The sequence below is a fragment of the Lissotriton helveticus genome, chromosome 3_1 (assembly GCF_964261635.1).
Source record: "Lissotriton helveticus chromosome 3_1, aLisHel1.1, whole genome shotgun sequence".
NCBI lineage: Eukaryota > Metazoa > Chordata > Amphibia > Caudata > Salamandridae > Lissotriton > Lissotriton helveticus.
Window position 1 is genome coordinate 347450659 of NC_136061.1, and position 72089 is coordinate 347522747.

Genomic DNA, 72089 nt, shown 5'->3' on the forward strand with positions numbered 1-72089 from the left:
GACTCCACTGGTATCAGAAATATTTAAGATTTCATTCAGGATTTCTGCGAAATGTATGGGGGAATTAGTTGATAATAAGGAGTGAATCTCTGCAGTCGTCCTTGCGACTAGGAGATCATACATTTCTTTTGATGACGTGAGTCTGGTCGGCGTCTGAAGAAGCACTGTTTTCATTCTGCAAGTTGGGCCATGCCCTTGCCTCCCTGTCTGGAAGGGAGCTGGGGAACAATAAGCGTCCACAGCACTCGACCTTCGCAGTCGTAGTTACGAGATAAGGAGTCCCGGGCATAAGACTACAGCATCTGCGATCTACAATTAGAATGTAACTCCCATTATAGAGTCTTTGAAAGAATGGTTCTATCTCTGTTGCAGGTGCGCCTAGCTGGTGACATGAAAGGTTATTTGAGTTCCCTTCACAGGCTCCATGCAAACTAATTCCATTACACAGAAGTGTACCGCTCAGTGACATTGCACAATTATTGCCACTAAGAAACACTTTCTGGCCTTTATTACTGACACATGCATGTGAATAGGGCAAGTTCCATGTTGTTTTAATGTACCCCTTTCCCAATTTTTCGTACATGCCAGCCTGTATATATTTTTGGCAGTATTGAAACCTGAAGGTTGATATTGGAATATTAATTATCCCATGTATTATCCATTCACTGACAGGTCGTTCTGACATTGTCACTGGTAATCTCTCGAGTTTCTCAATGCTCAGGATTGTATAATCAGCACCCTTCTGGGCCATACTGATTTGTTTATCAGTAAGGTTAAAGATATTGAATAGTGACGTTGTGTTGATTAAACGCCAAGGCACATAGCCTGAACGCAGGTTTTGTAACGTCCAGCCAAGCTGTACAATAGAACGCAATTGAGACTGACCGTGTTGTAACAACAGTAAGTCTTGCGATATTATGTCGATTGCTGAAGACACAATGCTGTCCAGAGAAAAAATTCTGGAGGACAGAGTCATTAACCCATTGTCCACTACAGAAAGTGATTTTTCCAAATTAATACGGTCAATTTCCCGTATTCTTTCTGCTGTCTCAATTTGAGTCACCTTCCAGGCCTCGTTGTATGCTGCATATACAGAGGCTGCTATGAAACGTTTCTGACGCTGTTTGCGCGGTCCCATAATGAAATCACGCAAGTCAGCACCATCAGTAAGTAAAGTTAGGTGTTGCTTAATTTCTGCCAGTGTGGAAGTCTGTAGCCACTGAAGGCATAATTTGCCCACACTGTAGGTGGTTATTATTCCTGGGTGTTGTCTTTGGGAATATCTAGGGTCTGGCCTGGTCATTTTGAACCCCTGTGTTTTGTTCAGGAATCTGTTTTGACAGTTATTAGTATCTGTGGGCCAGATCAACCACTGTTTCCAATCAGGATGTGTTCTGTTTTGGTTTAATACATGATTTACGTCTATCTCTTCATCTGTGGAGCTATTGCTGTTCATTGTTGGTTTTGGAATAGACGGTTTATTTAAGTCTTTGATTTTGGCTAAGCCAAGACAGGTGGTTTGTTGAACAGTGTCATTTAAAAATATAATTTGTTCTGGGATCATGCAGGCTCTAAACAAGGATTCTATACCCTGTACTTGCCATTCTTTTGTACCCCAAACACTTTTTACTTCAACATTTTTGTCCCAATAATCAAAACCAAAAGTATTCATTTGTTCAAAGAATGAGTCTGAATATATCAATTTCGTGTTTGTTATCATGGTCTTTGTCCCTGTCTTATTTGACAATTTGAAATAAAATGTTTCAGCATTACTTGTGTTGAAACCTGAAAAGTATGAATATTTGTCATAAACGGTTCTTGAGCTTCCTCTTGAAGGGGTTGCACAATGTTCCCATTGATTATAATTTAAAACATTTCTAGGTTGTGCAGATCTATGTAGAAAATGGTTACCATAGTGGTTATAACAGTACATACTATCATAATTTGTCGAACCCTGCAAATAATCATGTTTGGTAAATTTAGCAGACATTACTAAGTCAGACATCATATTATTTATACTTTCAAAGTCCCAATCATCAGCAAATGAGCTTGGTTTTACAAAGTCACTCAATGAGATCTTAATTTGGTGTGGATATTTCAGGATTTCAACCGGACCATAAATTTCGTAGTCAGTTTTGTCCCATGCTACCCCACCCGGTATAGGATTGGCTGTGAAGTTGACTGAAGAAAGTTCTCTTTTCTCGACGTGTGAAGATGTGTGTGGTTTGAGGATCAAGTTGATTTTCTGACTTGCTGTGTCCATTCTAGCATATTTTCCCTCAATGAAGCGTCCCAAAGTTAGTACCATGATGAGCCAAAGTATGAGGATAAATGCACCAAAACCCACCCAAAATTCAATCCATGGAGAAATTAGATATGTTTCTTTCAGTTGTTTCAAAAGTACTTTAACTTTATCTTTAAAGGTTTTTGTTGATGGCTGTGTTTTTGATTCAGTGAAGCCTTCAGAGGAATCATCGAAGTTTATGAAGTAGCCGGATGCAGTTCTGTCTATTGTTCCAATTGCTTCAGGATTACTGTTTCTTGCATAGTCGTTTGTTACTTCATTATAGATTGGTGTGTCTCTGCTAAATGTTTTTATTTGGGTTTTCAGAGGTCTAAGTTCCATTGCATTGTTGCATAGTCCTTGTTGTAGTTCTGTAGGCGTTTCGAATGTGATTAGCCTCTTAGATTGAACCTCTGTGTTAGTAGCAAATCTTGGTGTTCTACTACTTCTCGGGAGTCCACTTGGCCTACTATTTGTTATCGGCCACATGTTGTGGTTTTACCAGGTCGATGGATACAACTCGGTTCTCCTTTTTACCAGCAAGCGGTGGTAGTACAACTGATCTTGTCCCGTTGACAGACAAGACAGGAACTGCTTTTCTGTAAGAAGGCCCAAATTCCTTCTTTACCGCGATCTTTTCTCTGACTAGATCCCCGATTTTTGGAATCCAGACAGGTCTTGCTGGGACAGGTGGTGGTTCTTCAGTGGTTGTTGGCTGCTGTTTCAACTTTATGTTGCTCAGGTCTTTTCTTGTTTCGTTTAAGTCCTGCAAAACAGCCAAACGATCTTTGATATCAAAGCATTTTTCCTTCACCACTGAAGTCTGACTGTCGAGATCTAAGACTAACATCCTAGTTCCAAATAATAATTCGTACGGACTGAATCCCTTCAGAGAATTTCTTGGCAAGTTATTTAGACTACGTTGGACACTTATTAGATGTTTGACCCACCCAGCTCCCGAACCTAATACTTTTGCCGTTATAGATTGCTTTATGTCACGGTTTTTTCTTTCAACAATTCCGTTCCCCTCAGGGTGAAATGGACAAGAGTACCGCAATGTAACGCCCAAGCTGACCATGGCCTCCTTATAAGCCCTAGAGCTAAAAGCAGGACCATGGTCCGAATGCAGCATGCCAATTTTGTATGTGCCGATAAAGACTCGCAAATCTTTTATAACAGTTCTGGCGTCAGCCGTTCGCTGGGGCCACATCCATATGAATCTCGTGCATGAGTCCACTGCAACCAAGATGTATTTATAGTTACCATCCCTTTGTAAGGGACCACAGTGGTCTAGGTAAACACAGGCTAATGGTTTATCCGAGATTAGAAGGGGCGTCTGCGCTGGACGTCTCACCGTTGATACTTTCATTCTTTGACATATTTCACATTCTAAAACATAGTTCCTTGTTTGTCTTCTCATTTGTGGCCACCAGTATCTCTGTTTTAATAATGATACTGTGGCTGAGACTCCAGCATGTATAGAAGCAAGCCCTTCGTGTGCCGCTATTATCAGTCCTAACCTATGTTCCATGTTTGGAATTGCCCTATCCCCCACTCCAGGGATTCGAGCAAAAGGAACATTGTTTGCATCAGTTATGTATGAGTATTTTACTGGAAAGCCTTTCGGGAGTGTTTCTATCGAATCCTTTTCTGTAGCGCTGACAGCCTGTAATATTTCGCTGTCTATTTTTGTTTTTGACCGTGTGATGGCAGCTACGGAAGCCGTTTGCACAGCTGCCTTCGCTGCCTCATCAGCCAATGAATTCCCTTCAACGTGAACGCCATCACGTTGATGACTCAGTGTATGTATCACGTGAGTCTTTGGTAGTTCTTTTTGTAATAGAACTACTTATTCCCAGAGCATCTTATGCTTGATTGTGCCTCCTTTTGCATCCTTAAAACCATTCTGAAGCCAGATCTGCAAGTATTCATTGTAAGACTGAACGCAGTAATATGAATCGCACACTATGAGTGTGGGGAATTCTCGATCGGTATTTTCAAGCGCCATCTTAAACGCCAGTAGTTCAGCTCGCTGAGCTGTACAATCTCCTAGAGATTGTGTCTTAGTGATAGCCGGTTTGAATTTTCCTTCGTGCCAGCGACCTTTAACAATCGCGCACGCAGCACTGTAAGCTTGTTTACCCCCTACTGCGGGTTGTGCTGATCCGTCTGTATATATTATACAGCCGTAATGTTCTAGAGGCAGAATTTCGGTCGGCGGAGGACATTCAAATTCATATTGGAGAAATTCTTGTGTTTTTAAGTTAGGATCAAATTCGTATGCCACGTCTGTTGCAGCAAGAGAATTAGCCCATTGTATCCATCTCGGATGGAGCGCTTTAGCATTTGGAATGCTTGCTTTTGTTACAGCCTCTAGGGCTGGTATTGGTGTCACGATTATTATTCGTTTACCTTGTGCCAGGGCTCGTTCTTTTGCTATAGCTGTCTGTGTTGCAGTAAGAATTTTTTCCGTTGGGCTAAATTTCATTTCAGCCTTAGTGTACAAGTGTGATTTGAATGCAATTGGTACCTTTTCTCCCTCATTAGAGGTCAGGTATGTGAATCCGCATCTTCCTGGGATGACTCGAATCACAAGATTGCGTGTGTTATCACGTGTTTCTAATTTTGTTTTAATTACCATGTCTGTTTGTAAGGATCTCAAAATTTCTGTGTGTATTTGAGTCCAATTGGTTCTTTGAAAATCTGGTTTTATTAGATCATAAAGGGGTTTGACCCTTTCTGCGTAATTTGCAATGTATGTTCTTCCGAAATTTAGGAAGCCTAGAATTGACTAAGTTTTTTAGTGTTCTAGGTGCTTGGAGTACGGCACATTTCTCTAGGAAATTGTCAGCCAGGCTTTTGCCTTCACTTGATAATTCGTATCCTAAGAACAGGACTGTTAGATGGGCAATTCTGGATTTTTTAAAGTTGAATTTGTAACCCTCTGCTGCGAACCCAAGTATTATGGTGTTCACTCTCTTCAAGTGAGTATCCAAGTCATCATCTGTTAAGTATATGTCGTCGACATAAGATAATGCTTCGTCATCATATGTTTGTAGTAATTCTGTTACTCTCGCTGAGAATACCCCTGGGCTATTCTTGTACCCCTGGGCTAACCGACAGAATTGTTTTTGAGTGCCATTTATTGAGAATGCAGACAAATATCTGCTCTCTGGTGCTAAGTTTTGACAAAAGAATCCATTAGAGATGTCTAATGTTGTTTTGTATTTTTTGCGCACTATGTTATTCATTAGTGCAGCACTATGCGAGTTTTGCACTGCAAAAGTTTTGCAACATGAGTTAAGGTGTCGGTAATCCAAAACTAGACGATATGAATTGTCTGGTTTGGAGACCGGAAACAAAGGGTTGTTCATTTGTGAGGTGCAAGTTTCAATCACCCCCTGGTATTTCTAATTGATCTAGGATTTCTTTTACCTGTTTTTTAGCTTCTTGCTTTATTGGGTACTGTCTTTGTGCAGTAGGTTGTGATTTTAACTGGATTTTGTGAGGAGGAGAGTCCTCATCCCATCCTACATGATTTTTATATAAAGCAGGAGCTTGAGCTACTGCCCACTTTCTGGCAAGTGTGTATTTTTTATGAATTGGGATATGATTTGAGAAGGCAGGCATAATTATTTCTTCGCCATGAGGGCACTCCCTGACAAACTCTGGTGGCCAGTCTTTTTCAGCTAGAAGGATGTCATAGCCCTTGGAGAGATTATCCCAAAATAGTCCCCTTATTTTTCTAGTCTTATCCCCTTCTATACGTAAAGTTATTTCATATATTTTGTGAGGTTTGCTAACTCTGGTGTCTGCAGTTTCCACTTGAAGATATTCATTCGTGTCCACTGTCTCCAGATGATTCATAAGGACTTTGCGAGCTATGCTCACTTCTAGCATTGTCTGAGCCCATTCTCCGTTTTTCAGTTGTGTCCTCAGTATTCTCGGCATTGTTAACTACCTTGATACTGGCTACCTTCTTTTTTGGAAATTGTAATTTCTTTTTTAGATGAGCAGGTTCCTTGTCTTTGGACTTGGCGTGCTCTTCTCTTTGTTCTGATCGTCCTCTTCTTTCCGATTTCTGCGAGGAAGTCTGAAAAGATTGAGAGGGACGTGTATCAATGTCTTGATATCTATCAGGCTTCTTTATATTATCCCTATTTCTAAGGTTATATCTTTTCCCAGAGGGGTCACTTTGGGGTGACCTGTGTCTTTGGTTCGGAGATTTTTCTCTCCGCCGAGGAGACCTTCCTCTGGACTGGAATTTCTTTTCTTTAGGATTGGATTGTTAGTTTCCATCCCAGCTCTTTTTTTGTGATGTTGAATTATTATTAAAAAATATTTTTTCAGGACTTTCAATCAATTGTGGTTTTACTGGTATTCCACCTAAACTATCTCTACCTAGTTCCTCATAGGATTTTTCTATAATTCTGGCAATTTCAGCTGGTTGGTCTGCTATATCTGTCTCCTTTAACCTCTGGCGGATCGCCACGTTTGCTGCTTCTCCCTTTATGTTGGCTAATAATATAGCCGAGACCTGCTTGAAGTCTTTTAGTAATTTCATACCAAGAGTTAAAGCGGGTTCTGGACCGTATTCGTCTTGAATTTGTTTTAGCACATCTGGTATTACCGAAATGGATGGAACACCGTGCGTTTTTGTGTAAATGGAAGCAAAGACTGTACCCCAAGTGTCACAGTCCTCCACCTGTGGTGCGATTCCCATTGGAAGACAGATAGTCAGAATCCTGTGTTTTTCTAACGGGGTGGTGTCTGGAAACACCGCCTCTATTTGGGTGATTTTTTGTGCTAACCAGAATGGTATTTGTTCCCGTTTAGCTGGTACTTTACCTAGGCAGGATTGTATGTTCTGTGGTGTAATTTTATTTGTGTTCCCCTGGTGAGGGGTCAGCTGTGGAATTTTAATTGCTGGTTGAATTGTTGAAGTCCGCATCACATATTGGACTAATTGTCTATGTAATTTTATTAATTGTTTTAGCTGTGTTAAAAGCTCTGCTTGAGACATCCCATTGATGTCTGGATGTGGTGTGTATCCGGCTAGGACCGGCCACGTTGCTCCTGGTCTACCTAATGGACCGAGCCTGGTGATGTGATTATTATGTTTTAGGGCGCCATTAAATAGGAGCAGATGCTCTTGAAATTTAAGTGGTACTTCCACCTCCTCGAAAGGAGTGTACTCATTAGGAGGGTCCTCTGTTTTGTAATAGTGGAAGTACTTTGTTACAGCATTTGCTGCTGGAAAGTGTATCCATGAATAATATACCTCTGTCTGCCGATATTCGTGTGCCTCAATCACGAATATGACTGTGCCACCTCTAGGTGTCAGTCCATTTTCTATAAGTTTTAAAGTTATAGATTTCCTCTTGATGACCGGGATGAGTATTATATCCGGGTCTGTGTCTTGCAGTGCATTATCAGCAGCTGCGAGTTCAGTTGCTATCCTAACTGTCTCTCTTTCGTCATCACTGTCTCCCATTTTACCGACAGGAACGTTATTTAGTTTGTTTGCAGATCAGGTTTCTTATGGAAACAAAGATTAGATGCACAATATTTTGGAACAGTGTATCCTTCAACGTTGACTAAACCAAGAACCATACATAGGAGTTTCCTCCTGCGAGGTCTGGCGGATATTACCTTTTACCCACTCCAGACGTCTTTGGAGTATTATGGGAAAAGGGGTCTGAGTGAAAAAGCACGACTGAGTTACTCTAAATGTCTTACGTTAGTTTTATCGCCCTTCCAAACGCGTTGGGCGCCATGTAGTGTAGTTCCTATTATCCCAATAGGCTCTGCGCATTGGAATAATACCTTCAATAGTATAGGCCTAGACCAGACGTTAACTAGGTCTACTACTGTCGATATTAGACTTAAAGTTTTGGGTTTGCCAGCTAGCTCAGAGTTCACTAGAAACTTTCTCGAATAGGCAAGGAGGAGTTGAACCTCCCTGGATAGACAAGAAGGGATTTAGTTTCTGACAACCATAGAACATGACAACTTTGCTCTCCCCTAATCAAGAGTGTATCTCTAGAGTCGTGTGAAAACAAAAGACGACTTATTTTACTCAGTCAGTACGTGCATTCTTAGTCTCACCAGATTGTAGAGAAAAGGAAGAGATGGCGTGTTCAATAAAAGATGTTATTTATTGATCAGTCTCTTTTCTCATACAAGAGAAATGGATCGATATTATTGCAATACTTATGGTTAAGTAAAGTGCATACAATAAAAGCAGAAGTATAAAATAATACTGTAAAAACATTGATATGGTTTCTAAGCCATATGAAGGTTTAAAATGAATAAAATGAATACATACACATTTACATTTGACTAATCGTACTCAACTGGTGTTTCTAACTACGCCTACCCCGTGTACCTGACCTAAGCCTAATACGTGGGCGGGAATAGAAAGTTACAGTTTAAGTTAAGTTTGTTTTGCCAAGTGACTGACTAAAGAATTCTCTGCAAGGGGTTATTCAGTTCTGTACCTGGAATCTAGGATGAATGAGGGATGGTATCTCTCGTCTCTGGTCTCGATATTCCAGGCTGCCTGCGAGGGCTACCCGGAAGCACCGGAGCTGGATTTCTCGGCAGGAGAAAGCAGCGTTTCGTTCTCAGCGCGTCAGGAAAGGCGGGGCTGCGCCAGCGGGGTCTGCTCTGCTCTGGGCTTCGGCAAGTCTGGCTGCTCCGATCTCGTCACCACCGCGTGTGTTTGCATAGGGCAATATCGGTAATATTTATACCTTTAAGGTGCCGAGATTGACGTAAGGATGGACATAGATACGTCAATAAGGATGTCATACGACCTGGTCGTTAGCACATTCTTTTGCTGAAGTTCTCGGTGAAATCAAAACAATGGCCGCAGGGTTTTTCCCAGGTCTGTCATAGGTTTGATTTGTTTTGAGAACTCCGTATGCCTTATCAGGGGCTGGAGGAATATCGCTTGTCTAATTAGATGGCAAGCGTTATGACCTAATCAGATAACACGTTCCTGTGCCGTAGTGTGGCTTTATCAGATAACGGTTCCTGCATCATGGGGGTTTTCTGCCTCATGGGATTGCTGCTAGTTAACTTGTTAACCAGAATAGGGTCAGGAATAGGGGGATCGATACAGAACCTATAGGAATACATCACAACTTGGTCGGTCCTGCACGGGATAAACAGTCCGTGTCCCCAAGATAGAAGCCAGACGGGTAAAAGGGATCAAATGGGCATTAGAATTTCCTGCCTAAACAACCAACGGGTTATTTGCACCACATCCCCCTTCCCTGACCAAAAGGGACTCGCAAAAAGGAGTATACAGTATTCCTAACCAGGACAAAAGTCAGCCTGCCAGAGGAGACGCCGAGTCCGGATCAACGTCAAAGCCGCAATTAACCATAATTTCATGGAACATAGCAGGGATCAGCAAAATCGGCAAAAATAAAAACCTGTAGCAGTTCCTGGAATGCGGAGACATAATTTGTTTTCAAGAAACATGGGCCTTGTCCACCACTCCTCTGGCAGGGTACTACGAATATCAAATACCAGCCGTAAAAAGGAATATCTTCGGTCGTCCTGCCGGCGGTCTATCAGTCTTTATAAAACACGAGTGCGCCCTCGCAGTTACCTCTATCAACCCGAACTTCCCCGGTCTGCAAGCTGTACAGATAAGAGGTTTGAGTCTCAATAAACATCCAACGCATTTGTTGGTAATAAACTGCTTCATCAACCCCGCACAGACCTTAATGAAAGACCAGCTGGAGGCACTGGCACAAAAACTAGAAGATCTGCTAAACAGGCACAAAACATTCCAGGTCATCCTAGCTGGGGACTTCAATCAGACAAATCTGGACAAAACCAAAACATCTCCCCGGGGCTTAGGCAGGGCTACTTCCCTGCATGATTTTCTCAACAATCACAACCTGATATCAACCAAGGCACTGAAAAAAGCCTGCTTGGCCGTCTGGCAGCCTAAGCCCACTTTCCAGGATGTCTCAAGAATAGACTACATCATGATTAGTGGAGAGCTGGCGGCCAGAATGGAAGATTTCGAAGTTGAAGACCGGAAGGAAAGCAACCATAGGCCACTAAGAGCAGTATTTCAGGTGGACGTACCGCCTGCTATCATCTACCAATCCATCGGGAAGTCAAGTGGGGAGGAGAAGCATAGCGTCCTGCGGAGGATTAAGTGGTCAGAAAAGACCAACAGCACACTTCAAATATGGCTGGACCAGGCACAGGAAGGTAGTTTATTGAGCGAGCTCTCACCCATAAATGGATGGGATAATATAATAGAGGATCTACAAACTAAGCTTGGGAACCTCAAACTCCAAAACTGTAGAACAAACGGGCCATATAGATCAGGAAGCACCCGTCCACAGGACATACGAGACCATAAAAGACTGTTGCGCAAAGCTCTTGCAGATAAGAAAAGAGGAGGCTCCCAAACAGAGGGAGCATCGATTGCCTCACTGAGGGCATCCCTCAGGAAGAAGGTTTGGGAACACAAAAAAGCCGACATGGAAAGCAAGTGGCTCAAAGTCTTCTCCCTGCTTAAACAAAAGAACTCCGCACGACTCTGGAGATACATAAACCAGCTGAGCAACTGAGGCCCACCACGAGAAAATGGGGTTGCAGAAAAAGACTGGACGCAACACGTGAAGCAGCTATATGTAACAGCCTCCACCGAGGAAGCCCCACCAAGCGACAAGGCGGAGCTTGCAGAGCAGGTGCAACTGATTAGCACAAAGCCACGAGTTTCAATTTCGAGCCCAGGCATGGCCCCCATGGGTAATAGATCCCCGGCCGTCGCAGATGATACTTTACCAACTTGGGTAAATACCCAACAGGTCATCAAAACCATCAAGAGCATGAGGAATGACGGGGCCCCGGGGTCTAACGGGATTCCAGCACCGGTTTTTAAACAGGCACCGGAGTTCTGGGCCGCACTCCTGACTCCGCTCTTCAATTACACCTTCTCGACAGCAACAACTCTCGAGTCCTGGAGGGGTTCCATACTTGTCCCAATCTTCAAAAAAGCAGATCGCCTAAAGCCGTCAAACTACAGGCTTATTGCCCTGTTAGATCTGGAAGCCAAGATGCGCATGACTGTTTGGCCGGTCCTCTTGGGCCAGCCAAACAGTTTTTGCGCACTTTGCATGTTTCCCACCGGGCTCTATTGCACAGCCTGGTGGGGAACAGGCACAGGCTCCCTGTCCCCATCTGAGCACTGAACCACGGCACTCAGACCAATCACAACGCTACATTGCAGTGCTTTGATTTGCTTAGGGGAGCCCGGGTACTTCCTGACAGGAAGAAAGAAGAAGAAGAGGATAGGGAGAGGCGGCGGGCGGCTGTTTCTAGATACTTTTTTTTCTTCTTAATTCCCCTGCACCCTAGCCTGCTCCGCCACTCCGTCTGGTAGCAGCCGCTACTGTCTGGATCAGGTAGTTCACTTAAGAAGTCCAGTAGTGGGGTGAATTATCAAGAACACCGACTTGCACCGTACTAAGGTTATCATACTAATTATTGGCCTTGTCTCATTTCATCACCATTGGCATCACTGATTTCTCGGTGCCCCCTCGAACTTCCCCCGAATCCCACCCACCACTCAGAACCCTCCCCTGCAAGTACCCCCTCTGTCCTTATGGGCAAATAGGTCAACAATGACCTATGCGTGACAGCTTGGACCCGTAGCTAAGTCGCAACCCCCCCTCCCTTTGTGCCCACTCTTTGTGCCCCCCTTAATCTCCCATGCCAGATTACTCATTAAAAACAACACACAGCGGGACCCCTCCATTACCCCCCTTCTGCTCAATTAGCTCAGCCAAATATACTTGAGCCTTAATTTCCGAAAAAAACATTCAAACTTGCCCCTTAACTATTACTTTGAGCCGTGCTGGATACAGTAAATAGGCCTCACAGCCCATTCCCTGAAATGGAGCAATCAACTGTCTTAGCCTTCATCTCCTTTCCACTGTGGCGTAACAGAAGTCTGGGCGGGCAACAAATTAAGTACCATCAAATGCCCATCTGGCATCTGGCCTTGCCTTGCCTTGTCCATAGGTTGTATGTCAATACAACGCGGGCCTTTACCCCGCATGCCATTACAACGCAGGGATTACAACGAAAGTCATTACAACGACTTTCGCTGGAGGGCGCTGGATAGTGGAATAGTTTAATTTTCTATTCCAACTCCAGCCCACGTTGACAGTAGGGAAGGTGTTGGATAGAAAATTAAGTTATTCCCTATCCAACAGCGCCCTCCAGCGAAAGTCGTTGTAACGACTTTCGTTGTAATCCCCGCGCTGTAATGGCAGTGCGGGGTAATCCCCGCGTTGTTATGACTGTTGTCCTGTCCATAATTTCCTGTCTGAGAAGGTAGTTACTGACGTACACAAGGATTGCCCTAGGTCTATCAGGTTGAGCCACCGCCTGCCCTTTCTTTAGGGTCAAAGGGAACCGATGTGCTCGCTGTACCTCCTTCTCCCAGTTCCAGGAGCCAACTCAGGGAAGGTCCCCTTCTAGAGGGAGATAATAAAAGCCATAACCTCCAACCCTTCGATCCTTTCAGCCACCCCCAACAATCTGATGTTATTTCCCCTCTGGCGGTTCGCAAAATCCTCGAGCTTCCGCTGGACATCCTCCACCGCCTTCTCTTGTGCCTCTTTAAATGTCTGCCACTGACTGACGTCGTCCTCTAATCTTCCAATTCTCTCCTCCACGTGGGTACCTCTATCCACCATATCCTCGTATAATTTATTCATCTTTCTGAGTGAACCCTGTATTTTCTTTGTTGTCTGCTTTGCTCTCCGGCTCTCTGACCTGGCTTCTCCCTGCATTTCTTTCAGTGTGGTATAAAGAAGATCCGTTGAGGGAGTCTGTGGTGAGCTGCCCGGGATGTTATGCCCCTCTTGCACATTTATTGCACCATCCTCCTGATATAGCTGAGATGTGGCTGAGTAGTCCCATAAAAGCTTTCTAGCAGCATCCGTGTGGGTGGACTCACTATCGATTTAGGTTTAGATTTGGATCTATTTTTCTGATGAATGGCCCTATGAACAGCGGGTGCTCTTTGTACCAACACATTTTCAGCTGAGTCTGAGTCATCAGATAAACTACCATCACTCGAGAGAGATGAGTCTGTGTCATCATTAAGGGAAAAAAAACAATCCCCTTCTGGTGAGCCAGTAATTGCTTTAGGATGGATAGACCTCTGTATCTGCTTCACAATTGCCACCCCTGGAGTTACCTTCTCTACGGGGGATTACTGCCTGGCTGCTGGGCTTAACTCTAGCGAGATTATTTTTATCCCCCGTAGCCTCTCAAACAATGTCCAGCTCAGTGCCCAAGGCATTTTCAGTCATACTATTCGTACTTTCCAAATTACTGAGTCCAGCACCTCCTACCTCCACCTCGAGGTTCTGTGCGCCCTGTGCTCAAGGCTGGCCTGTTTAATCGGTGTTCGCTCCGCTCGGCTCCCCTTGTATATCTGGAGGCCTAGCTTGAGACTGCAACACTGTATCTGTGTGCGACAGGGTTTACGGCGTTCTCTGCTTATGAAGCTCTCGAGGGCTCAGCCGAAATCGCGGAGAAGGACTCGATCAAGGTAGGCTGTCGTAGATTGTTTTCCCTAGATTTATTGCCACCGTCTTGCCCAGTCTTGGTAATTTCCCGAATTGCGCCGCCAGTTGTAATGTCATTGTTGCCATCATTGAGAGCACCGCTGCGGCTGCCATTACTGCTGCCTGTATCCTCGGACTCATCCGGCTTCTTAGAGACCAGAACCGGTGCCGGCTGCATCCTTCTGTGCGTCCTTAGCATCCTTAAGCTCCTTCTGTTGTTTGGCAGCTCTTGACGCCATTCTGTAATCCGCACTGCTCTAGCGATAGAACGACTTTAGTGCACGGCCAAACCTGCTGGCTACATATACCACCGATGGAGTCACCTCTCGAGCCCATCACCACAACAGTTCATGCTCCACCACCCAGATAGGCAGTCGTTTCAGGAACAAAGAGGTAACCAGCATCCTTACGTCCCGCTTACATCAAAGGAGAGGGGGGGAGTGCTGCGACTTCTTGCTACAGCCGGTCAGTGGCCATCTTGCCTCCGAAGTGTAGGTATGGTATCACTGATTTCTGTTTTCCATACCCAAGGGGTGACCCCTTGTTGTCAAGTCGTATGTACTGGCAAGCAGTGATCCCTTCGCAGGTTATGACAGAGCCTCTTTGTTGCCATACCTTAGGGCACATCTGTGTCTAGCAGTCAGAACCAGGCACATTTCTGAGACCTCACTTACCCTACTTAGTGGCCATAAAAAAAGGCTCACAACACTTTGGCGTTGCCCCTACATAATCTGCATTTAGAAGTAGTGGCCTTTTGGGAAGAGACTGGTGCACTATGTCAAATAATAACAATAATATGTTGGTTAGAGGAAGGCCAGTGAAAAAGGGCCTGGCATAAGAGAGAGACGGAGACATAGAATATCATCATTCTGGTTTGTCATTCAGCTGCACTGGCTTCAACTGGACAAGCATTGATATCTAAAGATAAGGAGAAACCTTTAGTCTCTTATCAATCTTGCTACAGCTACTCATTTCTAATATTGCTAATGATTTACCTTCAAAACATCCATATGTTGCCAACTCTCTAAAGCTTTATGAATATCTGAATCTTCTTAGAGATGAAACACGATTAATATAGTTGAGATTAATGTCTGAAGTATTCAGAGATATTACACTTTCTCATAACTTCAACAGTCAAGCTATGATCCTGGCTGATGAGGGGGAAAAACCCCAAAACCGGTCCTAGGATGCTTGTTTCCAGTCCAGGTTGGATCTGGCATGGCCGTTTGGGCTGGACTGTTCCCATTGGGCACAGGGTCAAGACTGATTTGCATATGGCTGGGTTCAAACTGGAATGGCATGATGAGCAGCACAACAATGAATTTAGGTCTATATCTCTGTACTGGGGTGAATATATGACATTGTTCTGCATTCTGCCCATCAATTGCTTTTTTTGCATTTGTCACACCAAGTGGGACGGGTACGCCCAGCCATGGGACTGTGCTCTCCATGCCACTGGAGTCAAGCTATCCTGGCTGATGAAGGGTGAAACCCCGAAACCGATCCTAGGATTCTTGTTTCCAGTCAAGGGAGGACCTGGCCTGTCAGTTCAGGCTGGACTGTTCCCATTGGGGCAAGGGTGAGGATTGATCCGCATATCGCTGGGTTCAAACTGGAATGGCATGGTGAGCAAAAAACAATGGGTTTAGGCTCAGATCTCTGTACTGCGGTGAATGTATAAGATTGTTCTGCATTCTGACAATCAATTGTTGTTTTTGCATTTCACCCCGAGTGGGGATGGTATGCCCAGACGTGGGTCCCATGCCCTCCATGCCACTGGACGCAAGCTATCCTAGCTGATGAAGGAAGAAACCCTGAAACCAGTCCTAGAATGCTTGTTACCAGTCCAGGGAGGACCTGGCCTGGCAGTTAAGACTGGACTGTACCTGTTGGGCACAGGGTCAAGACTGATTTGCATATGGCTGGGTTCATACTGGAATGGCATGGTGAGCCCCACGGAAGAGGGAGTCCACGCAAATCACCGGGAGGCGAGGATGGCAAGACCTCTGCCACCACCAGCAAGAAACCTCAATGCTAATTTCCTCAAGTGTGTGACTACTATTCACTCTGTGGACTATTTCTGGACACATTTCCCTTTCTGATGCCACTAGTATTTTGGACGCTGGATTACAAACAATTTGGGTTCTCCAACTATAGTTTCATTTACCATGACTGAATTCTTCACGTTTTGCTTTGCCTATGTTATGTTAATCCTCTTTAATTTCATCACGTTTACTACAATAAAATGTAATTTCAAAAATTATTGACGAGTTGTATATCTCAACTCTAACAATATATGCTTACATTCCATCAGAACTTAACCATGACAAACATCAAAATGTTGTGTAAACACAGAAGATTTGCATGTAGGTAATGTTTACTGCAAGTTCCTAAACATCACTCCCAATAATGTCATACCATTCTAACATCAAATGCATATTTCACCAGCAGAACAATCCATACATGACAGTAATACTCAGTGCCAGTTTACACATTTCCAGTTCCAGACCTTGCCAACATGGAAAAAGGGGATGTATCCAAAACAATCAGATTGAATAGGCAAATTATCTTTGACTTGTGTAATCAGTTGGATGCTATATCCTCTGGCTCACATAAGGAATCCCACATCAATTACACCAACAGAGAAAAACATGTCTGTACACATGGCCATTTCAATTCACTGTTCCATTATCTGGTGGAATGACACAACCAAGTTAAAGTGGTGTGTCACAAGAAGTGTGTCCTACAATGATAAGACACATCAACTGCTGCATACATTTTACCCACAATGATGATTCTGCAAATGTGAAGGAAGAGTAGCATGATGTGGCTCCTCTACCACATGTGGATTTAGCTCATGATGGCACACATATAGGCTTAGTGCCAACATGCGACAGAGAACAAGTCCAATGTAACCTTCAAATCCTCCATTCAATCACAGTGTGATTTGCCTTGGTACCAAATTTGTACACCAAAAGTCTGTGTCTGTGTTTCCCGCAATCAACCAATGTCCCCTTTGTACTTAGACACAGCACCATGTACTTGCAATTGTCACAAGTCTGAAATGTCCAAATATAGATGGCATGGTAAAGGAACCTAAAAAGATATTAAAACCAAAAGATTACCAATCAAACATAACATAATGGACACATAATAAAGTCAACTTTTGGAGGGCAAACTTCTAAAAAAAACAATGTGAGAGACACAATGTAACTGAACATAGTTGTCAATATGTTTATACTTTAGACAACGAACAGGTTTGGCCTGAATTTACATGAACATGTCCTTCCTAACAATTTCCCTCCACATATTTCTCACATCATATTGATAGTTGGTTGAACAGTGAAAATGATAACATTTACAGATGTACTTACACTCATGAGAAGAAGTTTTAAATAACATCTTGACGTTAAGTCAACTTCTTCCTCTTCACCACTATCATCTTCATTTGGCATTTCAGGATCCTCGTCCGGTGACTCTATATGGTCTGCATACTCTACAATGTAAGGGATGTTGAGTTGCAGGGCAATATGGTGGAGCATGCAGCATGCCATGATGATTTTGCACACCTTATCGGGTGAGTAGAGGAGGGCTCTACCAGTTTTGTCCAGACAATGAAATCTGGTCTTCAGGAGCCAGAAGGCCCGCACCACTGGCAGCTGTATTCTTCCTTGGGCCTCTTTGAAGTGGACTTCCCCTGACCTTGTTGGATTCCTTAGCGGTGCCAACAACCATGGTCGGTTGGGATAAGCTAAGTCTCCTAGATGGAAGACAAAAAACGTGCAAATAAATGTAACAAAATTTCAGATTTTCCAAATAGAAATTCCACAAACTATGTTATGAAAGACAGTACTGACCAACAAGCCAGGCCCTCTGAGGTATACGTTATGGCATTTGCTGGGGGTATGGTTCTGTTCCATAGTATAAAGGAATCATGGGCAGAGCCTGAGAAAAGTGCACAGATGCTTGTGATGTACAAATCCGGTAAGCAGACAACTTGCACGTTGATTGAATGGAGGTGTTTCCAATTCTGTTAGACCTGTTCCCTGGCTTGTGATGGCACTAAGGCAATATGTGTGCCATCAATTGCTCCAACTACATGATGCAGGTGACTCAAACAGTAGAAGGCTCCCTTCACATTGGCTAAATCCTGCTGCAGTGGGAAAAGGATGAAGCTGTCGATGTGTCTCATCATTGAAAAAAGTACTTCTTGTAGCACACCACTGAAAGTTGGTTGTGGCATTCCATCAGATACCACCAAAGGGGAATGGAAGGATCCTGTGTCCAAAAAATAAAGTACTGTCATGAGTTTGACAGTAAGTGTAATAGATGTGTGAATTCTGTTGGGACACTAAAGATCTGGATCCAGCTATTGAAATCCACTATTGTTTGCCAATCTGAACTTTATTATATGCCTTTCCTCCATGGAGGCAAGCTCTGGAAATGGGTGGCACTCCTGAGGTTGTCATCTCCTCATTCTCCCAGGGTTCCTATGTCTGGATTGGAGAAAAAATGCACATTTGTAACATTTTCCACTGCAACATATGAGATAATCTAAATTTTATTTCAAGGCACGGAGGCCGCTATAATGCATGTTTAAAGCCTTGCCATAATATTCCTTACTGAACAATTCACAGGTTTAAAATAGAATTTCTTAAAAACTGAATCTGAAGACCAATCCGCTGCAGCTAAAATCCCATTAAGCCCACCACCTAGGAGAACAGCTTTTGACGCCATTGCACCTCTTGAGGAGTAAGCCCGGAATTTACTCAAATCTATACCAGCCTTCCCCATAACCTCTCTGACCCAACAAGATAAAGTTGGGGTGGACACAACTCTATGTGGGTGTCTATAGGAAATTAACAACTCAGGATCTGAAATGCTCCTCACACTCTCAGTCATTTTCTCATACTCATAAATACATCTCACAATGCACAACTTCCTTCACTCATCTAAATTTGGATAAAAAAATTGTTCTAGACATAGTTTTAGCTCTCCTAGTGATGTAAAAGCACACTCTTCGAGCTGAAATATCAAGAGCCCTGACGTCAGACACCCTTCTAAAGCACACAACACACAACAGCATAACCAACTTCAAAGAGAGTTGCTTAAGACTCAAGATATCATTCTCAGACCAACTAGCCAGTTCCCTAAGAACAAGATCCACATACCACAAGGACAAATACCTAGGACCTGGGGGCATCTTAATCCTTATACTTCTTAAAAGTCTTTTCACAACATCATGTTGACCCACCGGTTAGCCATCAATCAATTTATGCCCTGCTGAGATTGCCGATCTGCCAACAGTACTATAAGACCTACCCTCAAGGAAGATCTCTATTAAAAAATTCAACACTTCTACCAGAGGAGCCAATATGGGATCCAAACCCTTCGAAGAACACCAACAAAACCATCTCCCCCAGGCCAGTTTGTTCACCTTAGATGTTCCTGGATGCCATGACTCCTCTATGAGTTTTGAAGCCTCCAGCGGTAAACCTGACACCTGCCAGATTCTCCCGCAATCGACCACGCCATCAGCCTTAAGTGTCCCTGCAGAACTAACTTGTGATTCCTCCCCGAGCATCTGTTAATATGTCTGGGATGTTCGGAAGTAGAAAAGGATCGGCAATTAACATTTCTATTGCATCCGGATACCAAACTTGGGAAGTCTAAAAAGGAGTTACCGATACAATCGCTGCCGCTTCCCTTCTTACTTTCTGAAGAACCCTTTGTATTAGCGCAAAAAGCGGGAAAGCATAAGCTTTTAAATTCCCCCAGTGTTGCAAAAATGTGTCCTCTGACACTGCCTGAGGTTCCGGTCTCCAACTGACGAACCTGGGAAGCTGAGCATTCACCCTGTTGGCAAACAGGTCTACCTCCATTGGTCCCCAAAAATAATCTATCATAGAGAACACTTCCCTGTTCAACCCCCAATCGCTGAAATCCCTCAGCCACCTGAAATTCCAGTATGCCACAGTGTTGCTTACACCCGGTAAGTACTGCGCCTGAATCATAATACTCCTTCCAAGACAGAAATGCTAAAAATCCTTTGCCAAGTCCGCTAGGGCCTTTGAACGTGGACCTCCCAGTTTGGTTACATAACTCACAGCCGGTATGTTGTCCATTCTCAAGAGGACACAACACCTCACATGATCCGTGACAAAACTTTTCACTGCAAACAGGCCTGCCAACAACTCTAGGTAGTTGATGTCCCTTTCCTGAATTGTCAATTTTCCCCCTCTCATCACTTTACCGCACCTTGCTCCCCAGCCTTGATGGCTGGCATCCGACTCTATGACCAAATCCAGAGTCTGACCGGAACTAGCCCTCTCATCCCTCTGTTTAAATAGATCATCTTCAAACTCTGCAAAGCACGATAATGCAGGGGAGCAGTGAAAACAGCTTGAATTGAGGCAGAGAGGAGGCCTAAGATCCTCGCATTCTGTCTCAGAGTTCACCACTCGCTTACTAAGGCTCAGCGCACCTCCCTGAGGATTTTTCTCACCTTCCCCATGGGCAACCTCAATACACAGTCCAAGGTCCAAATCTGAAACCCTAAAAACACAGTCTCCTGACTTGAAACTAAACAAGACTTTTTCTTGTTCACTACAAAGCCTAAATTTTCTATCAATCGAACAGCCAGAGTCGTATCGTGGGCTAGAACCTTGCTTTCTGCCATAATGAGAATGTCGTCTCAGTAGACTATGAGTCTCACCCCTCTTGTGCGTAACCAAGCTACAATTGGCCTCATTACCTTTGTAAAGCACCATGATGCTAAGGTTAAACCAAATGGAAGGCTTTTGAATCTCCACATGGTACGTTTCCATTGGTTCTTCAAAAGATCCCTCTGGTTCTGACAAACTGTAACCGTTAGGTAAGTGTCCTTTAAATCACAGCGAGTTAACCAATCTCCTTTTCTCAGGCGGTCCCTCAGCATGTGAATACCCTCCATTTTGAAGTGGTTGTATTCTACCCACTCGTTTAATTCCTTGAGATTTATGACAGGTCTCATACCATTGTCTTACTTCTCTACTATAAATAAGTTGCTTACAAACCCTACAGACAAATCGTTTGACTTCTCTATTGCACCTTACTTTGCTAATTCGAGAACCTCATTTTATACCATCGCCTCTTCCTCCTTTGAGAACCTGAAAAGGGTCGGCCTTCTCGTCTGCATTGGAGTATCCACAAAATATATCCTGTAACCAATTATCGTCTGTAACACCCAAGGATCGGAGGTTATCTCTTTCCACCTGTCTAAAAAATTAATGAGTCTGCAACCCAATTTTACCTGAATAGACAAAAGGTCGCTTGCCAAACATACTTTGTCTTGGTCTTCTATCTCCCCTGAACCATCCTCTTCCTCTCTGTCTTTGTGGATAGTAGCTAGGGGAGTAACCCCCTGACGAATGGAAACTTGCGGGTCTAAAACCACACGAGAAGGAATTTCGCGTATATCCAAAACCTTGGCCGGGGAATCGACCCCAAATTCTACCAGCCATTCCAAAAACCTTTTTAATATCTTTTTTAACCTTCTGTATAGAATTAAACGCCCCGCGTACCAGGCTATTTCTTTCACAAACTCCTCTCTAAATAGGAGACAATTGGCCTCTTGTCCTGACTCTTTCCCTGACAACTCAGCCAGCTTAGGATCAATCTTTATAAGTAGCCTTTTCCTATGTTCACAGCAGAGTGAGGCGTTTACGTTTCCTAATAAACACACCGCCCTCTGCACCCATTGTCTCAATTCTAAGACATCCACTGAATTCTCCTGAAGGTAAGCTTCCTCGCAAAGGTCAAAGATTTACATTAGGGGTCCAAAAACATCAGGAAGGTGATCTTGACAGCCTTTTAATCCTTTATCTAGGGCCCGCCTCGAGTCTCTTCCCAACTTGTTTAGAAAAGTCCACATCTAAGCATTCAATTCTGGAGTATATGCCAACTTATTCGCTAAGAAAGGTCTTGGGCAATGTTGTACATAAATCCTACCTTTGTTTTCATGATTTACTTACCTCATTGTGTTCCAGAATGTATGTGGCTCTGAACTCTTCCTAAGATTCTAGGTTGAGTCAGTTTGTGCGCCTGGCCAGCTCCTTATGAAGATGTCCTGCTGTTTACCGGCACAATAAACCTGCTGTATTATCCTGGAGCTTCTGGAATATTTACTACAGGCAATCAGACCGAAGTCTAGTATGGACCTCCTTGGGCATTTCCCTTCTTATCCAGAATTCAACTTATTTAGCCACGTGCTTTATAGAGACCCATTGGGAAGATAGTGGATGCTGGATTGTATTAGGGTCAAACATAAAGTTGCCCAGTGGGTCCTTGACTTGTTCAATGCCCTCTTTTTCTCTCCTCTCTTTTTTAATCCTTTTACTTTCAATGGCCTCATCATCTGATGAGTCAAATTCAGAAGAGCAGGAGATCACAATGTCCCCACTGCTAGAGGACTCCTCACAGGCGCTCGCTCTGTGATCCCCTTTTGTGGCCTTTATAGCCTTTCCATATACCTCCTTCAAGGCTACCCTATTTTTGCCTTTCTGAATATAGGCCCATTTTTCTTTGCTGAGTTTCTCCTTAGGCAAATGCTTCCTTTTTTGCATTGCTTTTTTTACCACTACCACTTACCATGGCCACTTCCTCCACAGACCAAAACTGTTCCTCTTCTACTTTCCTTGTGTACCTACCCTCCAGTCTATCCATACAGTCGTCCAACTTCTTGCCTAACTGTGTAGCCAACATAGAAACTGCCTTATCAACACATTCCTGGACTTTCCCCTCAACATCTCCCTCAAGAGTTCTATCTTTCTCCATTTTTTAATATATATATATATATATTCACTGAAAAAACCATAGGTTAGAGACCATATATAGTTAACTGGACATTTTATTGACATAAAACCAATGAAATTCCATATATAGTTAGTTGCACTAACTATATATCGCGCACCCGCAATCCACTGCTGATGATGTCACATATTACATCATTCATGACATGGTCAGTGACATCACTGATGACATCACTGATGACATCTCAAATGACATCACTGATGACATCACTGATGACATCTCAAATGACATCACTGATGACATCATCTAGTGTCTGTGTGTTTTTGTAAAGTTTAAATATGTTTTACATATTGAAGAATGAGTGGATGTATGGAAGACTGAGTGTGTGTGTGGCTGGCTGGGAGGTATGTGACTCCGTGCATATCAATGTGTACTTGTATCAGTGATTGTATAAGAGAGTAAGTATGTGTTAGTATATGTGTGAAAAGTATGGTGTTCTGTGTTTAACTGTATAGATGAGGAAATCGAAGTGTGATTGATTCTTCACAGGACTGACTAGGTGTATGAGTGCATATGATAGTGTTGTAATAATGAGTGACTGTATGTATGAGTGATTGTATGGGTGAATGAGTGAATGTGTGTGTAGACGTAGGAATCAGTGAGTGCGTATGTAGTAACTGGTATTGGTGTGTCATGATGTCATCAGTGATGTCATTTGAGATGTCATTTGAGATGTCATCAGTGATGTCATCAGTGATGTCACTGACCATGTCATGAATGATGTAATATGTGACATCATCAGCAGTGGATTGCGGGTGCGCGATATATAGTTAGTGCAACTAACTATATATGGAATTTCATTGGTTTTATGTCAATAAAATGTCCAGCTAACTATATATGGTCTCTAACCTATGGGTTTTTCAGTGAATTTTCAAGGTTTTGTAAATGCAAATTCCTAACTATATATGGTCTATAACCTATGGTTTTTTCAGTGAATTTCATTGGTTTTTTAAAAGCTAATATCTATAGCTGTAAAATATATTCTTTATTACGTGACGTATCACGTAGCCACGTGAGACGCCTCATGACGCATCGCATAACCGTGACGTATCGGCTCTGCAGCGCAAACAAAACCCGTAACGTAAGCGTGCCGGAGCACGCTTACAGATATATATATTTTTTTTAACCTTAATTAGACAAAATCCACACGTGCACATATCTTGAGGCCTTGCAAAGGCACATCAAACAAACAGTCCCTACAATTTTGCCAAGTTTGCTGGAAATCTATTCCCTTAATTTATTTTTTTCTGTTTCTCTTGGTTTTCCCCTTGTTACGCTTACCGGGACGCTACCCGGTACGCGAACCGGACGCTCCAAAAACACAAGATGGCGGACTCCCGTTACGCTGCCGGTTAGCTGCCCGGTTCGCGTACCGGAAGGCGCCTCTACCGCAAAAAATCGCAGGGGACTTTAATATCCCCCTCATCAATCCTAGGGGGTCAGGAGGGGTTTACCTTGCCCCCTTTCCTTCATTTCCCCTTCTTTTTTCACCACATCTTGTCTCTCGAACCTACCGAGAGACAAGATGGCGGCCGCTCCGGACTGTTTACAATGTTGACAGCTACGCTGCCGGTTAGCTGCCCGGTTAGCTGCCCGGTGAGCTGCCCGGTTCGCGTACCGGCGTAAAATCGCAAAAAAAAATAAATTATTTTTTGCCCCGCGGGGCACTTTAATATCCCCCTCATCAATCCTAGGGGGTCAGGAGTGGTCTACCTTGCCCCCTTTCCTTCATTTCCCCCTTCGTTTTTCACCACATCTTGTCTCTCGATCGTACCGGACCGTAGTGTTTTAGGGTTTTGGGTAGTGTTGTAGTGTTTGCGTAGTGTAGGGTCATGCTGGGGGTAGTGTTTTAGGGTTTTGGGTAGTGTTGTAGTGTTTGCGTAGTGTAGTGTCATGCTGGGGGGTAGTGTTTTAGGGTTTTGGGTAGTGTTGTAGTGTTTGCGTAGTGTAGGGTCATGCTGGGGGTAGTGTTTTAGGGTTTTGGGTAGTGTTGTAGTGTTTGCGTAGTGTAGGGTCATGCTGGGGGTAGTGTTTTAGGGTTTAGGGTAGTGTTGTAGTGTTTGCGTAGTGTAGGGTCATGCTGGGGGTAGTGTTTTAGGGTTTAGGGTAGTGTTGTAGTGTTTGCGTAGTGTAGGGTCATGCTGGGGGTAGTGTTTTAGGGTTTAGGGTAGTGTTGTAGTGTTTGCGTAGTGTAGGGTCATGCTGGGGTGTAGTGTTTTAGGGTTTTGAGTAGTGTTGTAGTGTTTGCGTAGTGTAGGGTCATGCTGGGGGTAGTGTTTTAGGGTTTAGGGTAGTGTTGTAGTGTTTGCGTAGTGTAGGGTCATGCTGGGGTGTAGTGTTTTAGGGTTTTGGGTAGTGTTGTAGTGTTTGCGTAGTGTAGGGTCATGCTGGGGGTAGTGTTTTAGGGTTTAGGGTAGTGTTGTAGAGTTTGCGTAGTGTAGGGTCATGCTGGGGGTAGTGTTTTAGGGTTTAGGGTTGTGTTGTAGTGTTTGCGTAGTGTAGGGTCATGCTGGGGGTAGTGTTTTAGGGTTTAGGGTTGTGTTGTAGTGTTTGTGTAGTGTAGGGTCATGCTGGGGGTAGTGTTTTAGGGTTTAGGGTAGTGTTGTAGTGTTTGCGTAGTGTAGGGTCATGCTGGGGTGTAGTGTTTTAGGGTTTTGGGTAGTGTTGTAGTGTTTGCGTAGTGTAGGGTCATGCTGGGGGTAGTGTTTTAGGGTTTAGGGTAGTGTTGTAGTGTTTGTGTAGTGTAGGGTCATGCTGGGGGTAGTGTTTTAGGGTTTAGGGTAGTGTTGTACTGTTTGTGTAGTGTAGGGTCATGCTGGGGGTAGTGTTTTAGTGTTTAGGGTAGTTTAGTTGTTTAGTGTATGCTAAAGGCATATTCGTTCTAAAAGTTTTCGTTATTTTAATTTGCGGCCTAATAGTATATGCGGGATTTTTTTTTGCGGACTGATGGTATGCGGGATTTCGTCATATATTCGCTAATCATACTTTCTATGGCAAAATGAACCCCCTCATTTTGTTCCTTTTTAAATTAAATGTTTTAAGAGTTACCACTTTATTCCAATCAAGATGGCTTCAGGTGTGCCATACCTTTGTAATAAGTAGGACTGTTAGCACTCTAGTTGTTCTTTAGAACACTCTGGGACATTCTGTCATTGGGCTATAGTTGGGCTACATCTGGCTGATATTTGGGCTACATTTGTTTTTTTTGTCTCTGGTGGCCATCTTTGGGCTACATTGGGCTACATTGGGCTACATTTGGGCTCCAACATATACATAGCCCAATGTAGCCCAATATATATTTTTCAAAGTTAATTTTCGTAAAAACCACTGGAGCCTATATCTTGAGACATAGCAAAGGCACATCGGGCTACCAGTCCCTACAATTTTGCCAAGTTTGGTGTAAATCCATTCAGCCGTTCAGGCTAAAAGTGAGGCCAACCGCCCTATGGAAAATTGCATGGGAAAAACACGTTTTGGGACCCCCCTTTTTTCTCGGCCCCCCCTTGACGAAACCCCCCCAAATTTTCAGGGGCTGCTCAGAAACAGAATGTTCCATTTTCCTGAAAATTTCAGCCAATTCTGTCCTCAAACGCCAAAGTTATTCGACATAGAATTTTCAAAAATCCCATAGGAAAAAAATCCTAACTATATATACCTACTGGCTTTCGCCAGTAGGTAATATATATATATATATATATATCACTACACAATTCTCAAATTTAAATATACTTTAAATACAAGCAACAACACTTTAAACCTGCTACTCTCTTCCAAAATTTGTCAAAATATACAATTGTTACTTCCCTCAAGCAAAATCAACCATCTTGTTCAGAGAAACGAAGGTAACTGACTCTGAGGAGAAAAAACGACTCCGAAGTTCATTTGACAGCCCAAAATATGTCCGTCATAAAATACATATGAAATCAATGAAATTGCTCAATTCAATATGGCCAACGCATCACATGTCGCTATACGGTGGCTCCGGAGGGTAAATATCCCAATGAGAAGGCTTGTGACCTAAGTGATCACCGCAATGATCACAGCGATGTCAGGTGAGTAAAAAACAACCTTGTTTAATTGTCTTGTAAGTTTTAATATGTTTTAAATCCTTCAATGTAAAATGTAAACTCAACAAATCCTCTGTGCAAGGTAATTGCCGGTAAGACTCGGCCAACTTGCGCATCTGGCACGCTCAGAATGAGTTGCGCGTCTCCTCAAGGGCGTGCGATTCGACCAGGAACTCTGGATGTTCATAACAACGTCACGAAAACCACTGGGTCGAGTCAGCTCAAGCTAACACTGTGGACTTGACCCAGGCTTGCGCATACCAAACCGCTGTTGACACCGCACAACACTAAAGTTAAAATCTTAACAAAAGAAGGTCTACCAACAGAAAAATAGCACAATGATTATCTGTTTAGTAGGCCAGAACAAACTAGATAAATATCTAGGGCACATCAAAGAAAAAACACACCATAGTTAATCAATTGCCGAAAATTCATACAAATCCTGTAAATATCATTAATCAAATTATAATGGGGACATTATTCCTGAACCAGCGGCAGCTTTTAATCGTCAAGGCAGAGCACAGCGGAGTTTAGCTCACCTCACTTCCTGACCAGCGTTTTTAGCCCACTCTTCGCCGCACCCGCTTCGCGGGTGCCGCTTCACAGGCTGCGGACACCGGACCAACTGAGCATCTTTGTGTGGCGGTAAGGCGGCTGTGGGCGCGAGGCGTCAGCGGGGCTGCGAGCGTGCAGGGACTTCATTTCCCAGAAGTCCCTGCTAGACCGACGGAGAGCTTCCGGTCCGCTCTCCCTGCTGGCCCGCCCCCCGCCCCCCGCCCTCGAGGTGCTTAAGAGGAGTTTTCAACCGTCAACACATGGGACATTATTCCTGAACCAGCGGCAGCTTTTAATCGTCAAGGCAGAGCACAGCGGAGTTTAGCTCACCTCACTTCCTGACCAGCGTTTTTAGCCCACTCTTCGCCGCACCCGCTTCGCGGGTGCCGCTTCACAGGCTGCGGACACCGGACCAACTGAGCATCTTTGTGTGGCGGTAAGGCGGCTGTGGGCGCGAGGCGTCAGCGGGGCTGCGAGCGTGCAGGGACTTCATTTCCCAGAAGTCCCTGCTAGACCGACGGAGAGCTTCCGGTCCGCTCTCCCTGCTGGCCCGCCCCCCGCCCCCCGCCCTCGAGGTGCTTAAGAGGAGTTTTCAACCGTCAACACATGGGACATTATTCCTGAACCAGCGGCAGCTTTTAATCGTCAAGGCAGAGCACAGCGGAGTTTAGCTCACCTCACTTCCTGACCAGCGTTTTTAGCCCACTCTTCGCCGCACCCGCTTCGCGGGTGCCGCTTCACAGGCTGCGGACACCGGACCAACTGAGCATCTTTGTGTGGCGGTAAGGCGGCTGTGGGCGCGAGGCGTCAGCGGGGCTGCGAGCGTGCAGGGACTTCATTTCCCAGAAGTCCCTGCTAGACCGACGGAGAGCTTCCGGTCCGCTCTCCCTGCTGGCCCGCCCCCCACGCCCCCTATATTACATCTTCCGCCTCCCGCAGCGCGGGACGCAGCCCGGGCGAAGACAGGGCAAAGACTGGGCCGTTTGAGGCCGTTCGAGGACGGCCGAGGACTGGACTGGCCTATCCTCTTTCGCCCATCCGGAGAAACTGTTAAACTGTGGTTGGTGCTGTTAGAAACCTTCCTGATCCATAGAAGGTTCTATTTAGGTTTTCACTGTTTATAAACATGTCAGTTAGGATAACCCGTAGCAAGACTGGTAAGGGAAACACTTCAATCAGTGGCCCTATGGATGATTTTATCACTCGTACTAACCTGGCCATTGATGAGGAAATTAGTAAATTACAGACTCGTGTTTCTCTTGAGCTGGCAGCCGCAAGAAGATTATCAGAGGTAATTACTGCTTCGAAAAAATCTTCATTGGGGCATATTGCTACTGCTGTCACCCCAGAGCGACCTGCCACTCCTAAATCACTAGTCCTGCAGGCAGAGGTTCACCAGGTTCCAACTCTACAGCTTGTTCCACAGGTTGCAGAGTTAATTGAAGATGCCGGTGATACGATTCCACCTGTATTGCCCCTGTGAAGAATGTTTCTTTTAACTTTTCTATTCCAGCAACTGTAAAACCTTTTGCTGACACGCAGGTCAATAGCTCTAATTTCCCTGACCCTGTAATTTTTAACTCCTCGAGAACTAATCTAAATTTGGGTACCTTCCCAAAAAGGAAAAAGATCTCCCGGTATGCTTATTACGGAAAAAGGGCAAGAGTTGCGCAAAAACCAAAACTGCCCCCTATACAAATCTCTAAAACGACTGAAGGGATTATTCCTAAGGAACAGATACACTTAGAAGGTGCCAAGGGGGTGTCAGTACCTACCAAAAACTTTACTACCCCCCAAGAAGGGGGTCTAACTGTTGAGGACCAGGTAGGGAAGGAAGGTAAGGACGGGGAATTTATAGGCATAGTTTGGGAAACACTTAAGAAATTACTCTCCCCTCTTGCTCATAGACTCTCCTCCATCGAAAACAGTTTGTTGGAAATGGAGAAAAGCATCATAGCCTTGGCCACTCTTGGCTTGAGAAGTCTAGAAAATCAGGGCATTGGGGTAGAGGGTCCGATTCCACAGGTATCTTACTCTCCTACACCTATACCACCACCAGAACGTCCAGTTCCGAAACCACGAACAGTGGGCGTGAATCAAACTGTTGCACCTCAACCTGTTGTCCCTTCCCGTCCTTGTACTATACTCACCGCAAACCCTACTGTAGTTCCCCCTTCTAAACAACGGCCCACAGAATTTCGTCAACAGCATTCCCGGGGTACATCTGTAAAGAATAATTTTAGAGGGGGTTATATCGATCTCCCCCCAGAGGCAAATGACTACGTGGTTGTTTTGACAGGTGTCTCTGAGCTTGAAAATGGCCATCACGAGAACCATTGGTCCTTGAAGAACAAAACAATGCACTGGCTCAATGCGAACCGTGCAATTCCTAATGGTAGGAAGAGTAGAGTGCTGATGGTACGACGTGTTCCTTGGGTGGGCCCTACAAAGAAATCTGTGGTTGGAGATTGTGTAGTGGTGACCTTTGAGGACCCACATACAGCACGTTACATTTGCTCTTGTCCCAATGGGGAAGGTTCCTGTGTTATTCCTAGACTTCTGTCCTTTTTCTACCCTCCACCCCCCAAAAAACCTCTGTATGATGGTTGGTCATTGGTACAGCGCCATCCTTGGAGGACTTATTCCTCCAATTACCAAGATTCTTCTATGTGCTGGAATGGTCTACCCACCCAGAATAGGTTCGGCTGCCTTGAGGAGGTAGACTGACTTACAAGGCAAGCAATGCCTAATGTAGAATTAATGGCCTCTGCAACTTTGATGGCAGGGCCCCTTGTAAGTCCCCTTGTAATGTCTGACTATAATCACGGATATATGGAAAGTTATCTAAATCCGACATTAGCACATATTGATAATGCTGAGGAGTGCGCTGTTGCTAAGACTAGTTTTCTACCCAAGGTACCGTTTATAGATGACCCACAGCAAGATAGTGCAGTTCCCCCCTTGGTACCATCGGTTCCTAATGTTGAACCTGATTCCCCTAGTACTGAGCCAATCCCACATTTGTTTTTCCTGTCATGGAACATCGCTGGAGTGGGCAAAAATCTGAAAGACCCAGAATGGGCAGATTATGTCGACACCAGCGATTTTTGCCTATTGCAAGAAACTTGGGCATTGGATATCCCGCACAGGATGGGTTATAAAACTTTTGGTATTAAGGCCACTCAGTCCGGTAGGGGAAGGCCCTGTGGGGGATTGATCATATGGCTTAAAATCACCTTAGCCATAAGAGCTGATGTTATAGATACGGGAACCCCAGATATTCTGGCCTTAAAAATTGTCTCAACTAATGGGGGTGAATACTACATTATTAATGTCTATAATAGACCAATAGGGTATTCCAAAGTTTCGCCCACCCTGGAAATCCTGGATACTTTCTTGAAAAGGGTGGTGGGCGAAATCCCTGTAATATTAGGGGGCGATCTAAACTGCAATTTCGAACCGATCCATGGGATCTCAGATGTATTTCAAGAGGAAGACCAAGCATATAATATCCCCCAGCTTGACACCCTGAACTATGTCCCCTGTAGCACTCTGGCGGTTCAATTAATGAGGCTAACAGTTGATCATGGCCTCAGAGCGTGCAATGGTCGCCTTCCCTCAGATCTTATAAAACAACCTACTTTTGGGAAATCGAATAGTAGATTAGATTTTATCTTTGTTTCTTTAATTATTTGGCATTTTATGATTGATTTTAAAGTATCATCGAGGGCAGAGAGTGATCACTTTCCCTTGGAACTTTTTATTGACCCGCATATAATTAGAGACACCTATGGTCCGGCCCCATGTGAGGTGGGTGCTGATGTCCAATGTGAGCAGGCACATATAATTAATAATAACAGACGTGCTTTAAAATGGCCACATCTTTTAAGTGAGGGCAAGACCCTGGCTGCAGTTTATTCATTGTTTGATAAGACCTTTTCACCCTTAGTAGGACAACCTCTATCTACTGATAATTGTGATCACTTTGTTGAGTTACACAATGGTTTTTTCGATGAATTAAGAGTCCATATGTCCAAATTGCCAAGGAAGAATCACCAAAATGTACGCGTGGGATGCCATGGAAAACTTTGGTATGACCATGCTTGTAAAATGGCTAAGAGGAAGCTCTTATATGCGATTAGAAGTAAAATCCAAGATGATGTTAGACTCGCTAGGGAGGAGTACAAGCGAGTTCAAAGGGTATCACAGAAAACATGGGAAGAGTCAATTTGGGCTGATATGTTGTTTGCTGCAAAACACAATGACAATGTTGGCTTTTGGAGGTTGGTTGCAAATGGGGGACACGCCAGTAGACCTGTGAGGGACTCGTTCATTGATGAAATGACATGGGTAACGCACTTTTCCAATCTGTATAAACCATATGATAATGATAAGGAGGAGGAGCTCCCATGTCCACTTCCATCACCTGTGTGTCTTGATTTTACTCTGGAGGAAACATACAGGGCAATCAATGAACTAAAAAATAATAAAGCCCCCGGACCAGATAAAATATCGGGTGACCTCTATAAACATGTACCTGAAGTTTGGGCACCCTATATCAATCGTTTGTTTAATGCTTTGTCCATAAGTTGTAACTATCCTGATAGTTGGCGTGCAGCAGAAGTTGTCCCGATTTTTAAAAAGGGAAAAAGATCTGTTCCCTCTAATTATAGACCTATTAGTTTAATGGACATTCTGCAAAAACTCTATGCCAAGCATCTACTATTTAGGATAAATGACTGGTTGGAGGAATCGGCCATACTTTCCAAATTTCAGGCAGGTTTTAGGTCCAAGACCAGTACGTTAGATCAGGTCTTTAGATTTTGTTGCCTGATTTGGAAGTATGTCCAGATTCGGAAAGGTCATTTGTATGTAGCCTTTATTGATTTAAGGGCGGCATTCGACCTTGTCCCTCGCAATCTACTATGGAGATCGTTAAACACAGCCGGTCTGCCAGCAAGTCTATTGGTCCACATTATTGAATTGCACGCTAGAAATCACGCAAACATCAGATGGGGTCCGAAAGGTGAACTGACGCGTGACATCCCGATTAAGCGTGGTGTCCGACAGGGATGCGTCCTGGCCCCCACTTTGTTTTCTATTTTTGTTAATGATGTGCCTGATTATCTCAATGCTTGCAATAACGATTCGCCACAGCTAAATGGAGTGAGAGTGCCTGCGTTGCTCTTCGCGGATGATACCATCTTAATATCCCAAACCAAGAAGGGCCTCCAGGCACTCTTAAACTCCTTCAGCAGTTACTGTGTGACCAAAGGGCTAGAAATAAATGTTGATAAAACAAAATGTATGGCTTTAAACCCTATTAGACCGGATAAAGGGAACCTGACCCTGAATGGGGAAACTTTAGGTACTGTGGAGAATTTTACTTATTTGGGGGTAGTACTCGATTCTAAATTAACATGGAAGGCTCAAATCGAAAAAAGTAAGGTGTCATATGCCCATAATGTAAAACCTATAATCTGTAGATTGAATGCTAGTACAAGTAAAAGTATAACTCCCGTACTTGAACTTTTTAAATTTAAAATTCAGTCTGCAGCTTTATATGGGGCTGAGATATGGGGACCTTGGGCCAGGGAGAGTTTTCAAGGCCTCGATAACAAATTCATGAGATCAATTGTAAGGGTCCCAACCAGCACACCACTAATACCTCTCCATCTCGATTTGAACTTCAAACGAACCGACCACCTAACTATCTTAAGACCGCTAATGTTCTGGATAAGGATTTGGTCCACTCCCGAACTGGTAGATTACAGAAAGGGTCTCCAAGAAGTATTAAATCTAGATTCTTTCAATTCCCTTCGGTGGTTCGGGCATGTTAAAAAATGGTTCGACAATCTGGGGTTGAGTTCGTTCTGGGAAAACCCAGAGAATCTACCAGCTCTTGCTAAAAATATGGTAAAAAGAGCATACTGGTGCTTCATGAATGATAGATATACCCATGATAGTAGAATTGGCACACTAACAAAAAATTTCTTAACCTTCAAAAGCGAACCATGTTTTGAACCATTCTTGGATGAAATAGAGCCGTCCCTTGCCAAGACTCTCTTCCTGAAGTTCAGGTATGGGAACCTCATGCTGAACTCCAACATTGAGCGTTGGACAAACAAAAAACTGGATTGTCCTAATAGTACAAGTGAGAGATGTCCTATGTGCTCAGATTTATGTAATGAGAATGAGGTCCATATGTTGTTCATATGTAAAGCATATCTGAAAGCACGGAAAAGATGGCTCAAACCTATGTGTGCTCTCTTAGGAACTAGATCTTGCTTTATAGCATACAGGATCCTAAAAACAAATACTGCACAGTTTATTGTATTTAGTATCAGTAGGTTTCTTTACTCAGTTTTTATTGTCCGAAAGAAAATGGGACAGGTGCTTTGAAGATGGATAAATTTTAAATAGTGAATTTTGCTGCTAAAAATTTGTACTTTACCGCTGAATGAACTATGTCTTTGATCTAATTGGTGAGAATTAATTTTACACCATATTATTGTAATTATTGTCTTAATTGATTTCACGCATATATTGTGTTCTAAATGTATGAGTTAATGAATGTATATATGTGTGTCTTTTATGGCCGTTGGCCGAAATAAAGATTACTTCAAGAATTAATCAAATTTCATCCATACCAGTTTCGTCATACACCAAACATCAGTATCTCACACAACTATTAGGGTATCATTCATGCTTATAATAAGGCATCTAAAAGTGTGACTTATCTGTAGCTGTGAGCAGCACAAAGAAGGAAGAGGGCATCCTCACAAGGGACTAAGTAGCCTTTAGAACTCTTATTCATTCCTATTCTAAGTTCTTACATTGTTTTGTAGTTGCTACTGTGAGCTGGCAATTTAAGAGACATGCATGATATCGGCTCCCTGCCTTGCCATAAAATGTGCACATATTTCTTTTTTATGTTTATTGCCAAAATATACCGTCATGTGTAAACAACACAGTGCAAATATCGATTTTCAGCACTTTAATGCACTACATGTAAATGTAATTTTGAAATAAATGAGTGCCCATCAAAGTTTAAATAAGTAAACAAAATAGCCCCCATTTTGAGCGGTGGTGACACACTTAACAGTCACAAACACACACTTTTGAACAACTAAAATGATGGCTGCCTGACCTCTCTGAGCCGCTTTTGCTGCTGTTTCTCACCTCTGGAAGCAACCATGCTAGGTCCAACAGGTGAGAGGGCCCCTGCCTTCATGTCAAAGGAGCTGGAGTTGCTGGAAAAAGACGTCCTTTCTCCGTTTGGCAGCTCTATGGAAAACCAGAGGAACAGGTATATGTTTGAAATATATATGTGAATCTGTCGAACTGGTTCTTTTCCATTTACACAGGTTATAGTGTCCCTTTGAGTTCCAGAGTGAAGTGTAGTGATTGATGTTAAGTGTCACATACTATGGTCCTTACATAGTACAATGATGTTAAGTATTTGTATGCACCCTCCAATGTCGAATATACAACCCCATCAATATGTGTTGTGTGTATAAAGCCCTACATTCCGATTACTGTGTATGTAGAGATCTATACATGTATATGTTTTAAGTACTAGTGATAAGTTGCCAAATAACAACATGGTAAATGGTGAACATATCAGATACTTTTTATACCTGGGGATATGTATGAACGGTGTAAAAATACTATAGAAAATGAAGTTAGCTATGTGTATAGTCCCGCAAATCACTCAGCCAACATCAGGGCCCTCCAAAATGTCGTTTGGGAACTATCAGTAGCTTCCATACCCCTTCAGAGTAGCACACAGCCGCCTTGAGGTCACTTAGTGGATGGTCACAAGATGACCCTTGTAATGTAAAAGTTGAGGAAAGGCGGGGGCTTAGCTAACCGCTGAAGGGAATGGCCGCTTGGTAGCTCTGCTCCGGAGCGCCACTCCCAAAATATCTGTGTAACTTGGGATCCGCTGGCCCGATTCTTGATTCGAGGAACTCCTGAGTGTGCTGCGGCAGCCGGGGAGGTGTGTGCAGAGTTTGGGGCGGATCGGTGGAAAATTTCGGAGAGTGCTCCATGCACCTGATCAAGACGAGAGGCCCTGCCGCCAGAAGTGTAGCCGAGAGGCAGAAGCGCACTACGCCAGACCGCGGTCGCGGCCTGCCCAACGGAGGCCGAGAATATCACCGGTGAGTGCCCGCCGGCGAAGCAGCATCCTGCCGCACAGTGGACAAGCATGGAAAGGCTTAACCCCGAGGCTGCAGTGAGACTGGGGTTAGGTTGCTGATCCGGAAGACCCCAATGCGAGTACGAGTGCCGGCTCCAACACGGCAGGCGCGCACATGATTGGGGGCGGCCCTGTGGCCTTAGGAATCGATTTAACTTGGATCCCACAGGCTGCCCAACAGACTGCTGTGCTTTCCTGGGATTTGTGGCGATAGTTTGTGGCCCCCGAAAAGACTTGTGTACATTATGGCCTGCGAGCCGCCCCAGCTGCAGCCCTGAGTGCCCGGAGTGGGCACCACTGAGTAACTCGTCGGAATACTGGGGCCTGGTGGTATTTTGCGGCAGGACCCTCTGAGGTCTGGATAATGACTGAAGCCGGCAGGGTAGGATATTAAGACACCTACGCACTGCTGGAAATATAGCTGCGCTTGGCCACCTTTGTTCCCAAAGTGTGTTGCGGAGCGGGAGTGTCCCTGAGGGGTTGCCCAGCTTCCTGATTTCCCCGCATAATGGCCTATTCTACAGGAGGCGCAGCGTGAGGAATGGTGACTGATGAATCTTGATTGCCAGACAGAGAGGTGCATAACCCGGCTCCGGTCAATGATCAGGGCAGACCCGGTCTGTGTGGATTCCATCGAGACGGTGTACATGCAGTGAGTCTAACCAAAAGTCCTGTAAGCGGGGTGCCACACGCTAAAACCGACAAGCCGAGTGGATGACTCCACTGCAGGCAGTGGGGAGTAGAGGTCGCACCCCGACATCAGGTGGTGCCACAGAGATGGATTTACGAATCTACGAACAAGGATATCCTCGAGGCAATCACAACGATAAGGACCTCCCTTGAGGTGAGGCTCAATACCGTGGCAACAGACATGGCGCTGATCCGGGAAGATATGAAGAAAATGGTGGAGCGCATGGGGACAGTAGAGAGCACCACCAAGGAACTTGTCACTGATACCAACCTTATTAAGCGTCAGGTAACCGAGTTGCGCTCTTCCCACGAGGCAATGGCTCTGCAGCTGGATGATTACGAAGGAAGAATGCGGCGCAACAACCTCCGCATTCTGGGTGTGCCGGAACGCGCAGAGGGGCAGGCCGCTGATCTTTTCGTTGAGGAACTAGTTCTCAAACATCTGCAACCACGTGGACTCTCCAAATGCTTTTCGATCAAAAGGGCTCACAGTGCGCCCCGAGGCCGCTCCTGGCCCAGGTGTTCAATTTACGAGAACGCAATGTCATTCTCCAGATGGCGAGAGCGGCCCCCCACTTACCTTTGAGAACAATAAGATCATGTTCTTTCCGGACTTTACTCTGAGAGTGCAGAAACAACACCGCAGTTTCCTGGTGGTGAAGCGGGGCCCTCCGAGACCAAGAGATGAAATATGCAATGATGGTCCATGCCAAGCTGAAGGAGGAAGCCAATGGCAAATTGTGGTTTTTCACTCAACCGGATGGCACCTGGGACTGGTTGAAAGGCTGGTGCACGGTCGAAAAGAAGTCGAAAAAAGGATTCTCGGCTGCTGATGAAGCTGAGGACTGACACCAGCAGAGGCGTTCTCCTCCGGACTCTGACTCCGATTCCCAGGGACATACAGGGGGGCGCTGACTTCGGAGTTTGGTAAGACTATGTTGTATGACTCACGGACTCTGGAAACACTCTAGAGCGATTTAATGTGCTTGCACAAAGTTTATTCCTCCGGTGTGCTGTTACAATACCTAACGGTTTGGCTGGTAGGGCTTGGGAGGGTCCCGATGTCTATGTAATGCATTGAGCCGGAGTTTACGGTGTCTGCCCAGTGCCCTAGTGGGCCATTTAAGGTTCTGGCTTATATGTTGTTTTTCACTTGCAGTTGTTCTACAGTTGCCATTTCTATTGATGGGGCCGCGGACACACCTGTGATTGCTCAAAGGCACCACTGGATAACAGTTGGGGGCCGCACTGGACCACTGGGTTGTGCTTTATCTTGGGGGGAAGTCGGGCTGAGTGGGATACTGCGTGATGTTTATGTATATGTGGATTGGGAGTGGGGTAGCTCACGTTCCCTGAAGTTGTTTATGGGTGGGCGACAGGCACTCTGCATGTTGGGGGTGGTGGGCGGTTCTAGTCCCGTTGTGCAGGTAGGGGGGAGAGACTCTAAAGGGGTGGTTTAGCGTGGGTTTGACTTGTTGAGGGGTTTGGGGTTTCTGGTTTCTTGCAGCAGGAAGAAATGACAATTGGTATATGTACATCTTATTTGGCATCAAAATCAAAGCTACAGACGATATGTTTCAAAGCATTGTAATGCATGGTGGCTGTCTGGGGGTCACTCCGGAGGGTGCCTCTGGGGGAGCAGGATGTGACAGACTATCGGTGGTAATCATTGTACTACTGCTCTATGCTAATAGTAATGGGTCGAGGAATTAAACTGTCCACCTGGAACGTCAATGGGTTGATGGACTAAATTAAAAGAGGCATGTTTTAGCAGTATATCCATCGCCAGGCACTTGATATAGTACTGCTTCAAGAAACTCACCTTATAGGAAATTCGTGCATGGCCCTGAATAGGAAGGGGTACCACATGGTAACACGTTTGGGCTGCAGTACAGGGATCGGGGTTCTCCTACATAAAGGCTGCCCATATGTGATACAGAACACCTGGACAGATTCACAGTGAAGGTATGCAGCATGTACTGGTATGTGGGAGGGTAGAGTTCTTAATGTTATCTCAGTATATGCCCCACCTGGATTACAACGCTTAACATTGAAAGATGTGGGGGCGCTATTGTTGGATTTGCCCGTGGGATCATTGGTAATAGGAGGTGACTTCAATTTGACAATTGACAGTCTACTCGACCGGTCTCCGCTCAGACGTCACCCTGCACAAAGCTCACAACTCCGTGATTTTACTAACACTTTAGGGATGGTAGACATATAGCGATGGTCGCACCCCCATAACACACTTTATGTTTCAATCAGGGGTACATGGCAGTCAATCGTGGATTGACTATCTTTTCACTCATGCCCAAGACATACATGATTTTACTGACTCTACTTGCTTGGCGCAAGGAATCTTGGATCACTCCCCTGTTCTGACGGTCCTTGGTGCCCAACACGCTAGACATCCTGTCCCAATCATGATACAGCCATGGGCACCAACGATCCCACACATTAGAGAAAACCTGCGATAAGTCACCGATTATTATTTTGAAGAAAATATGGGATCAGTAAAGTAGGCAGTGACACTCTGGGGTGCATATGGTACAGTGATCAAAGGGAGGGCATTATCTCTGATGGTGGGCCACAGAACCGAGCATAACCGGAGGGTGGTAGAACGGGAAACGGATATGTTGCACTGGAAGGGGCCATCTCTCGGGCCCCTGATCCTGACTCTCAGCACCGTCTCAATATTAAAAGACAGGACTATAGGCAGCTGCTCCTGGAGGACGCCACAATGTGTTCTCTGGCTACTCATCACCGGATATATGAGCAGGGTGAGCGTACAGGTAAACTACTGGCATAGCTGACGCCTTTGCGGCTCATTATGAGAAGGTATATGGAATTCCGCAAGCTACACAAGCTTTGATGGCAGCAGATCTCCTCACCACTATAGAGATAGCATGTATCCCCCCGCATGGTAGAGAGGCACTAGATGCGGACATTACTGTAACTGAGATCCAGAAGGCAATTCAAGATGTTCGAGCCGGCAGAGCTATGGGTCCCAACGGACTTCCTATTGAACTTCTCAAACCAATGGCAATGAAGTTAGCGCCCCATTTGCTCAATCTATATAATGAAAGCTATGAATCTAGGCTTCTCCCGGCTGATATTCGCATGGCCACCATCGTGGTTATTCACAAACCCGGTAAACCGGCGAAAGATTGCACATCGTACCGGCCCATATCTCTGATTATGGTGGAAGCCAAAATTCTGGTCAAGCTGTTGGCTAATCGATTGCTCCCCTATCTCAATGATCTGATTGATCCGGACCAGTCGGGATTCATGCCAGGTCGGAATACAGCACGAAATCTGCGACGTGTACACGGTGCACTGGGGCGAATAGGCGACCTCGAGGAAGAAGGGATTTTGCTGTCACTTGATGCCACGATGGCATTTGACACTATTGATTGGGAGTATCTGTTTGCTGTTCTGGCCCGCATGGGGTTTGGACCCAAGCTGATCGGGTGGATCAGACTATTATATACACAACCCACGGCGCACGTCTCGGTGAACAATCATCGCTCCATCTCTTTCCCTCTCTGTCGTGGCACTAGGCAAGGATGCCCGCTGTCACCACTCCTTTTTGCCATGGTGCTGGAGCCACTAGCAGTTTGGATTAGGGGAGACCTGGGCATCAGAGGCATCAAACGGATGAGAGACCATGAAGACCGCATATCGCTCTATGCGGAGGATATTTTGCTTTATCTTGCCTCTCCGGCGAGCTCGTTACACTGGGTGTTACACAATTTTCATATATTTGGGGCACACTCAGGGTACCAGATACACTGGTCCAAATCCCAGATGTATGCACTCTGAGGGGACCCCCTCAAAAGTCCTCGAGGGTACGATATTCCAGTTGCAACCCAGGGTTTCCGATATTTGGGCATTTTTATAACACCTGATGCTGCACTATTTTTTGAACAAAATCTTCTGGGGCCTCTACAGCGGTTTAGGTCAGACGTCATACATTGGCGGGCACTGCCCCTTACTCTCTTGGGACGTGCGTCTCTATTTAAAATGCTCGCCCTGCCACGCTCTCTCTATGCCCTACAAAATGCACCCAATCCAGTTCCTAATTCTTATTTTTTGCAGATTGAAGCAGCAGTGCGGGAATTGTTGTGGGAGAACCGACTACCCCAGATTGCTATCAATAAGCTCACTATGGGATGGTATGACGGGGGTATAAGGCTGCCGGACATCTCTACTATCAGGCATCACAACTGATAGCCATTAACAGATGGTTGTTTGGACCACATGACGACCCTAGTTTTCGCACGGACCATTGGCTAATGAGTAAGAGGGGCTACAATAGGGCATTGTATACAAACCATCAGAAGCTACGTCTGACTGACTCCACGGCACGTATGGTGGAAGTGTGGCATGGGGTCCAGTGAAGGCTGGGATGGCAGGGATGCCTGACGAAAGCTACCCCCTTATAGGAACCGGACATTTTAGGCTGCCTCATCACCTGTTCAGGGTTTGATAAATGGGACATGATTGGGATTTCTACCGTGGGGGACATGTGGGTCAGGGGAAAGAAGGCAACGTTTGCGGACCTCCAAATTAAGTACAAATTAGCATCGTCGGAGGCTTTTCGATATCTCTAGATTAGCCATGCCATTGATTCAGCCCTCCCGAAAGATACCCCCCTTCCGGATTCCTCGCCGCTAGAGGACAGGCTATTGCTGGACCCAATGGACCATAAGGCTATTTCCCTCACGTATAAGAAACTGGTCAACAACCGAACCGACCCCATTCTGAAACTACAGTCGAGCTGGGAGATTGATCTGGGGGAGTTGGCCGATGAAGACTGGAGGGAGGCACTGGCCTCCCCCCGAGAGATGGCGATTCCGATGCGATTTTGGCTGGTTCTGCTCAAGATACTCCACAGGGTATATTTTGACGCCTCATTGTTATTTAGGTTGGGTAGGAGGCCTGATCCACTCTGCCTCCGGCACTGTAATCAGACCGGCACATTCACACACATTCTTTGGTACTGCCCCCACATACAACAATATTGGAAAGAAGTCACCCGACAACTGGCCAGAGCTTGTGACAAACCCAAACAACCATCTCCCACACTTTGTCTCCTTAATGTCTGGTAGGCAACTGACCTCTCGCAGGCAGAGCAGTCGTGGGCCACAATGGGCTGGATTATAGCAAAATGAAATATCGGCCAGAAGTGGGGGGTTACACTACACTGCAAGTACGTGACTCGGCAAAAGACATGGACTATGCCATGATTGCGGAAAAAACAGTGTATAAGGGGAGAGGGATCGTAAGTGGGGAAACTGTAACAACTATAGGGGTGAAATCCGCATGTCTCCTACGGTGGAACAGCGGAGAGAGAGACAATCATTGTTGAGGAGGGTGGCTGAGACGTTGATGGCCCCCGCTTCGGGCAGCCGGGGATAATACGCAATTGCATATGGGCCAGTAGCGGGTTTTCTTGCTGTTTTGACCTGAGCACACAGCGATAACCATTAATAAGAATGTAATGCCGCTGAAGATTGTAGTCTTATGTGATCCTGATTGTTTGAAGGTTGTGATACAATGCTGATTTCCTATGTAGCTCTGCCAAAGATGTCTGTATAATGTCTTTTAATGCTGCAATTTTTTCTCAAATAAAACCAGTTTTATGAAAGTTGAGGAAAGGCAGTGTTTGTGTGACATCATGACCATCAGGCTGCAGATAGCAAGGCCTGTCATTGAGCAGTGCTCATTCAGAATAATGGGTCAGGCTGGGGCCAAGTCACTGGGTCATATAAGTAATGCACTGAGGTACAGCTGTCAAGAGAATATATCCTTTACAGGTTAGACTTTGAGGTGTGCTTTATAAATGCCCCTGAATAGTTTTAAATGCATAACAGTTGAAAGGGACTTCTTGAGCTAACATTTATTTCCATTTGACTCCCATTTCAAAGAATCCATTGTCCAAACTTCAGGCCTTTTAATCAAAGTGGCCACTTTTCACTGTTCCATATACTATAATATTTTCCCTTCAGTAGTTCACAGTCTTTAGCAATGATCAAAAGTAGATCACATCACGAGAAAATGGAGGGGCCCTGGGCTAGATGATGTCACAGGCCTGGATTTGTGTGTTTAGACCATGACATGGGATGAGGATAGGCAACAGGTCACTATTAAAGTGTGTATTAGGATATTGGTTTAGGTCAACATGTGACAATAACTTATGAGTAAGGCTCCCTGTTTTACGGATTTCTACAGATACATACAGACAGAAAACAACATGTTTTCCGTCTGCATTTATTTTTAAAAGTGGATAAATACAAAAAATGTGCTTCTTTTAAGTGGCTCTTCAGGCTGTATTTCATGAATTATAACCCAACAGCTGAGCAGATCGACAGCATGGGAAATAAAAAAATAGGATGGCATTTCTGTAAATAACTGCATGTATCAATTAACACTGGGCAAAGGACTACGCTACGCTCGTGTAGTTTGCGAAGTTTGCGCAACTTCGTACTACGCGAACTGCAAGTAGTACAGTGCAAACATGCGTAGCGTAGCGGTCATTTTTTGCTTGCTCGCGATCCTCAACGTCAAGTTGGCGATTGCGAGCAAGCAAAATGACATCCTCTCAAGACTTTTTCCTTGTTCACGGTTAGCAACATCAAGTTGTCGATTGCGTGAATGGAAAATAAACCTCCCGGCGAGATTCTCAACGCGGGGAGGACAGGTTTCTCATTGCGAGTGGTCACGCATGCTCGCGACCGCTCGCGATGAGAAACTACCAGTCTGCAATGAGAATGCTGCAGCTCGAGTAAAAATCTACTCGAGCGGCAGAAAAGTACAGCTCGCACTGTGCAAGATGCAGTTTTCAATGATTGCACAGTGCCGGATGCTTGTCCACACTGTGCAATCATTGAAAACCACATCTTGCACAGTGCGAACATGCTACTACGCAGTTTGCATAGTGCTATGCGTAGCTCGCGTAGTGCGAAGTGCACTTCGCGTAGCTACGCGTAGCGCTATTTCGCGAACTACGCCCACCCCTAGTATCAATATACATTTGTGGCATAATGCTAATATTTGACAGTGGATGTACTGTTATGTAATATTCAGCAACTTAAATAGCTAAAACATGACGGACATCAAAGTATGAGTGTGCATCTATCATTTAAATAAATACGGAAATGTACAGTTTTACAACTATATTTATACGCAAAACACATAATAAATATGGATAAATACAGAAAAAATGGTCAAAAAATAAATATGGATAAATACAGACAGAAATGTTACAAAAATAAATACTATAAAACCGGGAGCCCTACTTATGAGTTATGCTATGGTTAGCTGTAAACAATTTTGGTGACAACAATACAGACACACAAAAAGTCAAAATACCTGTGGGCTTTCGGGCGGGTTATCCAATAAACTCACGGATACCGGGTTGCGAGGCAAAGAGGGTTTTATTATTTTATACAGCCTCCGCTTTTGCACTGGTACTCGATAGAAAGGCAAAGGATTGTCAATGTCCTCTTTAACTTGTTTGGCTGTTCCGATTCTCCGACTTTCCCAATGCCTTCTGGGCGTTGTAGGCTTTGCCTCCGCCGTCGTGTCTTTTGCTCCAGATTCGGTACCACAAAGAAACAGAAACAAAGAAAACCACTATTAGCTCGCGGTTTTGGGGTGGTTGTCAGGGAAGGGAAGTGAGGGATCACACGTGCTCGTAGCTCTCAAAGTGCCGGTGAGGTGAAGGGTAGGTAACGTGCACTGAGGGTCGGTTGCTTTGTCTTACGGGGGTTTACCCCACTTACGTCCCGCCCACCCTGTGAACCTTGACCGTACCTGCTCGAGCCACACTTCATGTGAAGTGTGGCTGGGCGATGCGCCTCCTCGTTGGCCTCCCGGCTTGTCGTGGTCGTCACTAGTCTTTCTCTCCTCGGTTTCCCAGGTCCGTTGTCCGCTGTCTCCGTGGTCACTGGGCTCCGTCCTCCGATGTTCCTCTAACGCCTCCTCCCTCCGCTGGTCCGCTCTCCAATCCGCTCCCGGTCTCCTCGTCTGCTCACCCGCTTCCTCCAGCTGATGTTCCTTGCTTCCGTCCTCTCCCGTCCTCCACTGCTCACACGCCTCCTCCAGCTGATGTTCCTTGCTTCCGTCCTCTCCCGTCCTCCACTGCTCACACACCTCCTCCTCGTCTTCGGTTCTCCTCCACTCCGCTCCTCGCTCACGCCACCAATCTCCGCTACCTCCGGGTGAAAAACACACCTGGGTTCTGTTTGGGCGCACCTTTACCTCCTGTGTGGGGGTGGCCTCCGGCTCCAGCTCCGCCCAGTTAAAGAAACACGGCTCTTCTGCATCTCGGGGCGTGTTGGGCCAGTCCGTTACGGGCTTCCAGGCGTCTGCGTGCTGGGTGACAAAAGAGGACACAGGTAAAGGTAAGCCGGGAGGGCCCGGGTCCGGGTCCTCCCCGTCACATCCCTCCCCCCCACGATTCTCCCGATCGGGGAGAGGATACCGTGACAAGAAGTCCGCATTGGCGTTGTCCTTCCCCTTACGGTGACGGACCTGGAACCTGAAGGGTTGCAGGGCCAGGAACCACCGCAGGACACGCGGGTTGTTCGAGATGTTCCGGCTCATCCAGGTCAGGGGGGCGTGATCAGTATAGAGGATGAATGAACGCCCCTCCAGGTAATACCTCAATTTGTCTATGGCCCACCTGATCGCTAAACATTCTTTCTCTATGGTCGGGTATTTACCTTCCCTGGGGAACAGTTTGCGGCTAATGTACAAAATGGGGCGCTCAATGCCGGATTCGGTCTCCTGGGACAACACCGCCCCAATACCGAAATCTGACGCGTCTGTGTGCAGGAGAAAGGGTTTGTTGAAGTCAGGGGAGGTGAGGACGGGACTGGTCGTGATGGCCCGCTTCAGCGATTGAAACGCGTTCCACATGGCCCCTGTCGGATTCAGTAGAACCTGGCTTTTGGTGTGGTTCTTCAAGGTGTCCGTCAAGAGGGCGGCTATGTCTGAGAAGGAGGGGATGAATCGTCGATAGTAGCCTACGAGGCCAAGGAAGGCTCTCATTTCCTTCTGACTGGAGGGAAAAGGGGTATCCGCAATAGCCCGGACCTTCTCTATTTGTGGCTCAATGACACCATGTCCCAGTACATACCCCAGATACTTGACCTTGCGAAAGCCCACTCTGGATTTCTTTGCATTGACATGCAGTCCGGATTCTCTCAGTTGCTGTAGGACGTTGTGTAGATGCGTCAGGTGTTCTTCCCATGAGGGACTGAAAATGATAATGTCGTCCAGGTAGGCCGAGCTATATTCATGATGGTTTCTTAGTACTTCCTTCATGAGTCCTTGAAATGTGGCCGGAGCCCCGTGGAGGCCAAACGGAAGGACGTTAAACTCATAGAGACCGTCGGGTGTGGCGAAGGCCGTCTTCTTCCGGTCTTCCTCTCTGAGAGGGACCTGCCAGTACCCTTTAGTTAAATCCAGGGTACTGATGTATTTTGCCTTTCCCAATTGCTCGATCAATTCATCAATGCGGGGTATCGGGTAGGCGTCGAAGGATGACACGGCATTTAAGGCTCTAAAGTCCATGCAGAACCTGCTACTACCATCTGGCTTGGGCACCATTACGATGGGCGAAGACCATTCACTGCGTGAGGGCCGGATGACACCTAGCCTCAGCATCTCTTGTACTTCCTTGCTTATAGCGTTTCTCTTGGCTGCTGGTATTCTATAGGGTCTTTGTTTTACAGTGACGCCCTCGGGGGTTTCTATCCGATGTTCGGTTAGGGTAGTGGCCCCTGGGATGTTCGAAAAGATCTTCGTGAAGGGTCGTAAAGCGTTTTGTAGTTCTTCCTGTTCTCTGTCATACAATTCCTCACTTATTACCAATTCGTCCAGGGAGGAACTGTTTTTCTTGTTTGTATCCGAGAGGGTTACCACCGATACCAGAGGGGTTGGCCCCAACCATTTTTTCAGGAGGTTTATGTGAAAAACCTGATTTTTCTTCCTGCCCATTTGTAAACGATAAGTGGTTTTCCCGATCGTTTCAGTGACTCGATATGGGCCTTGCCATTCGTTCTGGAACCTTTTGGCCATCGAGGGCAACAACACCAAGGCCCAGTCCCCTACTGCTAGATGACGCCACTTCTTTCCTTTGTTGTAGTGGGTCTGCTGTCTCCGTTGACTGGACTCCAGTTGCGTGAAGGCCAACTCACGTATTTTCCCGAGTTGATTCCTTAGATTTTGACTATACTCTAGCAACGATCTTGTCTCACCGTCACTCTCGTTCTCCCACACTTCTCGGGTCATCTCTAGCAAGCTGCGGGGTTGTCGTCCATATAACATCTCAAACGACGAACAGCCTAAGCTGCTCTGCGTTTGGCCTCGTATGACGTATAAAGCCAATGGCAAAATGAGGTCCCATTCAGTCCCGTTAACGGAGAGCATTTTCTTTAACAGGGTTTTCAGGGTACCATTGTACCTCTCCACCAGTCCGTCGGTCTGTGGGTGATAGACAGACGTACGGAGCTGGTGGAGATTCAGGAGTTGACAGACTTCTTTCATGACTCGGGACATGAACGGGGTCCCCTGGTCCGTTAGGACCTCTTTGGGAAACCCTACCCTGGAGAATAACTCAAGGAATTTCTCGGCTATATTTTTCGACGTGGGTGCTTTCAGGGGAAAAGCCTCTGGGAATCGCGTGGCATAGTCCACTATTACCAGCGCGTATTGATGTCCCTTCCGCGTTTTGGGGAGAGGGCCGATCAGGTCCATCCCGACCCTCTCAAACGGGGCCCCGATAATGGGGAGGGGTTGTAGGGGTACTGCAGCTGGTCGATGTGTGTTTTTCCGTTGACAGATGTCACACGTCTGGCAGTGACTCTTTATATCTTGGTACACACCCGGCCAGTAGAAGTGACGTAGCACGTTATGAGTCGTCTTCTCGCTGCCGGTGTGTCCAGCCAGTAAGTGAGTATGCGCATAGAACATTATCTGCTCACGAAAGCAGGTTGGTACTAGGAGTTGTACTGGGTCGTCTGCTTTCGCTTGTCTATACAAGAGGTCTTCTCTAATGAGGAATCTGGGATATGTCGCTGGGAGGATGTCTTGTTCCGCATGGGCCTTTTCCCACGCATTGAGCAAAGTGGAATCATTTGCTTGAGCGAACTTGAAGCTCCTATCATTTCCCCAAGGATCAGGGGACAGCAAAGCCGGGACAGGGGTTTGCTTAGGGGAGTTGCGTTTCCTTAATTGGTCCTCGAACAGTTCCAGGAAATGAGGATTGTCAGTACCCAATATGAGAGGTTCCGGCAGAGAACCCATTACTCCCACCTTCACTACCAAGGGACTCCTGTCTTCTAAGACTATGGGGACGTAGGCCACTGGATACCCCTTCACATCCCCATGGACACATTTTATGAACACTTGTTCGTTGGGCATCGCCTGGAGAGGCAGGACATAAACATCCCGCATGACTGACTGCTTACACCCAGAGTCCAGCAGAGCCTGGAGTACTGTCCCGTTTACGGTCACACTCACGTGGTATGCGCCTCCCAGTTCAGCGGAGTACATGACTGCTTCCGGCATGTAACCCACTTCCATTGGTTCTTCTTGGCGGCGTTTCTGTGGGCAGAAGCGGGCTATGTGGCCCCAGGTCCCACAATCGAAACACTGCGGTCCTCGGAACGGAGGTGCCTCTGGACTCATGAAACGTGGGGTTGGTAATCCTGGAGGGGGTCGGGGTCTGCGTTCCGGTCTAGGGATCGCCTTATGGGTCTTGTCTGGTTCACTGGGTTGTAGGCGGGGCTGGGCCCGGACGAACGTGGTAGCCATCTCCATAGCCTGCTGGGTAGTTAGGTTGGTGTGCTGTCGCAACCAGCGTTGGGTCCCGTATGGCAGAGCCTCCAGGTATTGCTCCAGATAGATTTTATCCATTATATCCTCTTTGGTACTGGTGGAGGGGGTCAGCCATTTATCCGCGGCGGCTTTCAAGCGGAAGAAGAGGGTTTTAGGATTGTCCCCCCCCTGACCTCTCTCCTTCCGGAAGCGCACTCGGTATGCTTCCGCATCTAACCCAAGATGGTCCAATATGATCGTTTTGATCTGTCTGTAGGGTGTCTGTCCACTGCTGTTGGCCACCTGATAGGCGGCTTGGGCTTCGCCCGTCAGTAGGGGAGCCAGAAAGAAAGGCCACTTCTCGACAGGCCATCCGCATGCCAGTGCCACCCTTTCAAAATTCAAGAGAAAGGCATCCGGATCTTCTCCGGGGGTGTACCTTTGTAGGGAGATGCCTGCTGGTGTTGGAGGCGGTCTGGCATCGCGCACAGGGCTACTCCCGGGACCAGTAGTGATTTGCAGCCCTTCCAGTTGAGTGACTACTGTGGAGCGGAACGTATCTCGGTCCAGTTGGGCGGAGGCGAGCTGTTGCTCCACAGCCCACCCCAGTTGTTCTTGGCCTTTTATCAGTGCTTGCAACATGGCTTCCATCGCTGTGTCCTGGATGGTTTCCTCTATGCCCGCATTCTCCACCACTTGTGGGCTTTCGGGCGGGTTATCCAATAAACTCACGGATACCGGGTTGCGAGGCAAAGAGGGTTTTATTATTTTATACAGCCTCCGCTTTTGCACTGGTACTCGATAGAAAGGCAAAGGATTGTCAATGTCCTCTTTAACTTGTTTGGCTGTTCCGATTCTCCGACTTTCCCAATGCCTTCTGGGCGTTGTAGGCTTTGCCTCCGCCGTCGTGTCTTTTGCTCCAGATTCGGTACCACAAAGAAACAGAAACAAAGAAAACCACTATTAGCTCGCGGTTTTGGGGTGGTTGTCAGGGAAGGGAAGTGAGGGATCACACGTGCTCGTAGCTCTCAAAGTGCCGGTGAGGTGAAGGGTAGGTAACGTGCACTGAGGGTCGGTTGCTTTGTCTTACGGGGGTTTACCCCACTTACGTCCCGCCCACCCTGTGAACCTTGACCGTACCTGCTCGAGCCACACTTCATGTGAAGTGTGGCTGGGCGATGCGCCTCCTCGTTGGCCTCCCGGCTTGTCGTGGTCGTCACTAGTCTTTCTCTCCTCGGTTTCCCAGGTCCGTTGTCCGCTGTCTCCGTGGTCACTGGGCTCCGTCCTCCGATGTTCCTCTAACGCCTCCTCCCTCCGCTGGTCCGCTCTCCAATCCGCTCCCGGTCTCCTCGTCTGCTCACCCGCTTCCTCCAGCTGATGTTCCTTGCTTCCGTCCTCTCCCGTCCTCCACTGCTCACACGCCTCCTCCAGCTGATGTTCCTTGCTTCCGTCCTCTCCCGTCCTCCACTGCTCACACACCTCCTCCTCGTCTTCGGTTCTCCTCCACTCCGCTCCTCGCTCACGCCACCAATCTCCGCTACCTCCGGGTGAAAAACACACCTGGGTTCTGTTTGGGCGCACCTTTACCTCCTGTGTGGGGGTGGCCTCCGGCTCCAGCTCCGCCCAGTTAAAGAAACACGGCTCTTCTGCATCTCGGGGCGTGTTGGGCCAGTCCGTTACGGGCTTCCAGGCGTCTGCGTGCTGGGTGACAAAAGAGGACACAGGTAAAGGTAAGCCGGGAGGGCCCGGGTCCGGGTCCTCCCCGTCACAATACCATTGTTTGTTCTTTCCAGTCATGTATCCATGCAGTTCATCGCCCATCAGAAGCGCGATGTATAGAAGGCCATCGCCAGGAAGGCAGGAACCCTGGGTGTCTACAGGCGGCGCAGCATCCATTGTCACAACAGGTGGGAGGACCTAAGGTGCTGGACCAAATGTGGGAGGGGCGCACACCCCACCTTGACCCCCCTGATGGCCTGCATTCTAGCGGTGGCTATCCAGAGCTTGATTAGCACTTGAGAGCCCAACAGAGGAAAAAGGGGCTAAGTTCTTATAAGAGTTACACATGTTTCATGACCCATTTTTAGTTACAGTCAGGTGTTTTTGCCATCAACATTCAGGGTGACCCATGTCCAAGGCTCAGGGAGAGAACTTGATAGTGCACTTACCTATTGTTTTTATGTATTGTTCCCACCTGATTCCTATTCATGACCAAAGGACTGTTCAGAGCAGACACGCAGCTGCCTAAACTCCACACATACACCATGTTGTGTGTTGTAATAAGGGACAGTTGTAACAAACAGGCAACTGGTCTTTATTTTGTCAAGTGTGATGCTCCTTCACTGATGAGGATGATGTCATGTTATCCCTATTACAGGTGAAATAGCATGCTAGTCACTTATGATACACTTATGATACGGCGGTTTTACCAGCTGTCACATTAGGAGTTGGGATTCTACACACACCAGAATGAGCATGTGATCCTACATGGCTAGTGACAGCAGAATTGATCGTCACAAAGTGGTATCTAGACGTATCCAAAAGGAATGTGTACACAATGGTGACAGAGGACTAAACACCCCAACCCATTCCTCAATGTCCTTTGACATGTCCAGATGAACTATCCACAAAGGAGTAAAATGGGAAACTTGAAGGTATTTTGGAAGATGGAATGTTCCATCACACATATGTATGTATGAGTATCCCATCAGGAAAACTCAGAAACAGGTTAAACTCATAACTCAATGGTCATATGTTGAAATGCATTAAGGTCAATATCTGAAGTAAATATCATATATGAACCATTGTATGTGATGATTAGCGTGATGTCCTACAATTTTTTGACTACTGTGAAAGCCAGCGTATATAGTGAAACCATTTCACAAACATACAACAGAAGTCAAACTTGAAGATGGGTTTGCTCTGTACTGAAGTGTATTAGAAATGTTTCAAAGGCATGTATTTCATTATGTTTTAGTAGTCATTTGTCAATCCACAGAAATATTAGTTTCATACAGCATAGATATGTAAATAGGATGTGATACATTGCTAAGCTACTTCAGTACAGAATTCTTGTATGATTTTTGACACTTAACATATACTTTAGTGATTTGAAGTGAGTATTACCAACAGGAAATGTCCAAACAAAGGTAACCTTTTGTCAGGTTTACACTGACATTAAAGTCTCAAATTGTGGTAGTGAAGATGGCCCAACCAGCCCTCCCCAGAACCGGCTCTAACACACTGCTATTGAGAACACATAAGTGTGGCTGCTAACGGCCCTCAGAAAGAAAGGAGAAGGAAATCGGACGACCACACTGGATGAAGGGACCGTTGCTTTCTATACAGGTTAACTCCGGAACCTCCCCGCCCCTTTGATATGAGGTAGGTACTTTCTATAAGGAAAACACAAAAAGAAAACCATAATTAATAAACTACCCAAGTGTCTCCCTTAGAGCCCCCATCCATGTTATTCTCTCTGTGTTAGATCCCTCGCACACACCGAAATATTAAACTCCAGCAGGTATCATTGGGAGGCAAGACAATCCCACTTGACTGTACAGCAAAAACAGACTGGTAGCACAAGGGGAACAAATGGATAAACAAAAAAAACTTCTCCTTTAGGATAAAGGTGGCCAACGACCAGAAAGGTATTTAAAATACCACAGTCACAATTGCAGTGTCCAAAAAGAAAAGGTCCAGGAACTTATTTCATCATTTGGCTGACCTTGGAAATCTTGTATTCCTCCAGGAATTCAGAACAGGAATGATATGCAGCATGACGCAGGGGAAACCCCAAACACAGGACATGATTCTCCTCAACAGTCTTAGACAAAAGATGACTCCAAGAGAACCAATAGCCATTTTCAGCATGTCACAATGAAAAGAGTGTAGGGGAGAGTAAAGAAATAAGACAGGTGGTAAGGCAAAATGGAAGTTTTTGAGGAAAATGTAACTTCCCTGGCCGGATCGCTGCAACAGCAACAAACTGAATCACAGGTAGAACCAAGAAAAATTCAGAAGTGTGAGGGAATAGCTTGCAACCACTAAAACGCCGACTATAGGAACAAGGAATCTGGAAGCAAAGAAAGTGGGGTGGACACAGGAAACTAAAGACTCGAAGCAAAGCAGGGGGATGAGTCTTCTTACAATTTAAAAAATACAGCATGATCCTCCCTTCAGCTATCATCCCTCAGCCTTGCTGGAAGAGTGACAGACTAGAGAACCCAACACAGAGAATCTCAGGTAAGTACTAACAATAAAAAAAGGGGACAGGAAAGGGGAATCATAGTGCCCCAGAGTGAGGCCTCAACAAAGAACCTCTATAACCCCTATTTCAAAAAGTGCACCAGACATGTTGCGTGAGGTGTAACACCTGCTTTCAGTGTATGCTAATATTGGTACACTGCAGTACATGTTGACAGATATTGATTCACATTTTACTAATTGATAATGATAAGTATGCAGACGTTAGGGCCTAATGAACACACAGTACAAAGGTGTTGTTAGAGTATATGAATTCTGAAGACAGTTCACAATTCTTTAAAACAAAGGCCAACCATTCTGAGTTGTGAATCGGTTCCTGAGGAGACATGATAATGGATAAGAGCCAACATCATACATGATGTAGGTGCTATTGTGGAGAAGACATAACTGTGACCAAGGACCTTATTACGATGCCGGTCGGACCGCTACTGACAGGCTGTCATAGGTGGTCCGACCGACAGACAGCCCTCCGGTTTGACTACCAGATTTCAGTACCGGCGGTCAGATCCCAAGTGGTCGGAGGGGAGACCGCTGCCTCTGCTGGGATCATAGATCCCAACGGGTCTGAATCGCAATCCCTGAATGCGGGCGGTGCTGAGGCAGGCACTGCCGTCAGGATTATGAGGTTCCTTTCCCAAAGCCTTTTCATGGGGGTCCGATCACCATGAAAAGGCTGTCGGAAAGGACCAAACAGGGCCTGAATCCCACGTGGGCCACTGCAAATTGGTCCTGGGGCACATCCAGTGCCCCCACTCATATCGATGCACTGTGTGGCATGCACCACATGGTGCATGACAAACATGGCATGGATGTGCAGAAAGTGCTGTTTTACATGGCGGCTTGTGCTGCAGCCCTTTTCCTGGGCCACAGCACAAGCTGCAGTTTAAAAGAGCACTTTCCAACAGCCATCCTGGCAGTCCCATCCTAATTTGACAGTCAGACCCTCGACTGCTTGCCAGGTGGTCTCCTGACCACAGCGATAGCGGTCAGCAGTCAGACTGCCGACATTGTAATGAGAGCCCAAGTGTCTTCTGAAAATGTTGACTACATGCATATGCTTATGCTACCGTAGAACCAAAGTCTGAGAGGCTTGAAGCAGGTGAAATCTGACAACTTGGTAACTGTTTTGAGGTCAAAGGTCCTGATCTGTTCTGTTTACACAGATACAATAACACTTTTGTATATGTCATTTCAGCATCATCTGGGGCAGGCAAAGGAGATGTTGCCAACACAGGCGGGGAAGCATCGGGCCACAGTGGTTCCAGTATCGACACAGAGCAACACAGTGGCCCGGAGGGTTTGGGGAGTGCAATGGAGGCCACCAGTGACTTTACATCTTCTTCTGAAGCATCCTCCAGCGAGCACTCCCTAGTGGTGGTGAACTGTACTGCTTCAGTTCTGTAGTGTAGTTCCTATATTCCCAATAGGCTCTGCGCATTGGAATAATATACACTACAGATTTGACATAGGACTGAGGTCAGTATGTCTCTATCGAGTATATTAAACTTAATTGTGTGTGTGCCAGCTAACTCAGAGGTCACTAGAAACTTTCTCGAATAAACAAGAAGGGATTAGTTTCTGACAACCGCATAAACATGACAACTTTGTTTCCCCTAGAATCGGAACAATATCTTCAGAGTCATGGAAACAATAGATAACTATTTCACTCAGTCAATCGTGCATACTTCGTTTCTACAGAGTTGCATAGAAATAGAGAGATGGGCGTTTCAATAAAAGGGTTTATTGAACAGTCTTATTTCTCATGCAAGAGATATGAACTGCTGCAATCGTTAGACAGAATGCGAAGTATAATGCGTACAGCGTAAACAGTTATATAAAATAATACTGTAATAGCCTTGTCTATTGCTATGACATATATAAAAATACATACATAAATAAAACAGGCTAAAATACTCAACTGGTGCTTCTAAAATACACCTACCCCAGTGTACCTAACCTAGGTCTAGTACAAGGGAAGAAGTAGGTGCTGTTTAGCTTAAGTTTAGTTTTGCCAAGAATCTGCCAAAGGTTTCTCTAGGTTCTAATCAGCTCCATACCTTAGAATGAGAGAGGTTAGTATCTCTTTCTTGGGACTCGATTTCCCAACACCCCGCAAGGGGAGTCAGAAACACTGGAGCTGGATTTCTCAGCAAGAGGAGGACAGCAAATGGTCAGTGCGTCAGCTGGAGAGTTGGCATCCTTCGGGACTTGCTGTGGCGAGCAGCGTCGTGGAAGTAGGTAGTCGAACTGCACCGAACCACACTGGGCTTTGCCATAGAAAGTGAAGGTATATTTATACCTTGAAGGTGTTTAGGAATGCCAGCATTGACCTAAAGTCGGACATATGAATGTCATGAATGAACCCCCGAGGAATACATGTTCATGCATAATAAAAAAGTTCTTGGAGAATTCAATATCCAAGCAAGGGGAAGTCCCTAACAGCTTAAGAGTCTGGTTTTCCAAAAAATCATTGTGACGTAGCTGAACGATTGGAAGTAGCCATTCCTGTATTTGGGAAGCATGGACTAAGCCTAAATAAGGACTGGATATCTATGCCTATATAAGGGCAATGTGAAATGTACCTATATAAGGGCATGAATCGGGAAATATATAGGGAATCTAAATTGACATACAATAGTTCCACTTGCATTTTTGTCCGCCACCCAGAATCATATCTCTACCCTCCTTCTTGCCTCCCCCCCAGTGGCCTACCCAGGCACGCTAAAAGGGCCTCTCCAGGCACCTCACCCTCTGCCTCCCTCCCACCCCCCGCCAGTTCCGTTGAGTGAGGAGGATATTGACCTCCCCAGAAATATCTCTGTAGGCCTGACTGCATTACTGAATGTCATCCTGGAGCATATGGCTGCCTACCTGGAAGGCATTCACAGTGCTATGTGTGGCCTACAGAGGTCTTTTCAATCGGTAATCTCTTCACTGACTACAGCTTTTCAACCTTATGCTCACCTCTCACCCCATCTCAATCCAAATTCCTTACTCACAGATGAGTCCCAAGCACACTCACACGTTTGCACGCACCCACTCAGACAGACACAAGCAGCAAACACAAACAACACACAAAAAAATGAGCCACGCTTCCAAACAGACAGACACCACCCCAGCCCCATAACATCCAGACACTGCCCTACCACCATAGACACATCCACTACCCCAGCACACCCACATACACTGCACTCACCACCTCAGACACATCTGCCACCTCAGCACACACACAAACACTGAATCCACCACCACAGACACATCCACCAACCCAGCACACCTACATACACTGCACTCACCACCACAGACACATCCAGCAACAACACCACATCCACATACACTGCACCCACCACCGTAGATACATCCACCACCACAGTAGCTGTACATTTGTGTTTGAGTATGCTGGTTACGTAGGAAAGAGAAAACTCTTGAGTAGTCTTCTGAAAATAAGATAGCTATCTGTGGATCTTATTTTTAGGGATAATGAATTCCATAGTATGACTGCTTGAACAGAGAATAATGTGCCACCTATGTTTTTTCTCTTGTATGGTGGGATTTTGAGGCTAGGTGCCAATCTGGAGCAGAGCTTCCTTTCTTGAATGTATTTGGTGATTTTATTCCTGATGAATTTGAGTAAATTATCTGATTTATTTGATCATTGTCCACATCTTCCTTTATTTGATACTTCTAAAAAAGGATTGTTCCTCTAGTGGACATTTTTGCAAAGAGTCCGCTATGTTAGACAGATATAGGGCCAGATGCATCAATATTAGGAATAGCAATTACCTAATTGCGATTCTCTGCTAATCGCAATTAGGTAATTCCTATTCCTAATGTATGAAACTCATAGAGTTTCATTTAGCGATTTCTTGTAAGTCGCAAATTGACATACCTCATGAATATTAATGAGGTAGGTTGCAATTTGCAACCTATTTGGAATTGCTAAAATCACAAGGATGGAGCTTGCTGGGGTCACCAGGCCATCAGGTCTGGGATTGCTTTTAAATAAAGCAAAATATATGTTTTAAATGAGCCCAGTATTTTTAAAGGAAAACAAGTTGTGTTTAACCCCTTCGGTGCTCGTGATGAGACCAGCTCGTCATGAGTCACGGTGGAGCTGTGTTCATGGTCTCGTCATAAAGGCGCCGCTCCGCCTACGCGTGATTAATTCCCCAGATTGATCAGCGGGTGGGGTCATGACGAGACCAGCTCGTCATGAGCACAGCTTCACCGTGACTCATGATGAGCTGGTCTCATCACGAGCACGGCGCGCCGCGCTCACCCCCCCCCCCCCCCGCCCCTCCCGCACCGTGGGGGAATTACCCCCGCAGCGAAGGGGATAAAAAAGAAAAGAGAAAAGGTTTCTTTTAATTTTTTAAGAGCAGGGCCACCACTGCCTGCTCTTAAAAAATATTTTTACGAACATTTATTAATGGGAAGCCATCCGTTGAGGACCCCTTCCCGTTCGCGAATGCGTTACTACCTACTTGAAGTACATGTTAAAATGCTAATGTTTAGTGAATCCATTTGGCTGCTGAACATTGTTACATACCACTGTGATTTAGTGTTAGGAAGGTACGCCCTAAACAAGCTGCTTCCGAATACCAAATTAATATGTATTCACAATTCCAAACTAGGATTCGGTAACAAGTTACAGAATCGCATGTGTTTTTTCAATCTCCTGGTGGAAATTGGGGGCTCAAATCTGCATACATTTACCACATGCTTGGGGTAGATGTTAAATATGTGCTTAGTTTTTATGAGGACAGTACAACAGATGCTGGTTAGTGGTGGGAGTGACAACAAATTCAAAGAAAAGAGCTGAGACGGAGCCAAGCTAGTGGTTTGGCTTGGATCCAAGAAACAAAGCGCAGGGCCAGCCATAAAAAGATTCAGCATGTAAATCATGCAATAAATGTCTTGAAAAAAATGATAATTACTCTTTAAATAAAAAAAAATTTCCAACATTTCTGTGTCAATTACGTGTATACGACTATATCACTGCATGGAGGGACATTTATTGACAAAATATTTTTTTAAGTATAAAACATTCCAGAACATCCCCATGCTCTGACAACTTTGTGAAGAGTTACCCAAGAAATATCAGAGTGTCATGTTATTTGTATATCTGTATGTATTGGCATTTATACAACGTGAACCTAGCTGTGAAGCAACAGAGTGCTGTACATTACATAAGGTGTTGGGAGATGATCGTAGATCATGCAAATCAAGTGGGGATTACACAAATACATTTTTATACACATTAGGAGCAGGGATATTAAGTGATTTGCCCAGAATCACATGATTTTAGGCCTAGCACCGCAATCATTATTCAACCCTGGGTCCCCAGGTTCCAAAGACGGCATCTTGACCCTCTAAGTTACACCTACTCCCCTATAATTGGGCTATATTCTTAAGAAACATGGTACTTCAATGTGCTCTGAAATTGGTTGATCAAGAAAAATGAATGATTCATACTCAAATAAAGCAATTTGACTTGGATGACACAATTTGGCCATATGGGAAAGCCATGACCTGAGCCCAGATTTCCTGGTTACATATTGTGTAGTTATGCCTTGCACGTTAAATCTTTCTCTCCCCTGTTTACCAAGAAATGTCAATGCTCGGTGTTCAATAATTTCATGAGTTAGTATTAGTACACAGCGTTCAATAAATACCTATAACATCTTAAATCAAAATAACACCATACACACACACACACACACACACACACATATATATATATATATATATATATATATATATATATATATATATATATATATATATATATATGTGCATAGTCATAAAATGGAAGATTTTTCTTACAAATATTTCCACAGTAACTGGAGGTCAAAAACAGTGACAGATTATGTCTGTCTGAAGTCATGCTGCACATAGTATATACCTACCTGAGCTTTAATTCGAGAAGGAAACACTATGGGCGCTTCAATTCTTTTTCATTTTGCTATTTATTCTCTTGCATCATTGAGTTGTTGAGCCTCTCCTAAAATTATCGAATCTGGTGAGCCAGCAATAACAACAATATAAACAAAATCGATCCCTACCTTCCCTTACATTTAACTTTGAAAATTGAAAAGCAGTACCTTTCTCGTGTGTACTGTCCCACTTCAATGGAATTATGGTGACCCAGATACCTTGATCTGCAACTTTTGCCCCAGCACATGGATTTGAACGAAACTTGCAAGTCTTTTAACACAGTTAAGTTTCGTTATGCCAAGTTTCATGAAGATCCAGCCACAGGGAAAACAAGCATTTGCAATGCAATAGGTCTTGCATTATTAAAGTTTGAGCTAATGGCATTGCTAATAATAACAAAAAGTAGCAGCTATACCTAATCGGGTAATGCTGTCCCCCTGGGCACCGATATGTGCTGAACCAGCTCTGAGTTCAATGCAACTGTTTGATTCAAATGAATAAAAACGTGATGCTAGTTCAAAGTGAATTGATCACTCCATTTTTTCATTTTATTTCTCTGAAATCCAATGCATTTCGGCAGTGATATCTGCCTTCATCAGGGAAACATTATATCTACAATAATCAAAGGAAATTTAAATCAAATTAGCATCCGTGATTTCATTAAATTCATTACAAGTACTTCTTTTAATGTTAGACTATGTTCTCCTAAACTGCTCTGATGCACCTAACTAAATAATAGTTCGCTTTCAATTAAGCTAGTAATAAAATGTTTCAACTATCAACATTCTGTTTGTTATACACTTCTCCTGCGCAAGCGTAGTGCTATAGGTCGGTTTCTCATGTGCTATAAGGTCCGTCTGAATAACCGCATTTATCCAAAATTCTAACTTCGCCAAATGCGCTAACTAATGGTTAAGGTATTCAAAGCTCTCGGACATGGGACGAAGTAATAGGGGCTTTCTTACGCGCCTGTATTTCATGGGATGAATAGTTTGGCGGCTCACCTCGGCGTATAAATGCGTCCTGCTCTATCGCTCTTCTCTTCCGGTATAGCTTAGCTCGCGCATGCGCTCTAATATCCCTAGTTTCGGCTGTTTTTTGCTTACTACGTAACTTTATTGTCACTAGGTCGATCCTCCCTGGTGCTCGCGTCCACTATGTTAAGGTACTGCAGACATGCTAGTATTATACTTGAATCATCTACTAATGGAACATGTGACAAATAATAAACACATTTATGAATAACAAAGAAATTCAGTGCGTTCATTTAGTCCGCCCGGTTTCAGGCTGCCCAAGTTATAAATCCAGTAATTCTCTTGTTTCAACAGGCTCATTTTGTTAGAAGGTCCTTCTTTTCTTGGTAATATCTCTAGAACACACACTCTTAGCTGGCTTACGTTATGTTGCATCTGAGTAAAATGTTCTGCAATGCTAGTTTTCGTGGATTTTAATCTTATGGTACTTTTGTGTTCATTGATACGTGTTTTCAGTTTTCTTTCTGTGTGTCCTACGTAAACATCTCCACAAGGACACTTAATCATGTAAATTAAGTTAGTTGAATCGCAACTTGCATTTACTTTCAATGTTATGGGATGTCCCTTTCGAGGGTGTGTTATGGTAGTTCCTTTTATTATGTTGTTACACGTGTTGCAATTGTGACAAGGTACTGTTCCACGAAAAGAAGTTTTACTTGCGTCTTCACTTCTTGGTTTTAAGAAATCTGCAAGGTTCTTTGATCGAGTATATGCGAAAATAGGTTCTTGTGAAAAGATCCCTCGAAAATCTGGTTCTATTTTCAACATTGGCCAATGTTTTTTGATGATGTGTTTAAATTGAAGGCTAACTGTGGAAAATTTACTCACGCATGTAATGCGATTGCTGGATTCAATTTCTTTCCTTTTGAGAAGGTCGTTTCTTGACTTGGATTGAGCTTGGGTTAATGCTTTTTGAGTGATATCTTGAGGATATCCTCTGTCACTGAATCTTTTTGTCATTTGGTTTAATTGTTCCATGCATTGTGAGGCCTCTGAAACTACTCTCTTCACCCGGAGCATTTGTGAATATGGCAGATGTTTTTTAAGGGTTGGAGGATGGTGACTTTTGTATTGTAACAAATTATTTCTGTCTGTATTTTTACGGTACAGGTTGGTGGTGAATGTGTTTGACTGTTTGGTGATCTCCACATCTAAGTATTGTACTTTAGATTCGTTGATGTTCCATGTAAAACCAATTTGATCAAGTTTGGTGTCCAGGATGTTCAGTTGTTCTTCCAATAAAACTTTAGTGCCTCTCCATATTGTGAAAATGTCATCTATGAATCTTACATACATGATCTTGTGATTGTTCCAGGTGGGATTTTGGTAGACGTGTTCTTCTTCAAATGCTGCCATGAATAAATTAGCATATGCCGGGGCGGCACAATTTCCCATGGATGTACCGTTCTTTTGGATGTACCATCTTTTGTCATGCTCAAAATAACTGTGTAATAGAGTGAACTGCATGAGTTCTAAAATGAATACTTGCAATTCTTGAGGATAATCGCTATCTAAAAGAGCCCTTTCAATAGCTTCCAATCCTTGTTGATGAGGTATTGAGGTGTAAAGTGCCTTTACGTCGATGGTTGCCATAATCATGTTATCTTCAGGGTTTATCATTGATAGTTTGAGTAGAAAGTCTGTGGTGTCTTTCAGGTAAGATCTGGTTTTTAATACCAAGGGTCCCCGGATCTATAAATGTTGTACTAGTCAACGGGATAGTAGCAGCAACTAATATTTAAAGAACCATGCTTGCACGAATCATCGGACAATGGCAGCCAACATAATATAAACTAGATACAAAGATAAACAAGGTGATGAATGAATGGCTGAGAGATGGATGGACGGAATAAAGTGATATATGACAGGATGCAGTAGGGTGATGGGTGGTTGAATGTAGGGAGGCGATGAATGAATGGGTGCTTGGCGGATAGATAAAACACGTGGACGAATGGAATAAGATGGATGGATGGGTGGATGAGTGGGGATGGATGGATGGAATAAAGTGATATATGAATTGATACGATAGGGTGATGGATAGATGAATGGAGCTGGCTATGAATATATGGGTGTCTGATGGATAGATGAAATGTGATGATGTGTGGACGAATGGAATAAGATGGATGTGTGGGTGGGTGTTTGGGTTGTAGGAAGGAAGGATAGGTGGATAGAGATAGATGGATGGGTGGATGGACAGGTAGATGAATGGATGGATGGATGGTGGGTGGGTGGATGGATGGGAGGATGGGTGGAAGGGTGAGTAGATGAATGAATGGTGGGTGGGTGGATGGATGGACAGGTGGGCGGGTGAGTGTATGGATGGGTGTATGGATGGGTGAATGGATGGGAGGATGGACAGATGGGTGGACGGTTGGGCAGATGAATGGACGGTGTGTGAATGGATGGATGGACAGATGGACGGATAACTGGGTGGATGGATGGGTGGATAGATGGATGGATGGACAGGTGGGCGGATGGGTGATGGATGGGTGGATAGATGCATGGATGAATGGAGCAAGTGTCTGTCGCACACCGTGAGCTGGGTGAATGTTCTCTTACCTTGTACTCCATAGCCGCCTCCTCCAGGGGCACCGCCTCGTGGGACCGGTGCTCATTGGCCTCTCTGCACACCACACAGATGGCCTTCCCCTCCTTCCTACAGAAGAGCCGCAGCTTCTCGCGGGGCCGGCAGCACTCCCTCTCCACCCGCAGCTGCGCCGCCTGCTGGCAGAAATCCTTGGCGATCTGCACAATGTTGGCTAGCTGCCGTTTGGAGCTCAGGGCACCCTTGGGTGATGCCTTCCGCCACTCGGGCAGGAGAAGTTTGAGGCCACTACTGCCCAGCATCGGGCAATGCAGGGCCGGCAGAAGTTGGGCCCGCAGCGGGTCTGTGTAGCAGTCCAGACAGATAGAGCAACTGTTCTCTTCCATCAGGTGCTCCACAGGGTTTGCTGCAGCCATGGCCCAGCAGAGATAGGGGGCACAAAGTGGGGCCAATGCGGGGCAGAGCGGAGCTCACAGAGGGGCAGGGAGTAGGGCAGAAAGTCAGACAGAGAGAAAGAAACTAAGACTGGGGCAGAGAGCCGGGCAGGGTGATCAGAGAGCCGGGCAGGGAGCGGGCCAGGGAGTGGGGCAGAAAGCAGTAGAGAGAGCCGGGCAGGGAGATGGACAGAGGGCACCCTAGGCAGAAGTATGGAATGGAGCAACAGCAGAGAGCGGGCAGGAGGAAGCAGAGAGTTGGACAGAGCAGGTTAAAGAGAAGCTGTGAACGTGACGAGAGCAGGGCAGGATTGCGGGGCAGATAGCTGGACAGCGAGCTGGGCAGAGATCCGCAAAAAGTACCGGTGACGCCATCCAGGTTTTGAGTTTCGATTTCGTTTCTTCAGAAGGCTCGAGCAGAGGAGACAGGGAGTGAAACTCATATTTACAGATCCGCGTCTATATTTCAAGTGTGTCCAAAATATGTTTAACTAGGCTGTCTCAGTAAGGAAAGGCAGCCAAGGCACAGGGAGAAAACGCGATCTGCCCAGTATCACACTATTTGGTCCCGTAAGAGAGCCAGGATTTCAGACACAGGCCACTGTTGCTGAAGTCTAGAACCTGCCCAACTTACCTTCTGCATTAAGAGTCCATGCTTCAAACAAGCGGAACTGAAAGTGATCGCGAATGCGATCGCTATTGTAAAAACAAAACACGCCTGTGAGTGGTGCGCGTGCGCGCGCGCCACTGCGAGATATATGTTTTCAATTATCGCGCCCGTGTCTGGGCACGATAATTGAAACGACATTGGCTTTGGTGCGTGTAACAGACATCAATAGGCCGTGGGTGGAGCAATGCACCCGCCTTTGGCCTATTGCGTGCTCTGTGAACAAAATACACGCACTTAAAGCCCAATGACAGAAGAGCAAACAAAAAACACACGCAAGAGCGTGTGCGATTCCAGGGTCCATTTCTGAACCCAGGACAAAAGGACTCTCATCTGCGCAAGCACTACTGCGCAGTGCACCGCAGGTCACGAGACCTAAAAACTCACAGAGAGGTGAAAAAGTGTATCATTTCCCATTTGACCTTCCATAGGAAATTTTGCCATTTGTTAATTTGCTTATTGCTTTCGCAGGTTTTGACGAATAGGCCTGAAATTTGGCAGAAATGTAGGGCCCGATTACGAGTTCAGCTGTCCCGGTCTGCGCACCGCCACACTAGTGGTCCAACTGCCGTATTTCAAGTGCAGCAGTGGGACCACCACAGATCTGCCGCAAATGGCAGGGATCATGGATCTCGGGGAAGTGGCGGAGTAGTATGAGGATGCAGTAGTCTAGCGGTGCTGATAAGGCACTGCCGAGCATATTATGAGGTGCCTCACTATGACCGTATCCACACAAGTCATTCCACCATGGAAAGGGTGGTGGTGTGGCAAATCGGGACGGCCTTGCAGGGGCTCCTGTTGCCTCTGTGCAGGGGGTGAATGCAGGAGGGCACATGGTGTGCCCCACTGTATGTTAGCACTCCCAGTTCCTGCATGGGAAGAAATGCAGAACATGGTGCATTTCTTCCCAAGCAGGAACCTGCTTTGTCGCTCCGACAGCACTGACTTTCTATGGTTCTTCTTGAGCCTTAGAAAGGCACCACCGTGAGACCACGGCCGCAGGACTGCCCGCCAGGATTAAACTAGCACTCCAGCGGGTGGTCTGACTACGGGTTTGGCAGTCTCACAGCAGGCACTGGTGTGTCGGCCCGCTGCGAGACTACCAAACTCGTAATCAGGCCCTTGGTGTGTTCAGATTACTATTGATAATTTTTTTTTTAAACATTTTATATTTTGAGATTGCTATAGTCAACACGGCCCATGTGGACTACATTTAGCATTAAATTGATAGAAATGGAAAGATAAACATGACCAACCAAAAATATCTGCCCTTTACATCCTTCTCCGTCCCCCTCCGTCATTTCATCCACCATACATAAATAAAGCTGTAATAACAGACTAATCATACCACTCCTACCCACCCCCAGAATGCTTGTGTTCATCCTCAGGTGAGTGACTGATGGAGCGGACTGGCTCCAAATCTATACCTCTGCAACCAGCCCATCCTTTCCATATTGTGTGGTGCCTCTCGCCTTGCATACCGCTACCTCCATACCCATACAGTGATCCATCCCCTTCTTCTATCTTGCTAAGAATGGGGGTGTTGCTAGTGTCAGACCTACACAAAGCAAGGACAGTTTATACCTGTCCCTGCCCAGGTCCCCTCTGAGGTGGAGGAGAGCGAGGCGTAGGGTCCATCGGGATCTGCCATGAGAGCACCTACCCATGCATGCCATCACTTCCTGCCAGAGTTTATCCAACTGGAATAGCTCCATACTGTATGAAAGAAAGGTCCCTCCGCCGTGCTACAGAAAAGGCAACACGGAGATGCAATTAGCCCCATCTTCCAAAGCATATGTTGTGTATAATATACCCTGTATATACACTTGAATTGAAACAGCTGGAGCCTGGCTGCAATAGCAGCCTCTTGCAGCATCCCCAGGTTTTCTGTCCAGTCACCATTTTTTTAATGCCCCTATGTTTGCCTCCCATGCTGTACAGAGGGCACCAAAGGTGGCAGGTTGATTGGTGATTAGTTATTGGTAAAGGCTTGTGATTTTATGTTCGCTGAGGTTGCCTATAAGGGGTTTCTCCTCCAATGCGTTGAATTCAGGGAGATAGGACAGGGCCGCTATGTAGGGGGTTAGTATATGGTAGAGGTGGATATATTTATGAAACTGGCTGCTGTGTGGTTGGTACTCAGTCTTCAGGGAGTGGCAAAGTGAGCAAGGGGGTGAGTGATTGCAATGTTCAACACTCCGTCCATCATCTCCTTTGGTTTTGCTTTGTTCGCCCTAAGTTGGCAGGGTATACCCAGATGTGAGTCCATTGCTCACTTTGCCACTGGATTCACGTTAGCCTGGCTGATGATGGCTGATTAGCCATAAACCGGTCCCAGGATGCTTGTTTCCGGTCCAGGGAAGACATGGCTTGGCAGTTGCGGCTGGAGTGTTCCCATGAGGCACAAGGTCAGACCGATTTGCATATGGCCATGTATGAACGGGGGTGGCGGAGTGAACTAAAGAATCAATTGACTGGGGGTGAGTAATTCCAATGTTCAACACTCCATCCATCATCACCTTTGGTTTTGCTTTGTTCGCCCTAAGTTGGCACGGTATGCCCAGACGTGGGTCCCTTGCTCCCTTTGCCACTGGATTCAAGCTGGCCTGGCTGATGATGGCTGATTAGCTAGAAACTGGTCCCAGGATGCTTGTTTTCGGCCCAGGAAGACATGGCTTGGCAGTTCGGGCTGGACTTTTCCCATGAGGCACAGAGTCAGACTGATCAACTGGGGTGGCGGAGTGAGCTAAAGAATGATGATGGATTAAACCCAGATCAGTTGACTGGGGGGGAGTGATTCCAATGTTCAACACTTCGTCCATCATCCCCTTTGGTTTTGATTTGTTCGTCCTAAGTTGGCAGGGTATGCCAAGACATGGGTCCTTTGCTCAGTTTGCCACTGGATTCAAGCTAGCCTAGCTGATGACGGCTGATTAGCGAGAAACCGGTCCCAGGATGCTTGTTTCCGGTCCAGGGAAGACATGGCTTGGCAGTTCAGGCTGGACTGTTCCCAAGAGGCACAGGGTCAGACTGATTTGCATATGGCCATGTCTGAACTGGGGTAGCGGAGTGAGCTAAAGAATGATGATGGATTGAACCTAAACCAGTTGACTGGGGGTGAATAATTGCAATGTTCAACACTCCATCCATCCTCCCCTTTGGTTTTGCTTTGTTCGCCCAAGATGGCAGGATATGCCCAGACGTGGGTCCCTTGCTCACTTTGCCACTGGATTCAAGCTAGCATGGGTGATGAAGGCTGATTAGCCAGAAACCGGTCACAGGATGCTTGTTTCCAGTCCAGAGCAGGCTTGGCTTGGCAGTTTGGGCGGACTGTTCCCATGAGGCACAGGGTCAGACTTATTTGCATATGACCATGTCCAAACTGGGGTGGCGGAGTGAGCTAAAGAATGATGATGGATTAAACCCAGATCAGTAGACTTGTGGTGAGTGCTTGTAATGTTCAACACTCAGTCCATCATCCCCTATGGTTTTGCATTGCAAAATATAAAACAAACATTTTAACCACAAAAAACGCTACTATTCCGCTAAAATGAGCACATCCCTTAATTCCACAAATTAACTCTTTTCCACAGTACAGAAACTGAGTAAAGTCCCTGCTCAGAAAAATACAGGTGTAAATCAAGAATTTTGTAATCTGCTAACAGACTCCTTCCAGGCAAAAGTTAAAGCAGCCTCATACTCCTTTCTCTCCATTCATCGGGTGGTGGGAGGGTGACATAAGGGACCCTTCCCCACTACAACAAAGGTCTCAAGAGGTGAAGACATCCCATTAGCTATTATCCTTAGCTTTGACACCTTTAATCCCATTTCGGATACACAGGTCATGACAATTCTCAGTCAGAAGAGATCTGGTTCATCCTGGGACCCTTCCCCTCCAAAAATTGCCCACCTGGCCCCTGAGGTTACAGCTAACTACCTTAAAAATATCTTCAGCTGTATGTTCGTCAAGGGACATTTTCTAATACTTTGGAAGAGGGTATCTATTCTCCTGCTGCTGAAAAAAACATGTTTGAATAATACAGATCCAAATATCTACAGACCTATCTCTCGACTACCTCTCCCAGCCAAGATCATAGAGAAGGCTATAAATATAGAGCTAACAATATAGAACTAACCCAGTTTATTAATGACAATGAACTCTTAGGCAGCTCTCAATATGGCTTTAGAAGTCAACATAGTACTGAGCTGGCCTTGATCAATTTGTCGAAGGAAATAAGATAGGTCCTGGATAAAGGTGTGAAGACAGTCTTGATCCTACTGGACCTCTCGGCGGCCTTTGACTAGGGGTGGGTGGACATCACCGTTCCGCCCACGGGATGTGCGGAGATTTGCCCCTTCCGCCTTGCGCAAAGAAGGCGGAGAACCAAGGCAAATCTCCGCACATTCGGGGCGGAACGGAAGTTGGCCGCTCGCCTCTCGCCTGCATCACGGCTTCATCTGGGAACTGCGCATGCACGGGAGCCTGAGCATGCGCATTCCTCGCCAGGAATGTGCATGCGCAGGCTCCCTCGCATGCGCAGTTCCAAGAAGAAGGCGCAATGGGCAAGGATGCACCCGCAATAAGGTAAGTTTTATTTAAATTTAATTTTAGGCTTTTAAATACCATTTAATACGGTGGGCAGGAGGCGGGAGGGGGGCAGGCGTCAGGCTGGCGTTGGGTAACGGAAATATGAGGAGAGGCACGGAGATTGGTTCAATCTATGTGCCTCTCCGCGAAAATCCCTTACGCGACTTCCGCCCACCCCTACCTTTGACACAGTTGATCACGTTCTTGTTATAAGCCGAATCTTTTCTGTGGGGATCAGGTACAGGGCTCTGATTCTTCTGAAGTCCTTTCTCTGTGACAGAGAGCAATGGGTGGAGATTGGTGGATACAGGTCTTCTTGGTTCACCTTTCCATGCGGGGGGCCGCACGGCTCCTCACTGAGCCCGACACTTTTCAACCATTATGTCACCCCCCTCTGCTCTCTCATAAAGTCCTTCAGCTTTAAGACAGTGTCGTATGCCGACAATATGCAAATCATGGCATCCTTTTCAGTGGACTCAACGGACACTGCATTGAGATTTCATGACTGCCTGCGCAAAGACGGACACTGGATGTCCCTAAATTGCCTGAAGCTAAACCGAGGTGTTTCTTTTTGGATGTGATACTTCGTTTTGGCAAACAAGCTGGTGGCCACAGGTACCCGAAGAAATTCCAAATCCTGTCTCCAAGGTGAAAAGCCTAGGAGTCTAGTTGGACACCAAGCTGTCCTCAGAGGGGCAAATCAAAGCAATCACCTACACATGTTTCTTCACGATTAAAACTATGAGGAAAATGTTACCATTTATCCCGCCAGATTTCCAGAAAGTGGTGGTAACAGCTCTTATCCTGTCAAAAATCCATTATTGCAGAGGGCTGTTCCTCAATATAAATTCACGTTTCCTCAACAAAATGCAGGTCTACTGCTTGCTATCCCTAAACATCAATCAGTGGCTCATGCCATCCCAATATTGCATTGGCTACCAGTTAAAATACGAATCAAATTCAAGGCCCTTTGCATTGCCTTTAAAAGCACTACATGGTCTTGGCGCGATTACTTTGCAAACAAGTTCAAGTGGTACATTCCAGAGAGGCAGCTCCGCTCAGTGACCTCTTCAAATCTGCTAATTCCCAGGGCCAAAACGGCCTCATAGGGGTGGGGGAGGTGGGGGGGGCGTTTAGTTGCAAGCACAGCCAGATTGTGGAACGATCTCCCACTGGCACTTAAGGCAGAAAACAATCTTTTGGCATTTCTCAAACTTTTAAAAACTCAGCTTTTTAAAAACTAGCCTTACCACACCATTCCAACAGCCCACTCTGGTTAGCAGATTATGTTTAGCCGCTGAGCTTAGCCACCTCCAGGTATTAGTGCTTGTTACAAATTTACATTTCATTTCATTTTAACATCATCTGCATATAGTGCAATCGTATTGGAGAGTCCCTCCCCCTATTCAAAGCCCCACACTTGCACATCCATCCTCACCCATATTGCCAAGGTTTTCATGGCAAGGGCGAACACGAAGGGGGGTAGAGGGCAGCGCTACTGTGTCCCCCACTTAATGGGGAACATTTTTGACCTGGCTCTTGCCACCGGCACTGATTCCATTAAATTTGTCTGAAGCAATTTAAGATAAGAAAGGAATCTTGAAACGAAGTTCAGGCGTTTGAGTAGGGTGAATAAATATTACCAACTCACCAAGTTGAATACCTTGTCAATGTCAGCTAATAGGATTGCCTCTGGTTCCTCTAGCCTTTCAGCCAGGGCCAGCACATTATATATGTGCTGAATATTATGACTGGTAGCCAGGTGGGGCATAAAACCAGTGTGGTCGGGATGTACCAGATCATGGATGTACTGTATCAGCCTATTTACCAGTGATTTGTCTAAGATCTTGACCATCAAGTTGAGTAAGGAGATTGAACGAAATGATGAATGGCCATCTACCGGCTGGCCTGGTTATCAGGAAACCACAATCTCTGCATGGCAACAGTCTGGGGCAAGGATGGCTATGGCTGTCACCGACTGGGCCACCGTTAGTATGAGTTAATGGAGTTTAGGCATGTAGGCTTTAAAGAACTCATTGGGGAAGCCATTGGGCCCGGGGGCCTTGCCTGTGCTTAACTCTGCCAAAACTGCAGAGAAATCGTCCACATTGAGCGCACCATCCAAAGATGAACGATCCGTTGGGAAGAGGGCCTTGAGGGGAAGAGCCTGCATGAATTCCTTTATCTGCACTCTGGATAGGTCCTCCTTCCTGGCATAGACCCCCTCAAACTATGAAGTAAAGCTGTTGGCGATCCCCTCTGGATCTGTGAGCAAGGCTCCTGACCCATTACTGATCATTGGGGAGGGGGGTGAATGAGGAACACCCTGAAACAATCTATGCAGCATTTGACCCGACTTATCTACATTTTACATTCCTGTACATTGCACCTAGGTCTCTAATCTGGGCCTCAAGCTTGATTAATTCCTGTGTCTTACATAGTCTCTCCCCAGTGTAGTAGCTAATGTTTGCCTCTGCATTGTGGACTTCAGTCCCTCCTACAGCGTCGCAAGCGATGTTACAGAACCATATTATGTGTGAAGTATTCATGTATTTACGGTAATCTGGGCTTTGGAGGCTCCACGGTGAGAGGCGCCAGCGGAACGCCTGGTGTCAGCGGCCCATTTGAAGCATGAGAGCCAGCAGGGAGTGAATATAGGTACGTGGGGCTAAAAAGTAATCAAGGTGGGAGTAGGAGCCATGAGCTGAGCTGCCAAAAGTACGTGTAGCCCCCTGCCGATGTATGATGAGCCCTTCAGACATCTGTCAGACACAAGGCTGTTATTGAGGAGGATAAATGTGTTTCCTCTTCTCCGGGGACTGCCCCCATGTGCACCACTTATCCACTGCCGGGGACACCACCCCATTCCAATCACCCCTCAGTGCTATAATTCCAAATTTCTGTCAGTAGGTCTTTAAAGGATTGGTTGTGGGGGTGGCTTATATACTCAACAGTGTAAGGGATTCGCCATTATATGCCCATGACAGTGGTATACCGACTGTATCTATCTGACCATGTCCTTGTGTGTTTGAATGGGACTACATTTTTCATCAATATACCAATGCCCCGAGAGCACCTTGTAAAATCTAAGTGGTAGACCTGTGTGTATTTATAATGAGTCAGGACTTTGTTCCCAGTGAGGTGAGTCTCTTGTAACAGTAGAACATCTGCCCCGCTCACCTGAACGGCTGGAGAACTGCCCCCTTCTGACCTTGTCTATCAGGCCTTTGACAATCCACAACACAATTTTAGTTGGCCTGTGGGCCCGGCCTGTGATAGGACACTCATAGCAAGCTGGGGTGGTAATGTCTATATGAGGGGCATGTGGGAGGGTGGGCATCAGGCAGGCAAATAAAAACTGGAACAGGAATTAAAACTTGAGACCACAATATGTCTCTGATAATGCAACATCTATGACATTGGAAACATCCAAGTAACTCCCCATACTTTGATAATTAAAGGTATCTGTCGAGGGGCACACCATTGCTAGGCCCCAACAGGTTGCCCTGCCTAGCCCGCCCCAATGGATCCCCACATCCAACATTAATAAACTGTTCGAGGAACAAGTACTACTCACTGATTCTCACTGCTACCTTCATAAATGTACACTCCATAGCCACTAGAGGCACGAGTAGGAGTGTGGCACTATGCCACTGTTACTACGAAGATCTGCGTCAGACATCGGAGAGGTCTGAGCCCCCCCCCCCCCATCTGCATCTGGGTTTGAGGTTGGTCGCTTGGTACTACTCCATGATGAGTTGGACCTGTTACGGCACCTCACCTGGATTTTTGGGAGCCTACCCTTTCTTTCTCTTTGAGAGAGACGGGAGTCCATACACAGAGGAGTCTGTCCACTGAACAACATATTCCAGTGCATCAAAGAAGAATGAGTGGGATTGATAGATAACTTTTTAGTTTGACTGGAAAGAGAAGCATGTATTGGATATTCAGCTCTTGGAAACTTTGTTTGGCCACATCAAAGGATTAACCCTATTGGTATTTTTGAATTAGTGCAAATCCATAATAGAAAGGGGGCACTTACAAAATGGGGGTGAGGGCAATAAGTATAATTACCTAACAAGTTTGACATTGTGTGATTAATCTGCACAAAATTTGACAGAAGCTATGAAAGATTAGATCTTTATTGCTAAGTCAAGGTTTGTGCCAAAACATACATTGGGGGAGGAGGGGTGTATCAGTATTTTTATTATTTGTTTATAAATTTGGTGTTGTTTGATCAATTGTGCCAAGTGAGGACAGTAGTTAGCGAGTTAGCCAGGTATTTTAAGTTTTAGGAAGATTCAATAGGGGGCAAAGTAAAAGGGGAGCTCTACTAATATACTAATAACTGTGGCACGTTTTGATGGATCACCAGGAAAATTGGCAGGGGCTTAACAGGTTTACCCTATTTTACTACCTTTAAGTGTAGACTGATCCGATCCACCAAGGAAAGGCTGAATTAAAAGGCTCGGGGGGGGGGGGGGGGGGGACAACAATGTGTTAGTTTGGTAACAGCATTGGC